At 40.7% G+C, this 53,040-nt stretch overlaps 2 protein-coding genes and 1 long non-coding RNA gene across 6 annotated transcripts in view; 2 read left to right on the top strand and 1 right to left on the bottom strand.

Moving 5' to 3' along the window:
• The first annotated feature begins 404 nt into the window (after nucleotides 1–404).
• loxl2b (lysyl oxidase-like 2b) lies at nucleotides 405–40,414 on the top strand. The gene is made up of 14 exons (XM_054610406.1): nucleotides 405–495; nucleotides 3,484–3,837; nucleotides 4,845–5,020; nucleotides 15,956–16,167; nucleotides 21,443–21,659; nucleotides 24,725–24,908; nucleotides 31,417–31,568; nucleotides 32,499–32,666; nucleotides 35,093–35,258; nucleotides 35,730–35,970; nucleotides 37,819–37,934; nucleotides 39,141–39,277; nucleotides 39,386–39,497; nucleotides 40,002–40,414. Exons 2-14 carry the CDS (start codon nucleotides 3,489–3,491, stop codon nucleotides 40,070–40,072), a joined length of 2,301 nt encoding a protein of 766 aa, XP_054466381.1. The 5' UTR covers nucleotides 405–495; nucleotides 3,484–3,488; the 3' UTR covers nucleotides 40,073–40,414.
• On the bottom strand, nucleotides 24,815–27,459 carry LOC129100872 (uncharacterized). The gene is made up of 3 exons (XR_008531680.1): nucleotides 27,369–27,459; nucleotides 26,642–26,761; nucleotides 24,815–24,898 (listed from the first exon to the last, which is right to left on the bottom strand). It is a non-coding gene; the product is annotated as an uncharacterized LOC129100872 (long non-coding RNA).
• A 9,218-nt stretch (nucleotides 40,415–49,632) lies between the features above and the next one.
• The window catches only part of LOC129101309 (alpha-(1,3)-fucosyltransferase 7-like), a 4,604-nt gene continuing 1,196 nt past the window's right edge, over nucleotides 49,633–53,040 (top strand). Inside the window, exons 1-2 of one of the 4 annotated variants that reach the window (XM_054611065.1) lie at nucleotides 49,633–49,720; nucleotides 51,777–53,040. The exon at nucleotides 51,777–53,040 is cut by the window's right edge and continues 1,196 nt beyond it. In XM_054611065.1, coding sequence (XP_054467040.1) covers nucleotides 51,829–52,875 — 1,047 coding nt within the window. In that variant the 5' untranslated portion in view covers nucleotides 49,633–49,720; nucleotides 51,777–51,828 and the 3' untranslated portion in view covers nucleotides 52,876–53,040. Of the gene's footprint in view, nucleotides 49,721–50,412; nucleotides 50,442–50,756; nucleotides 50,805–51,776 lie in introns of those variants that run through there. The other 3 variants (XM_054611067.1, XM_054611066.1, XM_054611064.1) reach the window with 3 other exon arrangements.

Consider the following 53,040-nt stretch of genomic DNA (forward strand, 5'->3'; position numbering starts at 1 on the left):
ATCAATATTTCACTTTTTTAAACATCATGGTATCGTCAATACCAGTATTTTGTGACCCCTTCACATACAATGACCAGTAGTCACATAATCCATCGTTAATATAGGCTTAAACTTATTTTAAATGAAAATAAATATGGACATATAAAGATTTTAACGTTCCTGAAAAGTAAAATAAAAGTAATTATAAGTGAATATAGTATTATTTATGAAGTTCAACCCTTTTTTTGTGTCCTTTTTTTAAACAGTAAACAACGAGCAGCGCTGTGTTCAGGTCGGATCCGCTGTTTCCACGTCCCGGGCCATCTGTGGTGAGGTCATCGTTAAGGTGGGCGTCAGTGGGCGGGGCCTCCGCCGCTCCGGACCCAGGCTGCAGCTCTGCAGGAGAAAGAGTGAAAGTTTAGACAGGAGGAGGAGAGGCAGCTGGCTTTATGTTTCTGCTCTGCAGCCTGTAGCCCACAGCCTGAGGAGGGACACGGAAAGTAAGTTCAACTGAAGGTAAAAAAAAAACTATTTAACAACCAAAGCTTGAAGCCTGTTGTTTGAGAATGTCTGATGGACAGTTATCATGTTGTCCTGCTCTGATGCTGAGGTTTGCTTTGTGTTTGACCTTTAATAGTTATATATCATGCTTTTAAGTGTTGCCCTGTCTGCCTAAAGTCTTGCATAAGTAGATCTGAGCTAGAATTAAAGAAACTGACTGTTTTATTTAAGTTCTGACATCATTTTAAACATGTCTGTAGTTTATACCTCGTTCATTACATTTGAACATTACATACAGTAGCTTTTAGTCAATTAACCAATTAGTCGATTGTTAGAGGATTATTGTAGGCAATTTTGATAATAGTTGTTTCATCAAGCAAATATAACAAACATTTGCTGTATTTTCAGATGAGGATTTGCTTCTTTTCTGTTTTGGATCATAAATTGAATACATTTAAGTTTTCAATTGTTGGTCAGGCAACATCTGAAAACCTGTAATGAGCTTTTTTTGTATTTCATTTAATTGACTAAACGATAAATAAATTAATCTGGGAAGTAATCAACGGATTAATCCATAATAAAAATAATCCACATGATAACAAAAAGTAGGCTTTTTTAGTGTATCAACATGTACCCACAATATAATATATTCTTATATAAATCAGGCCATTTTTTTATTTTCTTGTCTTGGTCAAAATGATTTTCAAAAGTGCCTTGTCGTCGAACCTTTTCGGTCTACTTCAATCTCAGCCCTACTCTCGCTCTCTGTGTGTCTACTTGCATTGAAGCTCTTCTAAGAATGCTTCAGACAGTGCATGAGAAGAGCAGTGGACATTCTTATAAACTGACATTTTGACCTTTTTAACCATCGTCCCCTCCAGCAGGAGGAGGGACTCATGTTTCTGACTATCATGAATGTGAAAGCACTTTGTGTATTCGACAAAGCCATTCTGTCCTTCCTTACATCACGGTGCCTCCGACGTTAATCATTTTTTAAAGAATTTGTTTCAAAATATCCTCATGAGCGCAATTTCTTCTCTCCCGAAACATCTGGTCAGTGTTATTTCAGCAAAAAGCAGCAGAGGTTTCAGATTTCGAGGTCTCTGGGAAGATCTTGAGATTATGTTTTGTGCTGAATGCAAAGGGGAGCCAGAACATCATGGATTTGTTTAGATGTTGCTAATTGACTGCAGCGTTGTCCAATCCTCACCCTTTCTTTAAGTCAACTCTTTCACCCAAGAAATCATGTAAAGGAACCAGTGTTGTTTTTTTAGCATTAAATGGGTTAAAATCTGAAATTAGCTCATCTGGAAAGAAAGTTTGGTTCTATAAGCATTGCTTGCATTGGACCTTAGTTTATATGTATACTGCCCATGTTTTCTTTAATGACAACATCGCTTTAGGACTGACACATTGAAAGCAGACCCAGGGGCTGTGGGCTCAGTTCCATCTGTTCATTCTATAATGTGTCTGTGTGTGTGTGTGTGTGTGTGCTGTTTCTAGCTTGTGTAACCACTGCCACGTTACTATGAGGAAAGTAGAAACCCTGCAGTTGAAGAATCATATTTCTCCTTGCCAGATGTTGTTTTTTACAAAGAAGTGCAAGATTTGGAGCTCTTCAAATTAAACATGTAATGGGTGGTGGAAACACAGCTGTTGATGAGTCTGTGGATGATTCCTGGTGTGTTCTGAGTCACATTTTGTCCGACCACAAGCTCATGGTTATATCAGTCTGACTTTGAATTGTGATTTACTCTTAGATGCAGAGGCCTATCGTCATAAATCAAGTGTTTTTCTGTGGGAGTTTGACACAGTCCAGCTAGTCTTGGACTCATTTTCAGAACTTATCTCAAAGAAAACTATGGAATGTTCAGCTCTTGCCTCACAGTCATTTGAATAGTTGTGCAACTGTTTTACATAAATTCATATTTTGCCAATTTATTCCATCTCTTGATATATCACAATAATAATTCAAGCCATAGCATGTACTCCATTTGCTGTATTGAAGATGAAGGTGTCCTCTATCCTTAAAGTGTAGAACTTAATACCTTTATCATTTTCATTACGTGCAGTTTTTTGAAAGAGTATTAAAAAAGAATACCAAGTGGTGACAGTGACATAAGCTGTAAATGCAACATTGACATGTCATCCATCAGCTTGTCAAGTTGTCCAAACGCGTTCGCAAACTACTGGATTTTAAACGCAACCAGCAGAGCAACATTAGCATCTTTTTGGAGTTGTTTAAGTTCATATTCACTCTCCTTTTAACTTTGTGGCTTCCACCAACTCCTGCGGTAAATATCTTACCTTTTGAGATTCTAATGCTAGTTGCTAAATCTGTCTGCTGTTTGGTGCAAAGCACGAAGCATACAGTAGGTTTATCAGAGGCTTTTCATTAAAAACAGCTGTCTGCTGGAGATGATGTCAATGAGGGTGGAGAGAGGAAACCGAATCATACATTTAAAGGCTCTATAACCAAAGCAATGAGCTGAAAGACGCTCAAACGGGAGCAGCAAAGTCGGGTGATAATTCTCTGAGGGGTTGTTGCTACAAGTGACCTCTTTCATACTACTCATATACATGCAATCCGTTGTCAATATGAAAATATTGATTAGTGCACCTTTAATGCTCAAAGTGAAACAACAACATGGCGAGCTGTGATTCAATTTAGAATTGCACTTTCATAAATTTTGGTGGACTTCAAAGAGAGAAAATAAAATGTTCCAGATCAAAGCAGCAGAGGCAGAGATGATGTAATGGATGGTTTATTTTTGTCGCACCCTCCCGTCCTGGAAAATGACCACTCCCAAACTACGTGTCCCCAGTTTGTAACAAAGGCTTCCTGTTACACATTTGTAGTTGAGATTACCCTGATGACATTATTAGCGGTTCTGGAAAATTGGTGAAGTGCTCCTTTAATGTCTCTTCCCATACGTGTTCTTCAGAGTGATTCCTCTTCACTATTGTGAAGAACCATCTTTTTTTTCTTCCATTCCATTCCAGCCAAAATGACGACCAGCCAGTGTCTGCCCTGCTGCACTGTCATTCTGTTAGTGCTACTACAGCTGGCTTTCGGCCAGTACGAACACCTGGGCTACCCGCCGGGCTTCCCTGACCCAGAGCAGGAGCACTACACTGCCCCCCAGCTGGAGCCGGACACGCCCAGGATCCAGCTCCGGTTGGCGGGAGATAAGAGGAAACACAACGAGGGTCGCGTAGAGGTTTTCTACAACGGCGAATGGGGCACAGTCTGCGATGACGACTTCAATATCCACGCCGCTCAGGTGGTGTGCAGGGAGCTGGGCTACCTGGAGGCCGTCTCATGGTCACCATCCTCAAAATATGGCAAAGGAGAAGGTATGTAAAGGGGAGCACTGTTTTGTCAATGTTTGTCCTCTTGTCAGGGTGGAAACACATTCAATATGCAAAATGTTCTCACTCCCAACTTGTCAAACATGGCAGCCTGGTCAGTGACTCTACACTTTAAACTATGATGCTTTACGTCCGCGTCCACTTGTGGACTCATGCACTGTTTTCAAAATTAACCTCAGATTTCACAACAAAAACTTTGGTTAGGTTCAGGCAGCAAAACTTCTTCGGCGTAGTTTGGGTACTTTATATGCGTAACTTTAAATAAATCTTTTGAACGTTATGTACGCAACATAATAATGTTATGTAATCTACGTTATATATTGAAGTAGGTCATGTTACATAAGCAACATAGTAACGTTGGGTAACTTACATAATATTACATAACTTAATATAAGTCTATAACTTTTTGTTTAACTAGGAACATGAACACCGGTCTCCTGGGTGAAAGTCTTGTGTTTTTGTGTGTTATGTCCGCAGCATAATAACGTTTTGTAATCTTCGTAATGTGGTGAAGTAAGTCATGTTACATAGGCAGCATAGTAACATTACTAACGTAATAAAAAATACGTCAATGTTCACTTTTGGTTTCACTTGACTTCCTGCTTTTGTTCCGCCATAACTACGGCCTTGTAGAGTTTCATAGTTTAATGCGTCTGGCCTACGGCAAAGCTGCTCTATTTGATGGGAGTGGACTGCCATATGATTTGTACTCCAACAAATATCATCATATTCCTCACAACAAAAATGGAAACATCAATTTTTTAATACATGTCCAATACTGGCTGAACATGCAGTATATTGATGGAGCTCATGTGCATCATCTTTTAAATGTATGACTCTTTTGTACTACTCTTCATTGGGAACTGCTTCACCACTTTTAAACAACCAGCTTTTCCTTGAGAAATAAATCCTTTTCTCCATCTTTTCCAACACTAAAGGGATAATATACTTTCCCATGAAAGCCCTGACAAATTTCTCTTTTGTCTCTTCAGGTCCCATCTGGTTCGACAATCTCCACTGCACAGGCAAAGAAAAGACCTTGGCGCAGTGTCCTTCCAATGGTATTGGCGTTTCAGACTGTAAACACAGCGAGGATGTGGGGGTGGTGTGCAGCGACAAGAGAATACCGGGCTTTAAATTTGTCAACACCCTGCCAAACCATGTAGAGGTAAACTTATCAACGCACTCCATCACGCACTTCTTTTGCTTAAAAGCTTTATAGACCTTTAGTCAACTACTGTTGTTTTTCATTTACATTTACTGTTCTGCCCAAAGGACATGTGTGTATATATATATATATATATATATATATATATATATATATATATAGAGAGAGAGAGAGAGAGAGAGAGAGAGAGAGAGAGAGAGAGAGACCCTTTATAAACCCTTTTCATATGCAATATTACTGCCTTCTTCTATCTGTTTTGGGGTTTTGTCTTTCAGGGGGAGTCTGTTTCTGTATATTAATCTTAGTTATGGCTGTATTCAGTCACAATGCTCATACTATATTTGGCACCTGGTGTATAACAGGGAGCAGTGGCACAGCTGGAGGACAGTGGTATCACGGCTATTCATCAAGAAATTTTTTATCAGTGATGGATTTCCAAACTTATTTCGCTGTTGAAACCCTAATGAATTAACGTTTACCGCTTTTATCGTGCATTTTCTCATCAACTTTATAATTTATTGTAGAATTGTGCTCTCCGCTTTTTTAATGGTTCAGACGGACAGATTAAAACAGATAAAAACAGACTGAACAAAAAAGAAAAGGCTGTGATAGTTCAAAAAACGCTGGATGCTACATTTCCCATGATACAACTTAATATCCTTATGCTTTTCTAGCATTGGTAAATCACATGACCCCAGTTTGTAACACAGGCTTTCTATAACTATTTGTAGACCCAAGATAACACTGATGACATCACACAAGTTTTTCTTTCAGACTTGACAAATGTCCTCCAGTTACCAGAGTTTTTCACAGGCTCAGTAGCACACCTAATGTCCCTTTAAATAATAAATCTTTACTGGGTTGTGGCTGGAAACAGCTCTCTACACTTAAAGTCAATACCCCCATAGTGACTCTGGTTTAATAACAGTCCTTTCTAAATAGCCCGCGGTGAAAGTGTGTCAGCGAAAGTGAAGTTAAACTGGTAATTGTTAACTGTCACAGTCGTCTGTCCGGACCCTTGGAAAGGTTCCGCTGAGCATCGCTCTCTGACCGGCCAATAAGCTCCAACCTCATTACCACTCAAAAGCAGAATGCTATCTGTCCTCTCGCTGTGCAGGCCTCATGAATCCACATTCCAAAGTTATGAGCAAACTGCAAACCAGAGCTAACTCTCTGCCTCTGACTCCCTCTCTCTCTCTCTCTCTGACCTACTCCTCTACTTCTTTAAAAACTAATAAAGCACGTTTCATAATGCAATCAAAACATTCGCTGGGAGCAGAGCTTTCTTTTCTTTTTCCAAAAGCAACTGTCAGGATTTAGAGGTTGTTCTGGTTGGCTTGAATTGAAATAACTTTTAATTGAGTCCAGGAGCTTGTCAGATGTTCTCCCTCTAACTGAAGAATTTAACAAAGCAGCTATAAACATTATTTCACAATAACAAGATTTCAAAAGACAATGAAAAAACTGTGTTAAAGGTGTTGCTTTTAGTGTTAACACATGAATCTGCAGCTTAGCGCTGAGCTGTGTCGCGAAAGGCTATCAGTGTTGAGATTCTTCTGCTGTCGGCACTGACGTCCTGACTTTGTTAGAGTGGCCCTATTATGCTTTTCCACTTTTTCCCTCTTCTTTAGTGTGTTATATATATTTTTGTACATGTAAAAGGTCCGTAGAGTGTAAAACCTGAAGTCCACGCCTAAAAGGAGTTACCCTCCCCATCAGAAGCTCCTGAGCAGCCTGAAACGGCTCCATTTAATTCTCTCCTTCACTTCTGTAACTTTATGAGGTCATAATGTTACGGACGTGACGTAAAACTCTCCGGGTAGTTTGGGGCCTCAAACAACAAAAGAGAGAGCTGACCAATCAGGGCAGACTTTACTTTCTGGAGGGAGGAGCAAGTGCTACAATGGAGCATTTCAGAGAGAGGTTGATAAGAGGTGCTGCAGGACAGACAGGATGAGAAAAACAAGGTGGATTATGAGCATTAACGTATGTAAACATGTTGTAACTGTAACTTGAGATAAAAAATATGCACCTGAAAAATAGCATAATAGGGCCTTTTAAATCAAATATGGTGGAAATAAGCTGTCTGTGAGCACCCAGAGCGCTATCTCATATTTGTAAAGGCCCCGGACGAAAATATGTGTAGAAATGTACCATCATCTATGGTTAACCATTATCTATGGTATAAACAATACTGCGCTGCATTTAGAAATTAATATTTTGAGTGTTTAATTGCGCATACACAAAGTTAGCAAAGCCTTGCACTAATCGATCCAAACTCCATTCAGAAAACAAACATTTAAAAAAATCGTCGTCTTGAACTCACAAAGAATAATTCCGACTTTTTTGCAATTAAATTATAGCAAATGTGCCATTTAACCCCTGCCTGTAAATGAAGTGTAAAGTCAGTGGAGTGCCCCTCTAAAGCTGCATTGTGGGAGGGTATACAACCAGCTGGCTTCCTGCGCAAAGGTTTACAGAGACAAATGGTTAAGATTATGATTCCCTGTGAGCGCGACTGGAGAGGTCTAGACGTCTAGAGTCGAGCCAGGATAGTAGCTGAAAAAAAAAACACAAAGTCAGACTCAGCTTTTCCATTCACTAAAAGAGGGGGCTGGTTGGGTCTGAGCATGTAAAACACAGCCATACTGCCTGGCCTTATCAAACCAAAGTGGCAATCTGGTGAATCACCCGCACTCATTCTGGGCTGTAATAGCAGCCATGACGACATGTTGCGGTACAGGATGATTAGGACTTTCGGTGCGGTTAGGAGGCTGCATGTGGAGGCCCGGCTGCCTTCTCAGGTGATGCTAACCTCAGTGCAACGGCCACAAAGTCCACCACAGAGGAAATACCCAGAGGGTGAGCTAAGACAAAGGTGAAACATGAACCCTTGCATGCACGTGTTGCTGACCTTTGACATGTGTGTTGAGATTCCTCTCTGTGACTGCTTTGTCTTCTCACATTGTTGAAATGTCGAGTTTTTTTTTTTCTTTTACCGACTCGTAAACTTCCAGAAAACAAACATCTCGTTGCGTGAATTTGTTCTGTTGTGGTCAGAGCAGCTCATGGGTTCTGCATGGACTCCAGTGACTGTATATTTAGCATTGTGTCTCAGTCAGCTGCACGGTAAACACCACAGATTGACAAACAGTGTTCAGTTCTGCGTCTCTGGAATATTTACAGTCACATCCCTCCACTGTTTATTTATGTGTTCCTGTATTGCTTCGAGGAAGTCTGCTGCCTCGCCTCAACATTTCGGTTTATACAGAAACGGCCTCAGGTCTGACCTGTGATCATGCACATGCATCACATTCCAGTTTAAACCAATTTCAACATGAAGAAATTCCAGGGCTTCTGAAATGTGATGTTTGGCAGGGCCCGTCTCCACGCTGGTCTCGCAGGCCGCCTCATTTATCCAAATTATATGAACAGCAATGCAGTCAGATTTCTCAACCTGATGTATTCAAGTCAACCCCTCAGAAAGGGACAAAAACAGCAGTTAGAAATGTCTGAGGAGCGGCCTGTGAAAGAGAGAGAGAGATTCTTAGTCATTTGGCTTTATGTGGAAATGTTAACTGGTGTGGGGACTGGCTGCACAAGGGAGCATTATAGAAATGTCTGTCAGCAGTGGAGAAAGACTGGAGAGCTGTAATTAGGGCCGAGTATTGTAATCTCTGTAGCCTTTTTTGGTGCAAACGTCCCCAATTATAAATCATCAAAAGCTCTTGAAAATGGGTTATAATATTGGACTCTCTTCTCTTCTCTGAAACTGTTTCTTTATAAAAAAACATCCGCACTGTGGAACACTGTATATTAGTAACTTTGGCTTTCTCTGGGGAATGTGTCACTTTTCAAACTTCTATTTTCTTTAAACAGTGTCCTCTTATTGTCCAACTGACATGATTAATCATCAACTATTTTTATAATCCAATAATATTATAAGCATAACCTAGCTCTGGTGTCTCATCGGAATCGATATCCTGAATATCTTAAGGTTTTAATTGGACAAAACAAAGATTTGATGAGCTGTAGAACATTGCGTAGAATAGCATCATTAACATTTTCCGACCTTTTATAATCAAAACAATCAAGAAAAAACAAGCAGACTATTTGACAATGAAAATAGTTAGTTATGGTCAGTTACAGCCTTTTATATGAGAGTAAATTTCAGGTATTACTGTGCATTCGTTGTAATATTATTAGAGCTAAAGCTGCCTATTTCGTTTTGTATTATTCCCTCGCAAGACGTAAGCCGAGCTGGGGGATAATGCGTTCGGTTGTGTGTGTGTCTGTCTGTCTGTCTACAGTTTATCTTGCATACTACTTGACCCATCAGTCTAATATTTCTTTGCACGTTTATGAATATGCTCAAAGACCATTTGTGGTTGCAATGATTCACAATTTATGGGAAAAATTATTTTATTGCTTTATACCATCATCAACTGTTGACTACACTCCTCTTAACCAGCCAGTAGGGACGGCTAGTGATCAACTGCTTCAGCTGCAAAAGGCATTTCCTAAAAACCACATTGCCACATTTTGGCCTCAGTTGTGGCTCAAAAACATTAGTCTCATTTTGAATCCAGAGCACCAGATCAATTCATTACCCAACATGTTATGATGCACTAAAGTTTATGGCACAATACAAGATCTTGGCTGCCATCTTGTGTGTAAAGGAGCCTGGAGGGCAGATTTGGTGAGACTTTACTCTTTTGGAAGGGAGAGGGAGACCCACCTGTTAGAGATCTCCATTCTATTGAATGCGCTTTTTGATTTGTTTATTGTTATTTGTGGCCAGAGTTGTTCATATGGTGTTATTTAATTCTCTTTTTTTATGTATTTCCAAAATGTTCTGCGTCATTGCATTAATACTGCAAACATTTCATCAGACCAGTTCGTTATAATGAGTCCCCACCCCTACACTAAATAGATATGATACTCTCCTCTCTATTTAAGTTTCATCTTTACTTCTTTTCTTCTCTTCCTGCAGCTTTTTCCTCTAATTCTCCCTCCTTCCTCTCTCTCTGCTGCTCTCCTTCTCATAAGTAGATTACAAGCAGCCATGAAGTCACCCCAAGCAGAGTTTACAGCTCCCATTTTCCTCTCTTTAGTAATTTTTTCCCTCCGTGGCCTTAAGGTCAAATCTTCCACTTTCCTCCCTGTAAATCTCCAAGGGTGCTATAAATTGCCTTGTCAGCCCGTCAGCGAGTTCCCACTATGAAGGCGGATTAATACATGTCTTCCTTTTGTGTCACAATCTTAAAATGGTTTTAACAGTTTAATTATTTCGCGCATAGCTGTTAGATGTTTCTGCAGCTATGTAAAAGCTTTCACCCCAAGGCATCACATTCCCACAGTGCAACACAGGCGGATGTTTAGCCACTGGAGACTGTAGAATGAAGTGCTCTATCTGACATTAGTGTGAATGGAGGATCTCACTCTGTTCAGAGCTTGCTTTCACAGACAATGAGATTTTTTTATGTTTAAAACAAACACGCAGCAACGTCAAAGGAAGTTTGGCTTTAATTATTCTGACTGAGCAGAAGGGATTTGTCTCATTTATTTGTCTTTGTTGTTGAAGAGGAATGCAAAGTTGTCTGCTAGTTTTTTCTTTGGCTCATCTCCACAGCTGTTTCTTTCTTTTATCTGTCACAATGTGTAACATGCGTCACATGTGCTCACAGAAAACAACACTCTTTTTCCGTCCAGTGTTTACAGTGTAACTCATATTTAAAACTTGAAATAGTAGTTTGACAAAACATTTCCAACGCAACATAACATTTTCAGCATTTTATGGAGCTTTCAACCGTTTCATACAGTCTTCATCAGCAAATGGGGTTGTCATGGAGATGGATCTGTTGACATGTGAGCTCAGTAGCTGCACTTTTAGGACTTAAAGGCTTAAAGTTTTATCATCAAAGTCTATTCTTGACCTTGGTAATACGATTTTGACAAAAAAATCCCAGCTAAATATCCACTGACTAGCTTGTTGTGGAGCTTTCAAAAATAGCACATGGTCATTTTAAAGACTGACCAACCAGATAACCCTATCCGATGAAGTTTATATACTATGTGCAAAAAGCTAGTAAGTGGACCTTAAGAGAGGTTCTTTTAGCTGCTAGTGGGAATGGTAATATCAGTTTGTCCAGACTGAAATATTTCAACAACTTTTGAATATATTGCACACCTTTATCTCTACTCACAGTCATGTTCCCTAATGACTTGACTTTTCTCTTGTGCCACCATGTAATTGACATTTTTAATTTTTACAGAAATGTTTCGTCAACTGAACAGCCATGACTGTTGCCCACATCAATACCCTGGTTTACAACAAATTATCTGCAAAACTGCTAATTAGCACGTGCAAGCATGCTATCAAACTAAAACTAAAGCTGTTAACGTCATGTTATCGTTGTCAGTGTGAGCATGTTAGCTTGGTGATGTTAGCATTTAGTTCAAAGCATGGCAGTGGCCAAGTACAGCCTCACAGAGTCACCGGCATGGTTTTAAGCTCTGCTTTTGGGATAGACACCTCATTGGATGTGTTTAAAAAAGTGATCCAGGATACTTGCTCATTTTATATCTATTATATGCTGTTTAAGGCTGAGTGTCCATATAGCATTTTTATCAGGCAGAAAAGCGCTGGCAGGGCACTAGGGTCACCAGGGCCTTTCTGAAAAGATCAAAGATTTTCAACAAGAGGCACTCGGAGCAACCACACAAGTCAGAGTGCTCTGCAAAAGATCCTGGGTTTGGCATTTTCTCTTGAGCCGGCGCCATGCACTACATCCTCATTGGGCTGGTGCTCAGAAAAAGTCTGCTTTATGGACACTCTAATATGATCAATATGTGTTTGGGAAATGTCAGGAATAACATTTGAAAGTACAAGTACAACCACAGCGATTGATGTAAACAAGTGCTCTTTGTGTATACAGTTTTTTTTAGCAAATGGAACACTGTTCTTATACCTCAGTGTCAACTGTGTGCGCACAAGGGTTTTGTGTTTCAGCTCTGTATGCACCAATTGAAAACCTTCCACATATGGCATATCTAACCTGCCATACCTTTACATACAGTTCAGAGGAGAAAATGAGAAAAACAGCAGCAGTTTAGATTCATGTCTGAGTATTGGTACATGTGTCTAAACTGCTGTTGTGTATTTAGTAGGTTTGTCACCGAGTCAACTTTGTAAGTTTTAATAATAATTTACTTTGCTGTCAACAGTCAACAACGCTGAGAATGTTTACTTTGAAATACAAAATGAGACTAGCAGTACCCCCAGCTAGGTGTGTCCTTATTTTCCACAAGTTTTGAAGTCACTTCAGCTTTAATGCCATATGAAAGCAGTTAATTTCCATTCAATCATTGCCCTTGTAATTTATGCTCCAGTGTCGGGGTTCGTAACGACTTTGTGAAACATCTGTTTCCAGTTTGTTAACAAAAGCTCTTTTAGTGGATTTTAAAGGAGGAACAGCACACTACGATATCCTGCATTCTCCAAACACTATCTCCGAAAACACATTATCCTCAATTTGCTTGCAGCTGGTCCGTTTTCACTTCTTGAAGTCCAGATAGGCGCTTGTAAAAAATGTTGACAACAGACATACCTGAAAAAGTCTGCAGCTCATTAGAATTCTCAGAAAGAGACATGCAACTAAATATCACACTGCATGTGAACCCAGCGTCTTGGTATTTTTGCTGTGGATGTGAGGTGATTTCTGCTGGCGGAGAGACTTGTTGAGGACCACTATTGGAACCATATGTTCATAAAGTTCTGTGCACTTTATTTGTTCTGGCACATGCAGCCTCGACTCAACCATGGACTGTAGAGGAAACGTGTACTATGCAACTGAAAACTATGGCATACTGGGCCCACTCTTCTTCTTGTCCTCACAGATGACTATGGGCGATAAAACTGAAAAAATAGTCCATAACTATGGAGGGTATTTGTGTTTTCTATCTGGATGTTGAGCTATGGTTTCTGTCCCTAGTGACTTGTTAGGAGTTTGAGAAAAATAACTAGGACTGATTGTTATTGATCTTTGGCCATCCCCATTTTTCAGAGACTTCCAACAGAAGTATGAAAACAATGGAAAAGGGTTTAGAAGATAATCCACATTGTCCATGGCGACCCAGCCGATAACTATCTTCTGTAATATAAGTACTTACTTCAGCAAATTACAAGCCAATGAAGACAGCTCAAAGACTTAGCTAATAGCCAATCAAATTGCTGCGGGGCAACAGGCAATCAGCCCCACTTGATATCAAATATGTACTATCCGTTTTCATTGCCAAAGGCTTTGGGCATGCATATTGTTGTTTTCCCACGCTTGGGGGCACTTGACATTGTGAGAATGGAGCCATCCCCACAGCGGTATCTCGAGCCAACAGCATTGTAAAACTACCCAGCCTCTGACCATAGATTGTAGAGTAATTATAAATAAGAGCAGCAAACAAAGATATTTTTATGTCACTCATTAATCCAGAATAATATTAATTTCAAAGTTACTCAGTGCTACTTAAAACCACACTTTTTCTGCTTCCCAGCAGCAGGTCATGCTTGGCCACACTTGCCCGCAACTGACCGGCCGCCTCTAATTACATTACCATGAGTGTAGTGGTGTAATTAGTCTTCCAAATCGAGGAATTTGGCCTTGAAGCATTGGTAATAAAAATATGTATCACAACTTCCAAGTAGCTTCTGTTAAACGAGCTGAGTTGCAACATTGAGGCCCCTTAACATCTCCGGTCCAACTCATCCCACTAATGGCTTTTCCATCTTTGCCACTTTTTCCTCCTTGACAAGCAAAGACTCAGGAGAGGCCCCCTGCCCCGGAGTGTGCCGAAACAAGGCACACATGTTAGGAATCTCTTTTTCTTTCTGCAGTCAAATGGCCGTTTTTGTCCACGTGAGGACTATCTCATCTCTGAAAAGTCGGGGGAGGGAAAGGAGCAAGTTGGATCTCGAAATATATTAGAGAAGTATCTGTTTTTCAGACTCTTATATAAGTTCTGTTATACGCACAGATAAGGGTGTGGCATTGATTTTATTTATCTCAACCAGATTTAGGCTCAATCTATCTGAGGGAGACGGTGGAGAATTTAGTTTCTCTGTTTATCAGACATTCAATCTCAATGATGAAGCACCAGCATGCCCGCAGGGATCTCCGTCAGTACCCCATTGTCCTGTTTGGTTGGATGTTCAGTCAGTCTGGATTTCCCTGCTAACCCAACTCACACTGTTCGTCTGCCACTGAGTCATGTACTGTATATCCAGTGAATCTAGACAAGGACACCCTCGCCACATTTCCAGTCATTATCATGTTCCATGAGTTCAGCCTCTATCCAGTTTCGTACCCTCTGCAGTCCAGACCTCGATGCCTCTGACCAGAATGATTAATGTGGGGAGAAATCTTTGGGAGAAAATAGTAGAGGGCAGAAAGACTGATGGTTTGTACCTTTCGCCCTGGTGGGCTCTGTCCTTCCCCGGAGGCAAGTGCCAATTTAGGAAACCCTACTTTGTCATTATTTGATGTCTAGGTTCTTCTTGGCTGTATATGAGAGGAGTCCTAACCACTCCGTCTGTTGAGCAAAGCAACGCACTCCCCCCCCACTGCCAGACTGAGCTCCCTCCCCTCAGCCTGCACTGTCACGTAGCACAAGAATGTGGGTTTGGTCTATTGGAGGGGAAAATGTTTATTTAATCCCTGCAAATAGTCGGAGAGGAAAAGGCTCTGAGCTGATTTCCGACAGCCCCACTGCCTGCGAGCCAACAGGCCACTGACGGAGTTCTGCTCGGATGCTCAGAGGACTCTCTTCTACTCTTACAGTTATGAACACACCATTCTTGATTGGTCTATCAAAGTTACAAACGAAGTTACAAACTTGATAAATGTTCCTAATCTAAAATCAGTTTCAAATTAGATAGTTTCTTTGTTAAAATTTTTTGATTGTGTTCAAACCTCAAAACAATGAGCCGAAAGATGCTGAAAAGCCCAATAGGACTGCGGGAAACTCCATCATTTGGTGATATTTATCTGTGGGTACTACATTACGAGCCACCCCTCACTCACAATAAATACAGTATATTAATTCAATCCATTGTGAATATTAAAATCTTGACAAGAGCAGCCTTGATCTTAAAGTAGGCAGTTTACATGGGTTTAGTTTAGCCTGGATGCTCTTTGCTCAACGAGCATCCAGCCTTGTTTTACATTCAACAGGGCTGTTGAAAGTGAAACCTTTAAGGACGCCAACACAAAATAACATGTGTGTTCTTGCATAGAAGTATGGGACTGTCCAATGCCTCTTCTACTCAAATCTGGGGTTGGTGATGATGTAGACGTAGGGCGTCTGGAAAGACTATAATTGCCATCTACTGCACGTGTACTCAGAATGCTGATCTTGTTCATTTTTTATTTTCCGACTGATGCATTCCACTTAAAGGTGTTGCACATGTTGCACATGTTACCATGGAAACCCTTTGATACTTTCGGCTCTTAAAGGCAGAAACAGTTGCAGGGCAGCCGGTCATGGTGTTAAACGTTAATAAGGTGATTTCCCCGTAAAAATGTTTGGGCAGTCTGGAGAAGATTTGCCAGTAGCACACACAGGGCTGAGCGGTAGTGGTCCCAGTGTAGACCCGGGGTTCAAGGTCTCTGATTGCGTGTTATGTAACACAGGAAATGCTTTTACTAGATCAGATCACAGAAGTCTGTCTAGCCAGATAATGAAAACAAAAGACCCTTCATTGCCCACCTGTGCAAATGTAATACATTTCTTAAATGAACATATACAGTACTTCAACTATACAGAAATGGACCAAAACATGTGTTTGTTAATGGATTACATTCTCTGACAAATGACATGTCAGTAAGTCTGTGATTAAAGCAAGTTTCTTGACCAATGTGCACATTTCATTTTTGTCCACAGAACCTCGACATCCAAGTGGAGGACGTGCGCATACGGGCCATCCTGTCGTCGTACCGTAAGCGGATCCCTGTGACGGAGGGCTACGTGGAGGTCAAGGATGGCGGTAAATGGAAGCAGATCTGTAACACGGAGTGGACACAGCTCAACGGTAGAGTCATCTGTGGCATGTTTGGCTTCCCCGGGGAGAGGAAGTACAATGCCAGAGTTTACAAGTGAGTACTGTACTACTGTATGTGTGGTCCTGGGTAACTCAAAGAGCAGAGGTGGATTTAGGGCAGGGACACTCAACTGTTGGAAAATGATAGGAAGCCTGGAACTAAATAATAAACATGCATTAGTAATATTTGTCAGATACAATAGATAAACATTAAAAGGACCATAACTTGTCTTTCTTTAAAGTTATTTTCATTTTAAATTAACTCCCCTATTAAGTTAACTAAATAATGTTTTTTTTATTGCATAAACCTCTATTAGCCTATAAAACATTTTTTATTCACTCTTGCACCTTATTTACATTAAATGAAAAACAAAAATACTTTCATAATGAATTAGAAATTTGGACATTCTGCAGCCTACTGTGAGACAGATTTTGTTTGCCGGTCGTAAGTTGAGTATCACTGATTTAGCATTTAACTCTTGAGTGGCCACAAAAAGTCATGGTCATACAAGGTACTGTGCAACAATGTTGACCGCCAAATGAATGCTGTTAGTCAGTGGGTGTTTTGTTGGATAATCTGTATCTGGGGAGGTTAGAGATGTTAACTCTGATCTCTTTTTCTCTATTCCTTCACCACACCTCCAAATAGGAGCATGTTAACCTCTGTCCCTCGTGGGGCAAAAAGCCAAACTAAACCCAAAACTGATTTTTTTTTAAGTCAACTCTTAAAAATACTCTGTGTACTTGTGATGTTTTCTTCAATTCACTTTACTTAATGATTGTGAGAAATATATTATGTCCTGTCCAGCATCTGTTGTGGCCCGACACTCAGCCCCATTAAAACTAACAAGTGTAGTCTGGATTTGGTTTCACTTTCACTTTTGTGCCGGTGTAGAACGTAAATTGTAGACATTTATAACATGTCATTGGTTAAAAAGGTGTCTGTTTATTTGCTACACTCTCTCCTAGATGAGTGTTATAGAAGCTGCCGGTATGCTCTGAGTGCATCCACACTCAATATGCACACTTTATGCAACTCTCATACAACAATGCACGATGCAAAAATAGCAACACAGTGCAAAAAAAAAGCACATGAGTGAAAGTGAAACCTGAATAAAAAATACCATTTAATTGTTCAAAGATTGGCAGAAAAGAGGCAAATGGAACATGCCAAAAATGTTTAACCATCATGTACTATCAGGCCGCGCCTGTGACGGTAAAATATATTATTTAAGACGAGAAAGTACACTAAAAAACTGTTAGAATTTTTATAAATTAATGACTATTCGAGAATTTGAAAATCATGACTCGTCTCTAACTAGTAGTACTGCGAGAAGTTTTTGCTAGGCCTTTTACAAGTTGTTTTCTTTATCTATTAAAGATTTTGGTCTAGATTTTGACTTGGGATGCCACAATAAGACCTTAGGACTATTGGGTGCTCTGGGGGTCAGATGTCTGAGAACCTGGGGCAGGGACCTACTTTGCGTGTTTGGGAATTCACCTAAAGGACAACAGCCTGTCCTTTAGGGACCTCATGTCAGTTCACTGAAACTCAACAGTCATAGCGATGTACATACCTGAACCCTGATCAAAATTAGTCCAATTGTTGTCATTTAACAACACTACCACCAAAGTCAGTGTTAAAGGGTTAAAGTACATTGGAATAACTCCAATGTGTACATGTTCCATTGTGTGGATCAAATGTTTGACACCCTGATACAGCACATTCAACCTGAATCCTACATTAGTGCATTCCACAGAGCTGTCGTGATGTGTAAGCCACTAATGAGGGATCTAAATCTTGCTTACACGAGGAAGCTTGCAGCCGAGCAGCCACAGGTTAATCACCGCCCACCATAAAACATCCGACACTCAAGTTAACCTTGAATTTACAGTCTGTGCCTGGGCTGGAAGTTTCCTCTGCGTTGGGTAACCACAGCAGAGCACGACGGCTCGCTGACTTTCCATCTACGTGTCAGCCTACAGCCTACTGAAACGTCTGTTTTTACAGGCTGTCTTATGAAACAGCGGTCACACAGAGCCATGACGCTGCCGCAGGATCAGTGTCCGCATTCAGCTCCTGTGCAGATGCTCCTGTGTAGCTTAGCTTTATCCAGAGTCACTTTGAGACTTTGAGAATTCCAGATTTAAATTCAAATGTCTAAAAAGATGTGAAGAATCTGTGGGTCCTTGTATGTGTGTGCGCAGTAGAGTTTACTGACTGAAATTTTCAGTTTCATGCTACACAATTACAAGTATTCAGTGTTTTAACCCAGAATAATATTGGAATGTAAATGATGGAACTCATTATTATTATTTATTATGGTGATGCTGCACTTCCAGAAGGTTGGGAGACATGTTAGTGACAAGAAAGAGTTTAAAAAATTCACTTTTATGACAATTTATATGACCCGTTACATTACTTTTCATTATTAAACCCGGCTCTGTCTAAGGTTCCTGTTAAAACTAGTCTACGCACTCAAACCTCTCACTAACAAGCATAGAAACACAAAAGGCAACATTCTGGCTCAAAAAAACAGCCAGACTATGGAAAACCATGTGATTCCTGAATTTAGACGTACCAGAAGCTAATTTTAGCAAATCAGCTAAGTAGACACAACATGTGACCAAGAAAACTTTAGTTACTGGGAGACGTGTTTTCTTTTGGCAGAGGCCGACTCCCTCCTCCACACCACCAGCCCAATCGGCTAGAGCCAATTTCACACTTTCTCAAATTTTATTACAATCATCATTTGAATACATGAAATTTGATCTCTGGTTTTACACATCCTAAGCATTTTTAGTAGCAGTGGGCTGCTGTGAAGCATCAATGGAGCAACTTAGGGTTCAGTGTCTCACTCAAGGACACTTGGCCAGGGATCAAACTGCAACTCAATTCAGAGTCGTCAATATAGCTGTACTGTTCACACAACACAACTGGCTGTCTTGTAATATAGGGGAGTCTTGAAACACTACATGTTTGACCAGTGCCCCTTGTCAGGATGCAAAAAGAATCATTAATCATAATTTGGTTTTGTGCCATTTGTTATAATTAGTTTTTCTCAGTTCTTCTGTGAGATATTTCACCAGAAGGATCCCTGACTAAAAAAGTTTTGTTATGGAAACATACACGAGAAGGGACATGTGTTCACAAAATAGCCTTTTTCCACACATCTTTACTTTTCAACTATTTTCCTCTTGGTGCAACAACAACTTTGGTGCAAATGACACCCATTGCATATAGTTATAGGCGACCCCTCCCCCTTCAACGCGTGTCTTGTGCTCTCATTGGCTTTAACTCCCCGACCGTTCCTGATATTTAGCCTACTAGATATCTGCGTCTGCAAAGCATCGGGCAGCCTTTTAGAGTGTGACAACATTTTCCAGTACGACAACCTCCGAAACGTTAACATAATGAATCACTTCTGGAATTAATATTCATTCAGTTGCTAAATTTCAAACTGTAATCCCTTTACTCCATATTACTGAAAATCAGAAATCACTGTTCTACCCTTATACTTAGTATAGGTCAAAACACACTTCCCCTATCAAACGGTGTGGAGTAATTTGTCAAACTTTCCCTGTCTGGTTATTATTCCAGTTTCCAGAGTTTGCAACAGAGACTTTCTGTTATGGATTTTCAGTCTCCAAGCCCAAGCCGAGCTGACTCAAGTGGTGTCACTGGAGCTCCTTCAGAGCCACAGCAGACATTATATAACCATTTTCACAGGCTGAGTAACCTTGATAAATAAATTTACATTTAATATCAATGGAGTTCCCCTGAAAGGCCCACATAGGTGTGCACTATCATTGTTTGCTGGTAGAAAGTTAGTTAATTTGATTAAGTTTTTTTAATTTGGAATGTGAAAACATATTCCAAGCTTGAGATTTTGGTGGGAAGCCAACTTTCACAGCCTCAGGACCTCAAGTTTATTAAATCACCGCTCCTTTTGAACCAGCACTGATTCATATCACATCTGTGTTCAAATTGGATTTGAGAGCATTCATTTTGTATAGCTTCCAGTCTGCAGCTTCCCTCTCGCCAGCTCCAAAATGAAAAAGAAATGCAGCTTGTTTCATTTTAATCAATTTTTTTAGGTGCACCTTATACATGAGATACAAGGATAAGACATGCCACTCTGCCAATGACGCTCCTTAAAGACCTAATATGGGCTCACTAGTAGGTGGGTGGGAGGAGATTAGCACCCACCTGGCCTGAAAGAGTGTCATTAACCCCAGTTTGTTCAAGTTCATATGGAAGAGTGAACTCTACAGCTGTTAGCTAACCTTTCTCTTCTGGTGTTAATAATAGAATGTGTTAATATCACTGCGATCGTCTAGTTTTATGATGTCAAGATAAAGCATTGAGATGAGTCTTAATATTTCACTCCAAATCTTGATTAATGTCCTGAACAGTAGATATAGAATTCAAACTGCAGGTCCGTTGATATAATGCCCTTCAGCAAGTTAATGAAATCCCATTTCATAAATTGCATGACTGTAAATAGAAATGAGAAAAGAGCGTCGGACATAAACCATCATGTGTATAAACCTTTGTTTGTCGCAGAACTCCATCAATAGGTAATCATCACACACTTGATTGACAAGTTGCCTTACAAGTTGCTATGCTAACGTTTTAGCAAAACAGTTGCCTATTTAAAGGTTCAAGGATCATTTATTGTCATTAGGCAACACAGGGATGCACAAGAAAATGCAGTTTGTTACATAACAAAAACATGGCAAACAAAACAAAAACAGCAGTACATTCCTTTAGTGTATTCTTTAGATTTAGCATTATAAGTAATGTAAACAACAGCAACAAAAACAATTCTCTGAGCAGATAACACGGCAGATATCTCCCCATAAAAAATTCAACATGATTAAAACATTGTCCATCAACTTTGACTGTGTTTGAGCACCAAGCATCATGATGTAAACACAGGGTCCACCTCCTCTCGAGGATAAATTGGATTACACTGAATTTATCATTAAAGTTCTGATAGTTTTGGAAAATAAAATATATTATCATTATGATTATGATCATACATTTGCAAGCCCTGAAACCAAAAATGATAATCTGAAAGATGCTTAAAGGGTCTTGTGATCATTTCTCTGTGGATTCATTACTACTAGCAAGATCTCACACATTACACTAGATAATTTGGCCCATTGTGATATGAAAAATATTGATTAATCCAGATTTAATGTGTAACTTTTTCTAACGGTATTCTCATTAAGTGTATACTTATGTACACATTTTGAAAATACAATAACCCCTCCGCTGCTCAAAGATTAGTTCAACCTCCTGTCCTTCTCCTCCATCTGTCCAGGATGTTTGCTCGCAGGAGAAAGCCCACATACTGGGACTACGCTGTGAACTGCACTGGCAATGAAGCCCATCTGTCCAGCTGTAAACTGGGCCAGGCTACCTCGTTGAAGACCAATGAGACCTGTGCTGAAGGGCTGCCTGTGGTGGTGAGCTGCGTGCCCGGCAGAGACTTCGCCCCGACACCCATGACGGGATTCAGGAAGGCCTTCAGACAAGAGGTAAGGTCTATTCTTACGCTATTGATACGTTGGTGTTTTCCACAAGTACCTCCACAAGTAATTAATTAAGAATCCTTCTTATTCAGAGATGGAAAAGAATTGAACTTTAAGAGATACACACATTTAAAAGAAAAATACACGTCCTTATATAATGAGCCACTGTTACATTAAGTTCTTACTATTTCTGTCAGTGGCAAATTAAATAAGTGATGTCTGTGGATGGTGTCAACAAACTGAAATGGTAAACAAAGCTGTTTTTAGAAATAGCTGCAGTGGTTCAGATCAGTTCACTGACTCTATGTAAATGGAGGGACATTCAATGTTTCAGCCAAATCGAGCCAGCTCGAGCCAACACTGATGTTCGCTACTCACTGTCACTCCGTGTACTGCAGCTGGAGATGATGTGGACACTTCGTTCCCATGAATATGAATTATTGTCATTTTGGGGTTTCAAAGATGACGCCATGCAGTAACATTCTTTGGGACAGGGCAAGGAAAAACATGTTTCTCCACAAAGCAACACCTGGTTCAGCTAACTTTTATTCTTCTCAAACGACCATGAGCATGTGACTAGGGTCCAGAGTCAGAAAAGCTGCATCATTACCGCACTTTTTAAGCATTTTACACTTAAAAAATAAACTTTTTTTTAATTTATTTTTCACAAAAATTAAATTTAAGGAAAATCAAGATATGGTGCAGACCAGCCCTCCAAAAGAGCACTGTGCAGTTTATAGTTGAAAGCTCAGATTGGGTTCATGAGTTCACATTTTGGAACTATCGCAAATGTGCTAAAAGTATTTGGGGATTTGGTGTATTTGGGGATTTGGTGTATTTGGGGATTTGGTATCTACATTTAAATGAATACACTATGTGGCCAGGAGTGTATGGAAAACCACAGAGTTTTGTGTTCTTTCGGTCTGGGGATGTTGAAAAATCTGTCTTGTTTTAATCTCTCTTCCTCATGATTTCATTTGCAGCTGTTCATCAGGTGTACATTGGGGAACAGTTTGGTCTGGGGAGGTGGGTGATGGTTTGGACAAGAAAAACTTATTTCAAGATAAGGGAAGCTTGATATTTTAAACAAATATTGTGCTTCCAACTTAATGTTGAAATTTGTGGTAGGCCTTTTTACCTGCCTCAACATGTCAATAGCCCCTTAAAGAAACGGTTTTCCATTCCATTATTTTTTTTGGACTGCTTTGTCTGGCAGTCCTCACTTGATATCCTACTGGTTCCACAGGTGCTCTTATCTTCCTGACTCTGACCTTTGACCTCCCCAGTGGGTAAAAGAGGGATTTTTTTTTTCTCACTCATGCCCATAGCAGATTTAAATAGGCATTCTTTTTTCTTAAGAGACCAGGGGATGTTAAACTCACTTAATCCGTAAACAATCACAACAAGTTTCAAATCAGAACCTTCTAGGCTGAAAGATTCCGGTCTGTGTGACTCCGTCCACATTCCAATGTGAGGTTTGAGCTTGCATGCTCTCTGTCACGTTCCACAGCTGGATGCCGGGCTGAGAGCGGCGTGCCTGACAGCGCGTCCTAAATCTTCCAACACAACAACTCAACAAGTCTGACTTAATGGAAATTTATCCTAAAACCAGATATTTACCTTAAAAGACTTCTCCAGTGCAAGACAGTTGTATTTACAACTGAAAAAAACGAAATAACCCGGCATCAATGATTAGATAGACTTTTCTCCTTTTATGTGAAACATTACTTCAGGAACATTATAAAAGCTGTTTTTTAACATATGGAACTATTGGAGGTTAAGGTGATTTTAGTCAAAATGTGTAAGACGTCATGAACAGAAACATTAATCAAAGATCTCTTCAGTAATAATGTAAAAAAACTGTATTTAAATATGTGAAATTATTGAAGGTTAAGTTGATTTTGAAGTCAGTATTTGTTTGTAGGCATGACATGTGGACCAGGGTATAGATGTAGATTAAGTCACATGTTATCCTATCTATTTTTGTTTTAATAATTCACTCATCTGTGTATATTCTTACTTTACATATATCTTAATAGTCTTAATACATGATAAGGTTTTATTGATATCTATGCCATTATCAACTCTGCTTATCAGACTCACTCTTTATCAGCTTCACGATCAACTTTCTGTGTGTAAAACAACTCTGATGGATCAGAGAATTTGGAAGTGGTTCTTGTTTCCCATCCCTACTGATAAAGTTGGAGCCATGAATTTAAAGACTTTGAATGTAATTAGAAGGATTTTGATTTCAATCCTAAACAAGAATCCTTAACAGAAAGCCAGAGATTAAGCAAAGCCAACAACAGGGAACTCTGAAGAGGTTAGACTTTGGTTTAAACAAGAATATGTTACCTTACCTTAGTCAAGACGAGAGGAGACACGAGAATGGACAATTTGTTCAGACTGGACTAACTTCAGGACTTGAGCTGGTTGTAAAGGAAATGCAATATTGGAGAATTTATCATTATAAAATAGTCCTACATTTGTAAGAGAGGTCCTTTGCAAAGGGGATTTTCTAACATTGGTTGTTTTGTCCAACTGTCCAAAAACAATATGTCATATTCAATATAACAATGATTTATTGTAAAAGCCAAAATAACAGCAAGTCCAGACATTGTTCGACATTTTTGCACAGGTCATGAAAAGTGATATTCATATATAATGTGACACATTTATGGATGATGAATTCTTCACATTAACAATATGTGGAGCAGCAGTAAAGATTTTATTACAGAGCGCACACATTAAGACATCTGGGCTTCACTTGGTGAATACCGATAGCAGTGTGTCCGATTAAACTGGGACTAATGTGTTTACTTGTAAAACTAAACATTTCCAGTTCGTCTAAACAGTTAATGGGAGACCTGCATTTATGGCATGTTCTATAAACATCAAGCCACCCAGTCTGCTGCCTCAGCTTTCACACAAAAGGGAAAAGTTGAGGTTCCAAACTTCCACTTGAGTCTTTTCTTTTTTTAAAGAACCAGAATAAAAAAATAACATATATGTGGTTTTCGAATTAGAACATTTCAGCTTTTACAGTGATGTCTCTGTTTTTTCCTCTTCAGCAACCGTTGGTCCGTCTGCGTGGTGGGGCCATCGTAGGCGAGGGTCGAGTGGAGGTGTTGAAAAACGGAGAGTGGGGCACCATATGTGATGACAACTGGAGCTTGCTGTCTGCCACTGTGGTGTGTCGAGAGCTGGGCTTCGGTACAGCCATAGAGGCCCTGTCCGGAGGTCGCCTGGGACAAGGTATACTGGTTTTACATTCTCAGTTATTTGTGGTAGAAAACTCGTTTTCCAGCCTCTCCTTGCTTCACATTCAATTCTGCGGGCAAAACATAAAGAAAGGCGAAGGGGAAAAGGGTTTTTCCCAAAACTAAAGCCTTAAAATATAACTAATCTAAGCTAGAGTGCTGCATAAAGGACAAAATAATAAAGAAGTGGATTATGAGCAGCAGCAGCCTTGTATAAGTACATGGTCGACCTGAAACAGTCCCATGCCAACGAGCTCAGAATGACTCTCTTTATTGTTGGACCAACCGTGCATGTATATTTCCTGCAAGGCACGGGATGGAAGGTTATGACTGTGTGGCAAAACCCACATATCCAAAACGTTTCAGGCAGTAATTCTATCCTTTAAGTGTTCCTCCTCCTATCACCCTGGCGAGCCACTGAGCTGAGTATCATGGACTCACAGAATGATGGTGAAAGCGATTTAGCTCGGTGGAACAGGATTAGGTACATTGCACCGGTCTGTGAGGATGGGAATCCATCCCTGAGCTGTTATGAACTCACATATCTTTCTGTAAGGATATATTGAGATTCCTGTGTATTCAATCTGGAAGGAACTCGCTGAGAAAAATAGGCTTTTTAGCTGCTAAACGCTCCACTGTGGTCACAACTGTTTTCTTCTGGAAAGAAGTGAGAGTGAACCAAATCTTTAAAGTTGTTGGCCAGAAAAGACAAAACAATGTCTGCAAGAGGCCAAAACGCTGACAGCAGATTCAGGTGATACTCCTCTGTACGTTTGTAAGTACCAAGCTCAGGAGTTAGTTTTTAAAAGTCCAAGTCGATACCAAAGACTTTGAGCTAGAGTCCAAGTCATTTCTTAAGGCTGTTATGATTGTAATGAACCTTCGATCATCTGCGTCACGCCATCCGGTCTCTTTAGAACACGGAACAGCGATATAGCTAAAGTTAATTAAAATCATGTATTCTACTGCCTTATCATCATTCCTTTATCTATTAGCATACAGTAAAAGCCTTGATAAGTTGTTTGTTATATGATCACTTTAAACCGTCTATTGCAAAACAATATGAAAAAAAACACACAGTTCAATTTTACTTTAAAGTAAATTACTGTATTTTACTCCTAAATATGTATATAGACTAACATTAATCAGGGTAACAGGAAGATATTGCTAGGCAGTAATAACTGCCATTTTTTGTGAGTTAAAGTTATGTCTCATTCATTGTGTGTGGTATTTAAGTGTGAAGTCCCAAGTCCAAGTCTCTTAAACACCTGTGTCGATGTAAATTAAAAACTTAGCTCCTCACAGTCGTGTCATACCTGGTCCCAAAAACACAAGAGGATGGCAGTCAAATGATAATGCTTAAAAGAATGACACCTATCACATGGTTTGATCCATTGCTATTATAGAAATATTATTAGAGCAGCTTTGAAGTTTTTAAAGGCCTGGTTGTTGCAGCAGGAGAAGATAATTCAATTGCACAAAAAAGGCTTTTTTTTTTTTTAACTGCCTCCACCCAAATACAATTTAAAAAAAGTCCAATTAATGACAATAATGAAATGATTGTTTTTGCAACTTTAGCAGTATATTGTAAGCAAACATATACTGTGACTACATATAGATTATTGTTAATAATTGTCTTTATTACCCTTGACATTTGTTCAAGGGTGATAAAGTGATTGACATTTGTTAGACTGTTCCATACTTTTAGGGATGAGTCTATTTCCTCACATTTTGGGTCTTTTCAAGCTTAGCAATGGTCCTCTCAGTAGACCCCTCAAGTTTCCTTCACTCGAGCAGTCTCACCTTATGGTCTCCTCCCAGACGACAGCAGCAGGGATTTATCAGCGGCTGCATGGAGAGTATAACAGCAGGTTTAGAAGCTGGAACCCCCCCACACCCATAACAATGTCCCACTGACGCCCTTCTAAACTACACAGTCAGCAGATATCCACCCTGTTCTATACAGTGTTTTAAAGCCTTAGCACACCTGTTATCAGGATAAACTATGGAAAAATGTGAAGGTGTTTTTCTGTTTCATAAACAGGGACATTCAAGTAACATTCCCGTAACATTAGACATGGAAAAAAACGGAGCTTTCCTGTTCCAGAATCTTTTCCCATCATGATTTCTCATCAGTTGCTCTCTTTTCATGGAGAAAAACAAAACTCAGATGGAAATTATCTCAATGATATGAATCATTTATGGAATATACTATGGGAGCAGTTTTGAATTTTCCCATGTGTACTCTTCTGTTGCTGTATTAGCTCTCTGGTTAACTGACTTCTTGTTGTAATGTACAGTATGTATTAGCTTCTCTTTTTTTTTAATAATCTACTGGTTTTTGCTATTTTTCTTTTCCCTTACCTTAATGGCCCATATTGGCTGTAAACTTCATAACTACTTTGTAATCCTGATTATTTTATTTTTTTAAAGGAATTTGGGGAAATACACTTACTCGTTCTAGATGAGATCGACACCACTCTCATGTCTGTACACTGAATATGAAGCTTCAGCTGCTTAGCTTAGCATAATGACTGGAAGTCGGGTAAAAAAAATATATATATATATATATATATATATATATATATATATATATATATATACAGCGGGTAAAATAAGTATTGAACACGTCACCATTTTTCTCAGTAAATATATTTCTAAAGGCGCTATTGACATGAAATTTTCACCAGATGTCGGTAACAACCAAAGTAATCCATACATACAAAAACAAACAAATAAGTTCAGAAATTAAGTTATGTGTAATAAAATGGAACGACACAGGGAAAAAGTATTGAACACATGAAGAAAGGGAGGTGCAAAAAGGCATGGAAAGCCAAGACAGCAGCTGAAATCTATCAGCAGTTAGAAAGCAATCCTGCCCCTTGTCAGTGCAAATTAACATCAGCTGGTGCTCCTCGCAAGATTTCTGACAGAGGAGTGAAAATAATTATCAGAAGAGTTGTCCAAGAGCCAAGGACCACTTGTGGAGAGCTTCAGAAAGACCTGGAATTAGCAGGTACAATTGTTTCAAAGAAAACAATAAGTAATGCACTCAACCGCCGTGGCCTGTATGCACGCTCACCACGCAAGACTCCATTGCTGAAGAAAAAGCATGTTGAAGCTCAAAATTGAACTCTTTGGATGCCATAATACACACCATGTTTGGAGGTGAAATGGCACTGCACATCACCCCAAAAACACCATACCAACAGTGAAGTTTGGAGGTGGGAACATCATGGTGTGGGGCTGTTTTTCAGCAAACGGCACTGGCAAACTTCATATAATTGAAGGAAGGATGAATGGAAAAATGTACCGAGACATTCTTGATAAAAATCTGCTGCCATCTACCAGGATGATGAATATGAAACGAGGGTGGACATTTCAGCAAGACAATGATCCCAAACACACAGCCAAGGAAACTCTCAATTGGTTTCAGAGAAAGAAAATAAAGCTGCTAGAATGGCCCAGCCAATCACCTGACTTGAATCCAATAGAAAATCTATGGAAAGAACTAAAGATCAGAGTTCATAGAAGAGGCCCACGGAACCTTCAAGATTTGAAGACTGTTTGTGTGGACGAATGGGCCAAAATCACACCTGAGCATGTGACTAGTTTCTCCATACAGGAGGCGTCTTGAAGCTGTCATCACCAACAAAGGCTTTTGTACGAAGTATTAAATAAATGTCAGTAAGCGTGTTCAATACTTTTTCCCTGTCATTCCATTTTAATACAAATAACGTATTTGTTTTGTTTTCTTTGTATGTATGGATTACTTGGGTTGTTGCCGACAGCTGGTGAAAATTTCATGTCAATAGCACCTTTAGAAATATATTAACTGAGAAAAATGGTGACGTGTTCAATACTTATTTTACCCGCTGTATACAAATATCTTGTTTGTTTATTCCATACAAAACCAAAATAAAAAAAAAAGACAAGTTGTGGTTCTATGGAGAGTCACAGGCTTTAACCATTACTTCTCTTAGTCCTTACTGTTGGTACTGGAAGGCCGATTTTTTACTTTGGGCTGAGCCAGGTAAAAAAAAAAGAAATTGTATTTGCTGCTTCCAGCTTTTATACTAAGCTAGCTATTACAAATGTTGAACTATTGCGTTTACATTTTTAGATCTTAAACCAGTGCATTATTTTTTAATAGAAATTACATTACATTACATTACAGTCATTTAGCAGACGCTTTTATCCAAAGCGACTTACAGGAAGTGTATTCAACATAGGTATTCAAGGGAACTACGAGACCAGAAGTCAGAAGTGCATCTCCTTTCTTAAACAAGCATCTTAAAGCATAAACCAGAGCAAAAGTATAGTGCAGAGGCAAATTACTACGAAAACAATAATTGCAACAGACTAATACGAATACAATAAGTGCTACAAACTACTACAAATAGGATAAGTGCAGTAAACGAATACGAATTCAATAAGTGCAGCGAACTGATACGAATACAGTGAGTGCAACAACTAATACGAATACAATAAGTGCTACGAGGAAGGCTCAGGGTAGTACTTCTTGAAGAGGTGAGTTTTCAGCCTGCGCCGAAAGATGGGCAGCGACTCTGCTGTCCTGACATCAGTGGGGAGTTCATTCCACCACTGAGGGGCCAGGACAGAAAAAAGCTGTGACCGGGTGGATTGGCCGCAGGGACCTCTGAGCGACGGGGCAACCAATCGCCCCGAGGCAGCAGAGCGAAGTGGTCGGGCGGGGGTGTAGGGTTTGACCAAGGCCTGGAGATAGGAAGGAGCTGTTCCTTTCACTGCCCTGTAGGCTAGCACCAGAGTCTTAAACTGGATGCGAGCTCTTACAGGGAGCCAGTGTAGAGAACGGAGAAGGGAAGATGTGTGGGAGAACTTGGGGCGATTGAACACCAGACGTGCTGCAGCTTTCTGGACAAGCTCCAGAGGTCTGATGACCGACGCTGGGGCTCCGGCAAGTAGTGAGTTGCAGTAGTCCAGGCGGGAGATGACCAGAGCCTGGATGAGCACCTGCGCCGTCTCCTCAGTGAGGAAGGGGCGAATCCTCCTGATGTTGTAGAGGAGGAATCTGCAGGAGCGTGTGACCGATGCAATGTTTGCTGAGAACGACAGTTGGTCGTCCAGGGTCACACCCAGATTCCTCACAGTCCGAGTTGGCGTCACCACGGCATCATCAATGGTGATGGACAGGTCTCGGTGCGGGCAACCCTTCCCCGGGAGGAACAGTAGCTCGGTTTTGTCCAGGTTGAGCTTCAGGTGGTGTGTCGCCATCCACTTCGAGATGTCAGCCAAGCACGCAGCAATGCGTGCCTCCACTTGGGTGTCACCGGGAGGAAATGACAAGACCAGCTGGGTGTCATCGGCATAACAATGGTAGGAGAAGTCATGCGAGCGAATAACAGAACCCAGAGATGATGTGTAGAGCGAGAAGAGAAGGGGGCCCAGAACTGAACCTTGTGGAACCCCCGTAGTCAGCATGCGTGGTTCCGACACGGCCCCCTCCATGTCACCTGGTAGGATCGGCCTGTCAGGTAGGATGCAAACAGGGAGAGTGCAGAGCCTGAGACGCCCATCCCCTCAAGGGTGGAGAGGAGGATCTGGTGGTTCACCGTGTCAAACGCCGCTGACAGGTCCAGGAGAATCAGGACAGAGGAGAGAGAGTTCGCTCTCGCGGCGTGAAGCGACTCTGTCACCGCAAGGAGGGCCGTCTCTGACGAGTGACCCACCTTGAACCCGGACTGGTGGAAGACAGTTGTTTGGAGACAGCGCGTTCAAGTGTTTTGGATAGAAAGGGTAGAAGAGAAACCGGTCTGAAGTTCTTGACATCAGAGGGGTCAAGTGATGGTTTTTTCAGAACGGGGGTGACTGGCAGTCTTGAAAGCCGAGGGAAAGCATCCCGAGACGAGAGATGTGTTGATGAGGTGGGTGGGTGAGGAAAGGAAGGAGTTCAGTGGCAATAGACTGAAGAAGAGGGGAGGGTATCGGGTCAAGGGAGCACGTGGTGGGGCGGTTAGATGTAACAAGGTCGAGGACCTCGTTAGGGGAGAGGGGAGCAAAATAGGGTAAGATGGGGTGTGGAGAGGGAGGGGGGAGCTGAGGGGGAAGAGCTGGAGAGGATAGAGAGGGAGAGGGTGGACAGGGAGAGGGGGGCTGAGAGAAGGAGGATCTGATATCGTTTACCTTCTTGTCAAAGAAGTTGGCGAAATCATCAGGGAGAAGGGAGGAAGTAGGAGGAGGGGGTGGGGGTTGGAGGAGTGAAGAGAAAGTTTCAAAGAGTTTTTTAGGATTGGAAGCAGAGGTTAGGATTTTAGAGCGGAAAAAAGCCGCTTTAGCAGTAGCTAGAGAGGAGGAAAAAGTGGAAAGGAGAGATTGGAAGTTAAGAAGGTCCTCCGGGAAATGGTGAACTTACATGAAATCCGGACACAACCCAGACAATTCTCGTCCATAATAATTGTTTTTCGCTCTCAGGTTCAGTGGTAAACAGTTACCAAACGGTTCCTCCTGTCTGTGTATTTCAGGTATGGGCCCGGTGCACATGAACGAGGTGGAGTGCTCTGGATTTGAGAAGTCCATCACAGAGTGTTCCTTCAACAAGGAGTCTCTGGGTTGCAGCCATGAGGAGGATGCAGCCGTCAGATGTAACGTTCCTGCTATGGGCTTCCAGGAGTCGGTGAGAATCAAAAAACACTACAGCAACGCACTCATTAAGAAACACATGTTTTGTTACTACCGATTATAACGGGAGGCTAGATTGGTCTTTCCAAGTCTTTTATGAATATGTATGACTTGCAGATGTTAACATATGTGAGTTTATTTCGCACATCATTTTTCTATATAACAATCATCAATAGCTGATTGTAGGCTGCAATTGTTTATTTTCAATAATGTGTTTTAAATATATTGCATTAATACAGATCATTTCACAGTTTCTCACTGCATATTTGCATTTGTTACACCTCTTTGCCGGTGTGTTTCTGGGTTTTACATCTGTCTGTTCGTCTGGTTGTCTGTCCGTCCCATTCTAATGAACGTGATGTCTCAGGAACGCCTGAAGGGAATTTCATTACATTTTATTATTTAATGGTAAAAATTTCAGTGGTCAAAGGTCAAGGTCGATGTGAAATCACACAACACATTCTTGTCCATAACTCAAGAATTCATATGCCTATTATCACACAAATGTCTAAAAGGGTGAAAGTGATGACATTTTGGTCTAACATGGATACCGAGAGGCGGTAATTCTAGTTACACCAGTTTCTTTACTGCCTGTTCATTTAGTTCATCCTCGTAGTGCTCCAAGTCATAAGTAGTAGTAGTTTTATTAGACCTGTCATGCATATATTACCTTCCCTAAACCTCAGAATCATTGGTTGCATTACATTTAATAACCCTCTTAAGATAGAGATGCCTTTTCATGATTGCTGGATTTGTTACTTTGTAGTAAATATTTATTTCCTGGTGAGGAATTCTGTCTTTACTTAGGTTTGATGAAAAAACATTTTCCTCAACATTTTGAAAGTTCATCCAGTCAAACATCACTTATTCACGTACCAGTGTGGCTTTAGCCTTGAGGTCTGTTGTGTTTTTTGTGCCCATGTAGCTGCGTCTGAGTGGAGGTCGTAACCCCTATGAGGGCCGCGTGGAGGTGCTGGTGGAGAGGAACGGGTCTCTGGTGTGGGGGACGGTGTGCAGTGACACCTGGGGAACCATGGAGGCCATGGTGGTTTGCAGGCAGCTGGGCCTGGGCTTCGCCAGCAACGCTTTCCAGGTACAAGTCACAGCAGCCATGGGGTCTGAATGAGTCTGTTTTAGTTTGTTCTGAAAGAAAAAGTATGTTTCCCACTTCAGTTTAAATGTTACTACCTTTAAAGTAAATAGCTGAAAAGAACAAAACCAACAAATGGTGTATGTTGTTTCATGTAATCTGAACACAGTATCCTCCACAGGAAAAGTCACAGTTTAACTCTGATTTCATTATACTTAACAAGTCAAATTAGTACCAGATCTCTTAAGTAATGATTAATTTATTGCTGTGTGCACACAATTTCTCACTAATCAACCATACCATGGAAATAACTTAACAAAATTTTGTAATAATAGTGAAAAAAGAGAGTTATTTTGGGTTTAGTTAATTGTTAACAATTTCCAGATGGATTTCCTTAAAACACTTTTCTATTAAAAACTGAGCAATTATTTATTTAAATTTCACTTATTGTTGTAGACTTAATCCTTTTATATCCTTTAAATTATATATCTACATATCAGTTGAAAGCCCTTTTGCAACTATATTATGTCCTGATTTGAAACTAATTTCTGTTAAAAATGAAATGTCACTGGCCTTCATCATGGAGATTGTCATTGTGGTTAAAATTGTCCGTGTTTCTATTTTACCAGTTATTTTACTTTAAAAGTGTTTGCAGTGCTGTGGAGTGAAGAGCAGAGGTTTAAGAGTGGAACTTGTTAAAATATTGTTTTCTGTATTATTATAGGATATCAGGTTTACCTTGAGAAGAAGTGAGAAGGACTGTCTGTTGTAATTGGGTTGTCTTTACTATGTTATGGTTGTTATGTTAGCCTCATACTTCATCAGGCAGCACAAATTAATATATTCCAGCAATTGGAACATAACGTTGCACATGCCTTTGCAGCTCAAATTGCATTTAGTAAAAAAAAAAAAAGTTAGATTATATATCACTGCAGTGATGATATAAAAGGAGAGAGTATGCCCTCTAGTGGTCAAAGTAATATATAGCCGTTTCTTCACAACAATTTATGTTTTTATTGGGAGCATTGGTTTCCTGATTAAAAAGAGGACATAATGGTCCCATCACAGTATATATTCTTTTATACAATTTGAAGCTTTATCGAGTACAATCCAATAAGTACATTAGTACCTAAAAGCTTATTTACCATCCTTTTATTTAGTTTCCAGTTATTACGAGTGAACATGATTTGTGTTATAATTATACGGTTAAACCATCTGGGGTCATTTTTACCAAATAAGTCATTGAAATTAACCCGCAGTCATTCAAAGAGACCTTGGTCTCACTATGGCCCCCTGTCAAAATAAAAGTTGAATAAATGTGCTCTCAATTTAGATTTTTATGTAGAGTTTTTATGTCTGACTCCTTTGAAATAACTTACAGAGCACCTTTACTCCCCCTAGTGTGTGATACTTTAAATTAGGATCAATGGCAAACATGAATTCAATATATAGTGACATCTTTTAAAGCTGCATATGTGGAATTGGGTGATTTTGGCTGCGTTGTCCCAGGACCTACATTTGTGTTTGAAAAAACACTAACTAAAACAGAAAACAATATGTAGTCATCAGGAAAAAATTGATTGACAAAGTCATAAAAGTTGGAATGAGGGTCTGCAGGGGCCCCAGTCTGTAGGATGAGGGTACAGTTTTCAGGAACTTGCACTTGATACTTTATACCTCTCCTCCACTACATTTCAGAGGCCTTTCCTACTCACTACATGTATTTCACTACTATAGTTACTAATTAAATTACAGATTTTCATCAATCTTCAGCTACAACATCTGATCAGCCTATATATAATCTACTGTAATATGATGTGTCGTTATAAATTAAGATGCTAAACACTTTATAAAGAATGTATCATCAGTTCCATATTGATGCATTATTAATATAAACCAGTGATATGATTAATAGTAGTAAATATCATTTTGCATAATGAGGTCATTTTCTTTTGTTCCTGAGGGTCCAAGGACACAGGAAGTTAATGTTTTATAGATTTTAAAGCCCTCTGAAGCTTATTTGTGATTTGTGATATTGTGCTATACAAATCAAATTGAATTGATTTCAATTATACCGATAATACCTCTGTACTTTTGCTGGAGTCAAATTTTAAACGCAGGACTTTCACTTATAATGGTTTATTTTTAGCCAACTAAAAGGTGTTAACTAGCTGTGATCAGTGATGGATTATGAAGTATTCCAGTATTTCAAACATACATCTGCTTATGGTGGAATCTACTCAAAAAGTTGCCCTTTAAATACCCTAAGCCTTAGAGTATTTAAAGGGCAACTTTTTGATTAGAGGTTCTTATGGATCTTACAGTTCCACAAGTACGTGATCTATCAAAGTTAATTATACCAGAGGTGGATGACATATGGATGTCCTCCCACTGTCATCTGTGAACCTTGTGTCATGTTCTGTCCACAGGAGACTTGGTACTGGCCAGGAGAGGTGAGTGCTGACTCGGTGTTAATGAGCGGCGTCCGCTGCTCCGGTACGGAGATGTCTCTGTCCCACTGCCTGCACCACGGAGCTCACCTCAGCTGTGCCAAAGGAGGGGGACGCAACGCCGCCGGAGTCTCCTGCTCTGAGAGTAAGAAACCACTAATGGATATGTTGCTGGTGGTGAATGCTTTTGAGAGGTAAATGTCAGAAAATGTGCCCGAGAATAAGGAAAATCCATCTTCTGCTCCTTTTATGATGCTGAAGTTTGTAGGGTCATGAATGAATGAGTAAAGAAAAATGTTTTTTTTTTTAATTTATATTTTAACTAGAACCTTTGCCATCCAATTTGTTAGTCAACACTGAGTTTTAATTCATCCAAATAACATCATTTCTGCCTCTGGAGAAGCTCTACCTCGCAGAAATGTTTGCGTAACTGAAACTCAAATATCCCTCAGGAATCACCAGAGGGCTCTGCAGTTTGAAACACAAACATTTACATGACGTGCCAGAGCTTTTCCGTGTCTTTTTGCCAATGACGGGACCTGTTCTCCATGTTTCCTTAATATGTTTTGCCTCCGTCTGCTTCTCTGTGGTTTCTCTTTCATCCTCCCGTCCACAGCGGCTCCCGACCTGGTGTTGAACCCTCAGGTGGTGGAGCAGACCACCTACATGGAGGACCGGCCCATGTTCATGCTGCAGTGTGCGCACGAGGAGAACTGTCTGTCCTCCACCGCCAGCCAGGCACCGGCCAACACCTACCGCCGCCTGCTGCGCTTCTCCTCCCAGATCCACAACAATGGGCAGTCTGACTTCCGGCCCAAAGCGGGCAGACATTCCTGGGTGTGGCACGACTGTCACAGGTCAGTGTCAACGGAATATTTTACCTGTCCTTGGATTTCATCCCTAAATTCATCATATGATAATTCCACAGTAGCAAGCTTTTTTTAATTGGTTGACACCAGGGACAAACTTGTTTGCTAATACAAAGTGTTAAAATTGTCTGTTTCATTCTGTTAAACCTCCAAATATTCTTCCCTTTGCTTCAGAAATAGTTAAACATGTTGGTAAGAGTGGTATTGGAAATAGATTTGTTTCTTTCTCTCATAGAATTGAATGATACATCTGTCTGTGTGTTAAGTACAGAGCTGAAGTCGGCAGGTGATTAGCCTAGCTTAGCATAAAGGTCCCGGCTCTCTTTAAAGTTGAAAAATGACGGCGTATAACACATTATGTCTTGTTAGTTTAATCAGTACATAAACAGAAATGCATAGGTGACATCTTATAGTTTTAGGGGGAACTGTTTCTTGATGAACAGCAGCTGGGCCCAGTGACTTTCAGGTCCCCAAGAAGTGCTGGTGTTGTTCAACAGGAAGTAAAGCAGCAATTATTTTCTTTTTCTTTTCTGTTAATTTACAAATCAAACACCAAGATACAAAATGTTAATCATTGAACTATACTAATGTTGCTAGAAGTATTTCTTGACTTTAATATACATTTTTATCGAACTCGCAGAAAGAAGCAAATATGTGTATGTCCCCGGAGATTTTCTTCAATTAACTGCTAATCTAGCTCAAATAAAATCTTTTTTCACTTTGGGTGTGGGGAATACTAACTAAATGTTTAAATTATACTTGCAGTGACTTAAAAATCTTAAATGCACTAGTGCAGTCCTCCCCAAAGAACAGTGAGCCTACTGAAATGCATGTGACATTTATCATACATTATAATTAGTGGAAGCACTCGTAACCAGTTTATAATCCAGGAACATTTAAATGCTACTTTATTATAAATCACAAGCATAAAGTTCTTTGTAAACCACATAGCAGAAATTACATCTCAAATTAGACTTCATTCAGAGAAAGAGACAGAACGTTACGTTCTTCTGCCCTGTAATTGGACGTGTGCTGCAAGTTAGATCTTCTGTACAAAAAAAGTCCTACAATTTTGTGGTTCCTGTGTTGGCTGGAGGAACAGTTCACTGTTGGCAGCTTCACACGGCTACCAGCTTTCCACATGCCAAACCTTTGGCACCTTTGATTGGCAGAACTTGACAGAGAGCATCAGGCCGTATTCAGACCATTGGATTGCAGATCCCAATTTGTGATTTTCTTTTTGTCCCTCCTTGCTGGCGACAGCTGTGCCTGGAGGCATTTTGTTTTCAGGTTGTCCAAACTTCCGGTCTGTTTCTCTTGAATACCATATCTCTTGGGCAAATGTCATCTGGTTAGATTTTGGTGGTTAAATGTCAAAGGTCACTGTGACCTCACGTCTGTCCCATCCTCGTGAATGTGATATCTCAAGAACGCCTTAACAGATTTTTTTCAAATAAAGCACAAACCTCCACTTGGATTTAAAGATGAACTTATTAGAATTTGTTTGGGTCAGTGTTTAAGTTCACTGTCATCTCACATTACACATTGGCCATAATTCAAGACTTGATATGCTAATTATGACAATTTCACACAAATGTCTCATTAAATTCTGACATGAAAGATAGAAATTATGAAATGATGACATTCAGGACAGACATGGATGTAAAATGCAACTTGACTGTTTTGCAGAGGCCTACAATCCTAGGTCGGTAATTAGAGTTTGACCGTTGGTGCTCTCTCTTTACCAGACTAGAGCTACAATAACGAGGAGTGCCGTTGTGCGAGATTTTGAGCCTGACTGTGTTCGTAAAACTACATTTCTGTCTGTGTGTGTAGGCATTATCACAGCATGGAGGTGTTTACGCTCTACGACCTGTTCACCCTCAATGGAACCAAAGTGGCAGAAGGACACAAAGCAAGTTTTTGCCTGGAGGACTCGGAGTGTGACGAAGGTGAGAATTAAAAGAGGAATTTCCTATTTTGATTTAAAGATTGTGTATATGTTTTAACTTTTCAGAAATGTGGAAGACTTTTTTGAATAATGGGCTTTTAAAGTAAGTGGTAAATGGACTCGTACTTGTATAAGTACATTAATTCAGCTCTGATAGAATGGCCACCATCCATCAAGGCCAGTTAACAATTCACACCCATTAACACACTGATTACACAGCCTTCGGGAGCAATTTTGTGTCTTGCCCAAGGATCGAACCACCGATCTTTTGGTTAAAGGACAACCTGCACAGCCGCCAAAGCTGCAAATATGTATTCATACATGTCAAGGCGAGATTATGTTTTTTCGTGTTGCCTGTCCCATTATCTCAGAAACACCTGGAGGGATTTTTTTTCAGATTTGGCACAAACTTTGGACTCAAGGATAAACTGATTAGATTTGGGTCATCAAAGGTCAAGGGTCACTGTGACCTAACATCTGTCCCATACTTGTGAATATGATATCTCAGCTGTTTGGAATTTCTTCAAATTTGGCACCAATTGACATTGATTCTTGTCAATTGGCATGAAGAAATGATCAAATTACTGTGTAATGTGCAAGGGGTCACTTTAAGATAAAGATCACCCTGCTCTGTAGTTGCACTCAGATCTAGAAATCTTTTTAGCTTTTCACATTCATTGTTTCGTTTTTCCGCCCCACAGCTTTACAGTTTTGGTTCACCCTTTGGTTCACTGCTCTCCTCAACCACGTCTCCAAGCACAAGGAAGCTGTTTTTCTGGCAAATCAGTTCAGATAAACCCAGTGTACACTACCTGTCCAGCATCAAACATCAGACAGGCAGCTCCTAAATGCTCCATTGTGTTAACCTACATCTATAGGGTAAGCATAATGGAGCATTTAGCCGCTAAAAAGACTAACCATTTTCTCAGAAGCTGGTGGAGACCAAAACAGAGCTAAAAGGAAAGACTATTGAACTTAAACTCATCAGTCGTCCAGAAACACAATTACAAATTAATGCTAATGTTGGAGTCTGCAGGGTGTCTAAATGAGCAACTGTACGCTAACCCTTTCACCATAACAACTTCATTATATGATGATAAGTCAATGCTGTGTTTACAGATTGTTTCATGCAACTTTGACATTTATGAATGGATATAAGAGGGTTTATTTGCCAACATTTTCCTTATTTTATAATGTCCTGTTACAGGTATTGAAAAGAGGTATGAGTGTGCTAACTTTGGAGAGCAGGGTATCACTGTGGGCTGCTGGGATACCTACAGGCACGACATCGACTGCCAGTGGATCGACATAACTGAACTCAAACCTGGAGATTACATTTTCCAGGTAATGTTCCCATGTTCCATTGTTCTGTTTTATCTCTAAATAAAGAGTACAATGTTTTAACAGCACTGGCCTCTCACAGCTATCCCACACATGTTCTTCCTCTCACAGATAGTAATTAATCCAAACTATGAGGTACCAGAGTCGGACTACACCAATAACATCATGAAATGCAGGTGTCGATATGATGGCCATCGTGTGTGGATGTACAGCTGCCATAATGGTAAGATCACTCAATTATTTCATATCTGTGACATGAAATGTTGATGATCAAAGAATTTAAAGGTGCAATGTGTAAGAACAGGTCAGAATTTACATTTATAACATTTAAAAAATGATACTTAAGATGACTTCAAACTGTAAATGTAACACACGTCATAAATCACACAAATGCATCATGTATACTGATCATATTTTTACTTTAGTTTTGACAGAAGATACATTTTACTCATCCAATGCAAGCATCTAATGAAGTATGACAGTTTGGTCATGTGAGAGAGAAGATGTAAGGATTAAATTTTATGAAAAAAAAAAAAAGTCTAAGAAGACTTTGTTTAAAGTGTTATCAATAAATGTATAATCTAGTATTATATATATATATATACAATATAAAATTGACTTGATTTTCTTATTTATTATCTTATATACTGAACTGTACTAGAACTGTTGGAATCAGATGTGATCGAGGACTACTGTTGAGGCGTTACTCTCTCTCTGTCTCTGGTAGGTGGCTCATTAAGCACTGAAACAGAGCAGACGTTCCCAGGCCTCCTCAACAACCAGGTGACCCACAGGTAAAGACGAAGCGGTGCAGACAGACCATCTGCAGCCCACCGACCACTACACATCTCCATCAGTAGTGGATCCCCACCCAGCCAGCCCCAGACAAACCATACTTTTACATTCTCCGTCATCCACAAGGCAGCTGCTTTTCTTCGACCCTATACTCTCCTGTAGCTCCCATCCAAAATATTTGTTTATCCCCCCCTCCTCAAACAGAGGCAGCTACAGCCTTACGGACACTTCCAACCTCCCAAGATCAGATCAAGAGAACGGCGAAGCTCTTCTTGTGCCCTGTGATTTTTTCCTTCCATTTTTTTTAAATGAGTGATGATATAAGCCTGCTGGGAAGTTGCAGGGATTTTCTGTGTCTTCTTTGAAGTGCGGCTTTAACAGAACCCTGCTGCGACACTTTTTGTCCAAAGCTCAGCCTGGAGAGTTGGATGTCGGCGCCAGGTTGCGAAGTGCAGCATTTTGGGAATGTCATCAAGACTGTGTCTTCTTTGAAGTGCGGCACTTTAACAGAACCCTGCTGCGACACTTTTTGTCCAAAGCTCAGCCTGGAGAGTTGGATGTCGGCGCCAGGTTGCATGGGGATCTAGAGGAATTATGGTTAACAACAGCAGTGGTCTGTCTTTGGAAATAAATGTGGTATTCTTCCATTTTTCAAGAGTTTCATAAAGTGCCTGTTACACACTTAAGTCCACACACACTGAGTTTATGTTACACAGGCGGACTGAGCATTCATTCTATATGTCAGTTTTGTGTCAGTTATATAAGCAGATCAAGGTTTGGCACCAGCAGGCAAGTCCTCAGAAAGCATACAGCCCCTTTCATCACAAATTACAAGTGCTAATTGCCCGATTCAGTCATAAAATGAATCCTCCAAGGCTGAAATATCACATGCTGAAGAGCCGCAGAGTGCTCCAAAGCCCTCTTTTAATAACTGGAGCATATATTCTCTGAAATTGCTCTGGAAACTGCAAGAACAAGACTTTGGTCTGAATAAGTCAGAGTCTAAATTAGGTCATATTTCAAAGCAGAATTGCACAACAATCCTTTCTGGGCATCAATGTCGCAATGTATCTTGAAAGCAATTTAAAAAATGTAAAAAGAGAGAACGTAACTTTGCTTAACAAGCTACTCATAGAAAAAAAGCGCTGAGCTTTGGAGTAACTTTGTCTAGTGGCCAAACTGTGGCATTACAGCTTCAGGGTCCTTCATGTGATGCGCATTTATAAGGCGCACTGTCGTTTTTTGAAAAATTAAAGATTTACATTGGGAAAGAGAGGCCTGTAAATCAGTGGAGGTAAATCCACCTCCCAGTATGAACACTTCAATAGCCCCTATTTAAAACATTCGGTCCTAAAAGGTGTAAAATGTACTATTAGCCGAATCCAGACTTATTTTCTTTCCTCAGTTCATGTTAATGAGAGGCGGGGTTAAAGGAAACGCCAGTTCACCGCCTCTTTGGGCCCATTGATGTGGAGGATCGCACAAAGACCCAGGATACAATTTATCTGAAATGTATACTCTGAAGTCAAACTTTGTTTTGCTTGATGCTTGAACTTTCATAAGAAACTTGCTCAGTGGCTCCGCCTCCATTACTGTAACCAGTTATCTCTATACATCCATGGGCAGTTTTCAGGGTAGATAGCTAATAAGCTAGTCAGCTGTTGCACATTGTACCAACATCACTGATTAACTGCTTGTCTGACAGCCTTGGCTTGTCAGCTACAGTTACCAGAGCATGCTGGTTTACCAATGTGTGTCAGTCACCTGTCAGCTCAGCTGTCAATCAAACATGTGAACTACCACTCAAAGGTATTTCAGATGTTACTCCAAAGAGCTTTTGTTCTTCCTTTCATTTGAATAATAAAAATATTACCGATACATTGAAAAAATGGATGGTTCTTTAAGACATTTCCGTCTACATGTAACCAAAGCGTGTTTTAAGTCTTCAATGGCACTCTGCTGGCTCTACAGGAGGATCATAGGACTGTTTTACAGTAACGTGCTCTCACCGCGTTACATTTTGCCTTTACAAGGAAATCTATGTCTTTTCAGAGAAAGCTCATGGAATGGCATTTCTTCATGTTTAGTAAGTCAGATTTGCAGATATTAGCTACTTGTTGTTTTTTTTAGTTTTATTTCTTGTTTTCAAAAATAACATTGCGTACAATAATGTGTGTGTGAATCCTATTTTATTGTATCTTTTATAATGGTGCTATCAAACTGGTCCTCTGTTTTCTGAGGGTGCAGTAGGCTACATGTCGAACAGTCACATTATGTATGCTGACAGTATACTTGAACAGAGCGTAAGAAACTATTTGCTTTGTGTGTTAAACTATAATAAAGGAGTTATGGAGCAACCAAATATTTGCTGCTCAGTGTTGTTTATGTTCCTTTTTTTCTTCATTATTATTCTTCATTATTATTCATTTTTCTGAATAACCCTGACCGATATTGTTCAGTTTTTTATTACAATACTGTTTGCTCAAATTTGATTTTAGTTTGATGGTTGCAAAAAACAAATGGTTGTATTTATTTATACTTCTGCTTTGCTTGTTCTGCAAAACAGAAGATGCACGAGCAGTTTAACGAGTTAATATATGAGCGTGAAACAGGGCGGTGTGGTTATAGGTGTCTGTGGTGATGGGCAAGAGTTTTACAAGCCTCTAACCCTCGTCCAGCTGAACATGAAGGTAAACACGACCCAACTCTTTCTTAATACCGTTTGTATGGGAAAAAAATATCAAAACAGCTTTACTACAGATCACTGCATGATTCACTTGCTAGTCCCTTATTTCTGCTGACCACGCAGATATGGTTTACAACAAGCGACACACCCTGCCACCTAGAAGCTGTGTGTGTGTGTGTGTGTGTGTGTGTGTGTGTGTGTGTGTGTGTGTGTGTGTGTGTGTGTGTGTGTGTGTGTGTGTGTGTGTGTGTGTGTGTGTGTGTGTGTGTGTGTGTGTGTGTGTGTGTGTGTGTGTGTGTGTGTGTGTGTTAGGGATATGAAGTATCAAGCAAGAGATGAGTCAATGTTTTGGAGGGGCAGGGTTTCCTTTATATTCTAGAATGTGTTGAGTAGGACTAAGCTCTACGGGTGGCAGATGGCCTGATGCCATGTCAGCAGGTGAGTTCCAACATGTGTGTGCATCTCTTCATTATTTTTAACCTGAATAGCGTTAAACTAAAACCCTTATTTTACAGACCTATTGTGTTTGGTTGTGTAACCTTTAATTATACAATGTAAACTTCACTAAAGTTCCCTAAATACCCTGAAAAAACAACCCAACACAGCCTATGATATTCTGCAGCACCTTTCATTAGAAGTCTTAAATGTTGCAGCACTGACCACTTTTTTCTCTGTAGAAGAAGTTCATGACAGTTAACTGTTATTTGTGACTTAGTCCTCCATTCTCAGGTGCACTTATCGCGCCTCGTCTAGAGTTTCTAATCCACCAAACCTTCATGTTTTTCATCGCTGTGGGAGGAAAAACCTATGCATACACAGAGAGAAGATCCAGCTGTGAGCCCAAACAATGATAGATACCAAACAATCTTCTGTTTCCACATCTGCCACAGACAGATCTCATTGCAAAGCCCACCAACAGAGGGGAAAGAAGTTCACAGTAAAGTCCAATTATACGTTTTCTGACAGAGTACATCCCATAAACCATGAAGCCCATGAATTACAGTTGTCATAAGTACCGTTATTTAGAACTAAGGCGGTAAGCTGCCCCAAATCTTTACGTGGCCCCTAAATCACGGCTGCTTTCTCCGCAGGAAGACACTAGCTGTGGATGTTTGAGTGAGAACAGACACATCTGAACAGACACTTCTGCTGTAGAAGGTAAACGGAGCTGAACCACACAGACGGAGGACCTGTGAGGGGACTGACCCCCATAGCTGCTGCTTCCTACAGCGATGTGAAGCCCTCCGTCAGGCCCAGACAAACGGGCAGAGTCTCTTCTGTAACTGCAGCATTCTCTCAGGAGGGGAGGACCTCTTGTGATCAGAATATGTTCATGTGTCTTGGATGGAAAGAAACTACATGGATTGTGTGCAAAAGCAGCCGTGGACATTTACAGTATGAAGGCTTACGGTTTAACCTACTTTTGGGATTCTGAAATTAAACACGTTAGGCAACATCATTTTATTGCTCATATATTCATATATTTTAAAATTACACAGCAGCAGGTAACAGTGAGAACGCCTCCAATCTCTCTGTTGCTACCCAGACAACACAGTGACCAGCTATTTACCTTACAGCAACTGTAATGTAAAGCTCTATACAAACACTCACATTCATCTTTTTAATGAGGTGATGCCTGCTGGGGTAATGTCGATATGGAATACAGTACATTGGTAAAAAAAAAAAAAAAAAAAAAAAAAAAAAAAAAAAAGCCCACCTGTAATGATACGTCTCTGAGAGCTGAAATAATTATTCAATTAATCTATAAATTCATTAAAAATTCAGCTCATTCAATTTAAATATCTGCGGCCGCTTTTCTTTGTATTTTTTTAATTGTAAAATGAATAACTTTTCCATTTTGGGACTGTAAGAGAAAACAGTTTGTATATGTCAACTTGGGCTTCTGATTATAGTGATTACAATTTAGAGAGGAACTCTTTAAATGATAATCACTATAATCACTATAATTCACCATTTTTCACACCAAAGTCTGTTTGAGGTTTTGGGGAACAATACTACTAATGTAAAAATGTTGTATGAAGTGTTTCCAGAGGGTGCTTTGTCAGCTGTTAGCAGCTGTTTTGCATTGTGGGTAATGTGGGAGCCAGGTTTTGACTAGGGAGATAAAAAAAATATATTTTATCCCTGGTTCTACTGGATCGATTTTTATCCATGTTGTAAAACTGTCCATCAGAATCCTGACCATGTGACAGTGGTGCAATGCTAAAACAGTGGAATAATTCATTCAGATTATAATGAGCTGATAAATCAATTACAATTATATCATCGTAGACATATGTGGATGTGACCCTTTACCTTGTGGACTACTTTTTATGCCATGCCCATGTTGCCTATAAAGTTGATGCTAACTACATTAAGAGCATTATGACACCAGGCCAATGATCAACAAAATCACCCAGGCTCTGTATGAAAAAAAAAAAAAAAATCATAAATGTCAAACAGATAATGTAGCTATTCAGGCCAGATTATTGTACATGCTACCAAAGACCCTATTGGTGGAGCAAACCACATGAGATCCCTACATGCAGACTCATTGTTTCTGACTGTGACAGTGAAACTTACTACACAGAGGAATATTTGGACTGCTTTCTCAATCCTCTCTCCACCACGCACGATAGTTACATCAAAGACACACAGGATTTTGTCGATACAGTGAAAAAAACTTAATATCCTATTTACTGTAGACATTGAGAGTCTCCATACTAAAATCGACATTGGTAAGGGCATTTTCTAAACATCCGAACAAAAACAGACCAGAAAGAGAGTTATTACAATTACTGGAAATCCATTTCAACCAGAAATAAATTTCAATGTAATGAGGAATATTTCCAACATATTAAAGGCACAGCTATGGGGGAAAAATGTGCCCCTGCATACGCCATCATCTTCATGGCTGAATGGGAAACCTCAGCCATAGCATTGTGTCTAATAGACCCCTATATAACTACAGGTTTCTATATGACATCTGAGGGGTGTGGACACACACAAGAGATGATTGTATGTGTTTCTTAACACTCTGAACAACCATACTACCTCTATTAAACTCAAATCTAGTAGTTTGACCTCTGTGGGTATTTTTTGGATACCACCACATTTAAAGGTGCACGTTTCCAGGAAACCCACACACTAGACATAAAAGTTTTTTTTCAAAGAGACAGACACTCTGCCAAGGAAGTTACCACCCAAAGCACCCTTATGCTGGTTTAGTTAAATCACAAATGTTGAGGATTCACAGAATATGTACCAGACATGAGGATTTTCAACAGTCCACCTTGTGCTGTTCACAGCTTTGGCCAACATGTGGTACTCTAGGTCTTTTCTGAGAAAATGTCTCCAGACATACACACACTAAGCCTGTAGCGGTGTCCTCTAAGCTTCCATTTGTTACCACATATTCTCCATCAACAGTCAAGCTTGTCAAAGTGATTAGTAACAATTTCAAGACTTATACAAAAAGTACTCAACTGTTATAGGATCACAACAAATGATTGAGGTTTTAGGAGGAATACAAATCTACAAGATTACCTGGTTAAATTGAAAACATTTAACTAACCCTAAAAAACCCGAAACTATGACAATAATGTTTTTCAGACACAAACCCACAGGAACCACAAACCCCCCAAAATGTATCTATCTTATCATATGTAAACAATGTGTTCTACAATATGTGGGTGAAACCGGCACCACTGATCTTAGTTAAATTCAATTCAATTCCAATTCAATTCAGTTTATTTTGTATAGCCATCCATCCATCCATCCATCCATTTCCTTCCGCTTATCCAGGGCCGGGTCGCGGGGGCAGCAAGCTAAGGAGGGTCCTCCAGACGTCCTTCTCCCCAGCAACACTTTCCAGCTCCTCCTGGGGAATCCCGAGGCGTTCCCAGGCCAGACGAGATATGTGATCTCTCCAGCGTGTTCTGGGTCTACCCCGGGGCCTCTTACCAGTTGGACGTGCCTGGAAAACCTCTAAAGGGAGGCGTCCAGGAGGCATCCTGATCAGATGCCCGAACCACCTCAGCTGGCCCCTTTCGATGCGAAGGAGCAGCGGCTCTACTCCGAGCTCCGTCCGGATGTCTGAGCTCCTCACCCTATCTCTAAGGCTGAGCCCAGCCACCCTACGAAGGAAGCTCATTTCGGCCGCTTGTATTTGCGATCTCATTCTTTCGGTCACTACCTAAAGCTCATGACCATAGGTGAGGGTTGGAACGTAGATGGACTGGTAAATCGAGAGCTTTGCCTTACGGCTCAGCTCCTTCTTCACCAAAACGGTCCGGTACAACGCCCGCATCACTGCTGACGCTGCACCGAACCGCCTGTCCATCTCCCGTTCCATTTTACCCTCACTCGTGAATAAGATCCCGAGATACTTGAACTCCCTTGCTTGGGGCAGTGACTCACTCCCAACCCAGAGGGTGCAATCCACCGTTTTCCGGAAGAGAACCAAGGCCTCAGACTTGGAGGTACTGACTCTCATCCCGACCGCTTCACACTCGGCTGTGAACCGCCCCAGTGCGTGCTGAAGGTCACGTTCTGAAGAAGCCAACAGAACCACATCATCTGCAAAAAGCAGGGATGCGATTCTGAGGTCCCCAAACCGGAAACTCTCCTCCCCCCGGCTGCGCCTTGAAATCCTGTCCATGAAAATCACAAACAGGATTGGTGACAATGGGCAGCCCTGGCGGAGGCCAACACGCACTGGGAACAAGCTCGACTTTGTGCTGAGTATCCGGACACAGCTCTCACTTTGGTCATACAAGGACCGACAAAGCACCACTCGGGTTCAGATCGGGCAGGCCGTTCCTCCCAATCACACCCCTCCAGGTTTCTCCATCGTTACCCACGTGAGCGTTGAAGTCTCCCAGAAGAACTATGGAGTCCCCAGTCGGCGCCCTTTCCAGAACACCACCCAAGGACTCCAAGAAGGCCGCGTACTCCGAACTGCCGTTTGGTGCATAGGCACAAACGACAGTCAGAGACTTTCCCCCTGCGATTCCCAGTCGCAGAGAGGCGACCCTCTCGTTCTCCGGGGAGAACTCCAGAACAGCGGCACTCAGCCGGGGGCTTGTGAGTATCCCCACACCCTGGGCGCCGGGCCAAAAGTATAGCCCAAAATCACAAATTAGCCTCAGAGGGCTTTACAATCTGTACACATGCGACATCCTATGGCACAGGAAATTCACTCAATACAGATTAATATCTTGAAAACAAAGAGAAAGAACTGAGAGAATTTCCATCCATCCATTTTCCATAACCTGCTTATCCAGAGGGGTGCTGGAGCCATCTCAGCTGTCAATGGGCGAAGGCAGGGTACGCCCTGGACAGGTCGCCAGCCTATCACAGGGCTGACATATATAGACAGACAACCATTCACACTCACATCCACACCTACAGGCAATTTAGAGTCTTAGCTACATGTCTTTGGACTGTGGGAGGAAGCCGGAGAACCCGGAGAGAACCCACGCTGACACGGGGAGAACATGCAAACTCCACACAGAAGGTTGTCCAGCCCGGGAATTGAACCCGGGCCCCTGTTGCTGTGAGGCGACAGTGCTAACCACTACACCACCGTGCAGCCATAACTGAGAGAATTTGGATTTCAAAATGAGTCACCACGTTTCCTAAGGGCCTAAATGAGAGGTAGGTGCGTCACAGTGTGAAGCAGTGATGGACAGCGGCAGAATTCAAATTCCTCATCAGCCAACCCTAACCCTTAGTTGGCTTCTGAAACTAAAAACAAGCAGATTTGTGACAGGGCTACTGACAAGCAACACAACTCAACACAACGCATTCGCCAACATGCTTCATCCCATCCGGCATCCGGACGCATTTGTCGATCTTTGTTTTCCTTGAGCATTAAAACACCTTACATTTTATTGTGCTCGCAGTTATTTCTGTAGCTGTTTACTTTATCAAAATAAATGTATTTATGGTAAATGGACTGTACTTGTATAGCGCTTTTCTAGCCTTCCGACCACTCAAAGCGCTTTTACATTACTAATCATTCACCCTTTCATACCCATTCATACACTGATGACAGGGGCTACCATGCAAGGTGCCACCTGCCCATCAGGGTCTCTCTAATCATTCACACCCATTCATACACCGATGGCACAGCCTTCGGGAGCAACTCAGGGTTAAGTGTCTTGCCCAAGGACACATCAACATGGACTGCCGGAGCCAGGGATCGAACCGCCGATCCTCTGATTGGAGGACGACCCTGCTCTCCACTGAGCCACAGCCGCCCAAAATTTAATTCTCTGTATTCCATTTTATCCATCACCATATGTGTGATGGTCGAGATGCCGGATTACAACACTATATAAATGGTCTTCTAGTCTTTCGACCACCCAAAGCACTTTAACACTACATGTCATCATTCACCAATTTACATCCATTCATACACTGATGACAGAGGCTACCATATGCAAGGTGCCACCTGCCCATCAGGACTAACTGACATTCAAACACATTCATACACCCCAGGCACAGCCCAACCTCTGATCCTCTGATTGAAGGATGACCCGCTCTGCCACTGAGCCACAGTCACCCTATAGATAACTTTCAGTTCAAAAACATACAAAATAAATCAAATTATTACTGTGAGTTAGAGCAGGGAATTAGGGTAAATCAACCGGAAAAAGTGTGAAAGGTTGTGTGTTTTAAAAAAGAAACAAGAGCTGGGAGGCCGAGGGTGAAACAGCTTTTTGGAAACGGTTACGATGTGGTTGGTGTCTGCACGGGTTGTGACACCCTGTGCCCGTTTCCCCTGCAGAGCTGCAAGAACAGGAAGAGGAGGACCAGCTTGTGGTTTTAAAAAAAGCAACCACGTTAATGTTTTTGTGTGCCACTTGCTGCTGGCTTTGCTTGTTCTGCAAAACAGAAGATGCACGAGCAGTTTAACGAGTTAATATATGAGCTCATGGAATGGCATTTCTTCATATTTAGTAAGTCAGATTTGCAGATATTAGCTACTTATTGTTTTTTTTACAGTTTTATTTCTTGTTTTCAAAAATAACATTGCGTACAATAATGTGTGTGTGAATCCTATTTTATTGTATCTTTTATAATGGTGCTATCAAACTGGTCCTCTGTTTTCTGAGGGTGCAGTAGGCTACATGTCGAACAGTCACATTATGTATGCTGACAGTATACTTGAACAGAGCGTAAGAAACTATTTGCTTTGTGTGTTAAACTATAATAAAGGAGTTATGGAGCAACCAAATATTTGCTGCTCAGTGTTGTTTATGTTCCTTTTTTTCTTCATTATTATTATTTTTTGTGCATGTATTCATTTTTCTGAATAACCCTGACCGATATTGTTCAGTTTTTTATTACAATACTGTTTGCTCAAATTTGATTTTAGTTTGATGGTTGCAAAAAACAAATGGTTGTATTTATGCCTGTGTGCATATCTTCATTATTTTTAACCTGAATAGCGTTGAACTAAAACCCTTATTTTACAGACCTATTGTGTTTGGTTGTGTAACCTTAAACTATACAATATATGTCTATACTTCTGCTTTGCTTGTTCTGCAAAACAGAAGATGCACGAGCAGTTTAACGAGTTAATTTATGAGCGTGAAACAGGGCGGTGTGGTTATAGGTGTCTGTGGTGATGGGCAAGAGTTTTACAAGCCTCTAACCCTCGTCCAGCTGAACATGAAGGTAAACACGACCCAACTCTTTCTTAATACCGTTTGTATGGGAAAAAAATATCAAAACAGCTTTACTACAGATCACTGCATGATTCACTTGCTAGTCCCTTATCTCTGCTGACCACGCAGATATGGTTTACAACAAGCGACACACCCTGCCACCTAGAAGCTGTGTGTGTGTGTGTGTGTGTGTGTGTGTGTGTGTGTGTGTGTGTGTGTGTGTGTGTGTGTGTGTGTGTGTGTGTGTGTAGGGATATGAAGTATCAAGCGATGAGTCAATGTTTTGGAGGGGCAGGGTTTCCTTTATATTCTAGAATGTGTTGAGTAGGACTAAGCTCTACGGGTGGCAGATGGCCTGATGCCATGTCAGCAGGTGAGTTCCAACAACTCTGCCTCATTTTTATTTCATTCAAATCCACCTGCTGATAGCTACATTTACTAAAGATTCAATTCAGTTCATTACATATAGTGTGCAGAATGCTACTGTATGTGTTGTTGGGGTAATGGAAAATATGTAAAAAATAAATCTGTTTTTACAGTGATTTTAGTTAAAATAGTTTTTCTCTATTTCTTTTTTTCTCTCTTAAAATGTTCTGTTCTTAAATTTCTGATGAAGAATGAATGATTTAGTTTGTGGTGTACTACCAGGATGCACCATCTTTAGAAATATTATTTCTGCCAGTTTCATTTGACAGGATGCCATCTTCATCAACCCACACAAAACATGAAAGATATTTGAAAATTGCTGTTCAGAAAGTGACTCACTATTATTAAAAACATACAGATAATTATTTGAGCTTTGCTTCAGCCAGACATGACTTTCATCAGGTTTTAAGTATTTGAAGATTCAAAAACATTTGTCTTTTTAAGTAGTTACAACTGTGCAAAAGTAATGATAAAATCTTAAAAAGAACAAACATTGAGCAGAAGCAGAACTCATGTTCTTACTGTTCACAGACAGAGGATGTTGCATGTGTACAGATTGTAAAGCCCTCTGAGGCAAATTTGTAATTTGTGATTTTGGGCTATACAAAATAAATTGAATTGTATTGAATTTAATTAAAAAAATGAAATAACCCAAACCCTAGCAGCATTATTCCATACCAGTCATTCAACCAAATACAATCTTAACGTTACCCCTAACCCACATACTGACAGGTGGATTTTAAGAGGCAAACAGGGGTCTGAAGATAAAAATCATAATATGGGGGAGATAACAGAATTGAATATGTTCTGAAGTAGGAGATGTTGTTTTGTCGACACCTTGCCCTCTGCAGTTCCTGCACTGCAAAGAACATGTGAAAGTGCAAAAATATCTCTGATCTACCCTTCCTTCCTTTCTCAGAGTTCCATACCAGTGATCTGCGCCCTTTTGACCTGGAATACGCCCGGCAGCCATGAAAGCATCTGAATTCCGAGCCTTCCTCCTCCTCCTTCTCCTTTTCACATCTCTCTCATCCCTGCTCTATTACAGCATCTTTGACGAGAAACTCTACCTGCAGAAAAGTCACAAACAAGCTACTCCTCAGAGAAACATCAGCATCCTGCTGTGGCACTGGCCCTTCGGCCGGTCCTACAGTCTTGACGGAGACAAATGTCTGGAGATGTACAACATCAGGGGTTGTTACCTCACTGATGACACATCGGCCTTCCCCACCGCTGACGTGGTGGTCTTCCACCACAAGGAGCTGACAAGAGGCCTGTCGTCCGTCCTGCCCCTGCACCTGGACCGCCCAGCCTCTCAGCGGTGGGCATGGCTGTCCATGGAGCCTCCCATCAACAATGCAAACCTCACCCAGCTCAACGGCTTCTTCAATCTGACGATGAGCTACAGACGTGACGCAGACATATCCATCCCTTACGGAAAGACCGTGTTAGGGGGCGATGAGCTGGGCTTCAAGGCTGCTACCAATCACTCCTGCCTTGTCAGCTGGGTGGTCAGCAGATATCGGCCTCACCAAGCTCGTACCGGAGTTTATCAGAGTCTAAAGAAGTACATCCCAATAGAGGTGTACGGAAAGTGGAACAAGAAACCTCTATCAAACAAGAAGCTGCTGCCCACAATTGCCAATTGTATTTTTTACCTGTCCTTTGAGAACTCTGAGACAAAGGACTACATCAGTGAGAAGCTCTGGAGGAACGCCTTCCAGTCAGGGGCTGTGCCGGTAGTCCTCGGCCCCAGCAGGGCCACCTATGAGGCCCTGGCCCCCCCTGGCTCCTTTATCCATGTGGCTGATTTCAACAGCACTGCAGATCTGGCCGCCTATCTGAAACGTGTAGCTCTAGACAGGCAGGCCTACGAGAGCTACTTCCAGTGGCATCACACTCACAGAATAAAAACGTACACTGACTGGAGAGAAAGGCTGTGTCAGATCTGTGTTCGATACCCCAGTCTACCCGCCCATAGAGTCTATCGGGACCTGGAGAGCTGGGTTAACACCTAAGTCCTTCATGCTTTCAAATCACTGAGGTGTTTTGCTGTTTTGATTCGGACTAATGATTTTGCACGGTTACCACATGCAAGTGTGAAATACCAATAGTGTGACGATTTGATGTGGGATTTAAAGTATCTCAGTCAGCCAGGAGCAGTTTCGGTAAACAGTGAGGAA

The sequence above is a fragment of the Anoplopoma fimbria genome, chromosome 13, assembly GCF_027596085.1.
Source record: "Anoplopoma fimbria isolate UVic2021 breed Golden Eagle Sablefish chromosome 13, Afim_UVic_2022, whole genome shotgun sequence".
Lineage (NCBI taxonomy): Eukaryota > Metazoa > Chordata > Actinopteri > Perciformes > Anoplopomatidae > Anoplopoma > Anoplopoma fimbria.

What these genes read in the sequence shown, in the direction of transcription:
- loxl2b (XM_054610406.1), top strand. Translation starts at nt 3,489, where the DNA reads ATGACGACCAGCCAGTGTCTGCCCTGCTGCACTGTCATTCTGTTAGTG. An exon ending in TACAATGCCAGAGTTTACAA is followed by an intron (nt 16,168 to 21,442) that starts GTGAGTACTGTA and finishes CCATCTGTCCAG; the next exon opens with GATGTTTGCTCGCAGGAGAA. An exon ending in GTGTGGCACGACTGTCACAG is followed by an intron (nt 35,971 to 37,818) that starts GTCAGTGTCAAC and finishes CTGTGTGTGTAG; the next exon opens with GCATTATCACAGCATGGAGG.